The 72,089-nt window shown below is 41.0% G+C and overlaps 2 non-coding genes across 2 annotated transcripts; both read right to left on the bottom strand.

Moving 5' to 3' along the window:
• Positions 1-39,299: 39,299 nt before the first annotated feature.
• Positions 39,300-39,381, bottom strand: trnal-aag (transfer RNA leucine (anticodon AAG)). The gene has a single exon. It is a non-coding gene; the product is annotated as a tRNA-Leu (tRNA).
• Positions 39,382-41,041: 1,660 nt separating this feature from the next.
• Positions 41,042-41,114, bottom strand: trnal-cag (transfer RNA leucine (anticodon CAG)). The gene has a single exon. It is a non-coding gene; the product is annotated as a tRNA-Leu (tRNA).
• Between the last annotated feature and the right edge of the window lie 30,975 nt (positions 41,115-72,089).

Raw genomic sequence — 72,089 nt, 5'->3', positions numbered from 1 at the left:
GTCCTACAACAGGAAGTGCTCTGACACTCAATGCCTGTAAGCCCAAGGTCATATTCCTAAAACCACTCACGTCTGGTAATACCATTGAAGATATTTTATACAGTAACCTTTCAGTCTCAATTGCCAGTTCCAGTCCATGAAGCAGCCAGTAACATGCACCAGTGATTGAATTCTAACAGCAGCATTGCCCTGGCGGAGAGATTGAGGAGCTTGAAACTGTCTTCTCTTTAGTATCAAACATGAAACACTTCAAATGAACAAAAATCTTCAAGAGCTCGATAGGATAGATACAGGAAGGCTGTGCTCCCTGGCTGGTGTGCCTGGAATAAAATAAGCACTAACTACGGTATTTTTACCCAGCATCCCCTTTTGCTGCATAAATGAACAAGATTTATTTGCTGCTCTAATTACACTCCCAGTTTTAACTGCTGTAAAGTTGATGACTATGCAAATGTTTAAAATATAATTTAATCCATCCCAAAGCCTCTCTGTACCTGTGTCTCCCTTGTGTTCTCCAAGACACCCATTCAATCTGACCTCTTTACAAACCCTGCTCTGATATTTCCTTAGAGGGCTCAGAATGAAATATTCACAGAATTGTTACTGCGCAAAAGGAGGCTTCTTGGTTCATCAGCTCTCCAAAGGATCACCTCACTGAATGCCATTCTTCTCCCTTTACCCCATAAACCTTCCCATTCGTCCTCTTCCAATAACACCGGCGAGTTCACAAGTAACCACAGTGATCAGATTTGTTTTGTTTGTTCATGGGATCACGGCATCACTTGCTGGGGCACCATTTGTGATCCATTCTAACGGCCCAAGAGATGGTTCAGAGTCAACCACGTTATTCAGTGTCGAGATTCACATGTCGGCTGGACCAGGTCAGAATTAACAGTTTCTCAGACCCAATGACATGAAGAGATGATTTCTGGCCTATTATCTTATTTCTGAAATGATAATGAATAATTTTTGCAGTTGAATTAAAAGTGAAAGACCAAAATGTGTTTTATTCTGATTGAGCACGTCCTCCTATTTTCTCAGTTGTTATTGACAGTCTCATTCCCCTCGCACCAGAACCTGTTCCAGAGAGTGTTACAGAAATGGCAGAATGGTCAGCTGCAGGTTGTCACCTGACCGGTCATTGGAACTAAAGTTTCACTTTCCACAGATGCTGCCAGATCTGCTGACTTTATCCAGCAATTTCTGTTTTTGTTCCTGATTTCCCAGCATTTGCAGATGTTTCGTGTTTGAATATTGATCTTGTCTGTTGCAGAGGAGTTAATTGATGAGTTTGGTGAGTTTTGAACATTGCAACTTAGGCCACAAATCAGCCATGATCTATTGAATGGCAGAGTAGGGTTGAAGGGCTGAATGGCCTCCTCCTGTTCCAATGAAAGTCATCCATCTGCAGCTTGTGGTAACATTTCCCCTCAATGCTCACTTCACCTCCATGTCTAACACACTGTTACTGACTGAACAAACCTCCTGTGTTTGAACTAAACCTGCTCATGTTCAGTAGTTCCCTCTCCTGCCACCCGGATTTAACTCTCATCATGGAATGCTGTCTCGTGTTACTGCGGGAATGCCCACAAGGACTAATCCTGGAGTCTGTATCCCGTGGGATCCAAAATTCCCGTTTATTTCCTTCTTCCTATTTCATTCTGGCATTGAACTCTCGGTTTCAATCCATTCTCCTGTCATGCTCTTCAACATGCCCATGTGGGTGGACTAGAGGCAGCTGGCACCTGAGATTGAAGCTGCCTCCTCCCACAATCAGGGATTCGGGAAAACACTCAGGCAATGACCTATCCATCTGATTGTTGACTCAGACAGATAGGCAGAAAGAAAGATGCATATTTAGATAGCACCTTTGATGACCCGGGGCAATGAAACATGCTTCCAACCCAATGATTTCAACCTCAAATCTCTGAAATCACAAACACAAAGCTTCCTACTTGTACCAGGTTGTCTCTCAGCCTCCTCTTTTCTTAAGAGTTTTAAGTTGTTAAGCCTTTCCTGGTGATTATAACCACTGTGCTTCTGTCAGATTTGTGACTGAACCTTTATTTTCCTGTTGTGAGTGATGCTAGTAACAGAAACAGTTCCTGACTTGTGAGGGGTTTCGGTTGGAGTATTTATATTTACACATTCATTCCCACCCTCACATACACGGTGAAATTGATGTAAAACAGAAGGAAAGGATTGAGTGATCACCCACAGAAACACATAAGGCAGCATGTGTACCTGAGTTGAATGAACCTGGACTTAGGAAAATGTGACAACAATCACAACTAGTTAGAATTACAGAATCCCTTAGGCGCACAAAGAGACTATTTGGTCCATCGAGTCTGCAATGGCATGCTGTCCTACCCTACCTCCATAACCCCACATTTAGCATGGCTAACCCAACCCACCTAAACTACACACTACAGGCCATGTTAGAACGGCCAATCCATCAACCCTGCACATCTGTGGGATGGTCACATATTATGTGTAAGTGCTCAGGATTGTGGATGAAGGCTCAGAAATACTTGGCTCTGACGCAAATCCTCTTTTTTTTTTCAAAATAAAATCTGGGGGAAACTGCAGCCAGAAAGATTTCCGATTATCTCATGAGGAAGAGAATTCAAACCTTGTGCCACTGACCCAGGGGGCGCAGTGAAGTCACAGAGGTCTGGGAACCATCAGAACTGTAACACGTTGTGAGCAATGTGGGAGGGAGACAAGGACAAAAAGACAGTCTGTCACACGGGGGAAGGCAGGAGAGACTAAATTACAGAAATGGTAGTCCCTCAAGGCCATGGGGAATGGAGTTAGGGCTGGGAAAGAAACAAGGAAATAAGGTGAGCAGCTGTCAAAGAAATACATTGAAAAAGCAGATTATACCAACATAGAGGGCAGAGTACACAGTCTGAAATTGTTGATGTCATTGGTGAGTACAGAACGCTGTAAAGCCTGGGTCATTCTATTTCAGCCAACATATGCAGGATAGGTCAAGTGGCCTCGATCTGTGCTGTAACTTTCTGATAAATTTATTCTGACATTTGGAATTCAGGTCGGATGATGTTCATAAATTCACAAATTGGACTTGAGTTTAATATTCTGGAGAAATGTTAAATAAATCACAATGATCCCATTCTGCAGACTTTAATCCACGGCCCTGCATGTTCCAGCATCTCAGTTACATCCATGTCGTTTTATTCTAATGTGATGCTGGTTACTGCCTCTGCCACCCCATCAATGAGTTCCTGCTCCCCACCATCTCCGAGTGAAATGAATTCTTCCCTCCCCTTCTTTCTGAAACAAATTCCCAATCTAAATCGTCCAGTTTCTGACCTCTCAGTTAATGAATAGCTCCTTCCTAGACACTCGATCTGGATTCCTCAGCATTTTATCACTTCAATTAAATCTCAGGTCATCCTCCTCGGAAATCATCCCCAGCCTATCCAACCTTTCCTCAGAGCAGAAATTCTCCAATTGTAGAAACATTCCGATCAATCTCCTCTGTATCCTCTCTGGTGTCATCACAGTAACCCTGGAATAAGGTGATCAGAAGTGTGTGCAGTACATTAACTGCAGTCAAATGAGTGTTGCTGATATTTCCCATGTCACCTCCGTGTTCTTGTGGTTGTCGCTCACACAAGACGTGTCCTGGTTTTCCCACTTGGAACTGGATGTGCACTCCATGGGGCTGGGATTGCCGACCATGTGTTTATTTGTTAACACATCCTAAATTAACTTCAGATTAAAACAACATTATCAGCTACCTACCAATCAACTTCTTCCATTATACTCAAGTCACCTTACTTTTTAAAATCTCTTTAAAAATATTACTTTCTAAACACAACAGGCTTTATGTTGCTGACCAAGTATTCAGATGTCTCCACTGTGACAATTACTTGAAGATTATCTTTACCTTCAGCTACATTTGGTGAATTGAACACTGATTGTAAATATATGAATATCAAACGGACTTGAGTTTTACGATAATTAATCCAGTCTGACATTCTTGTTGGTTAATATCTTGAAGAGAACTGTCCTCAGAACTCCAGCTGTGCTCTGACTTCATTCACAACTGAATTTGGTTGGACTGCAAATCTTAGATCTGTTCTGTTGTTTCCCGGATTGCTTCACTCTGTCTATCATTTGCTGCTTATGCTGTTAGGCACACAGGTAGCCCTCTTTGGGAACTTCATCAGGTTAACACCTCATTTTGAGGTATTCATGCTGCTTTTACCGACATGCCTTCCTGAATTCTCTCAGTTGAATGAGGACTGATACTCTGGTTTGATGGTAAGAGACAAGTTGGGGAATATGCGGGGCCCTGATTGTATAAGATTTGTTGGAGTACAATTCTACTGCAGTTCTTGGAAGGAATGAGCTAAACTCTTACACTGTTGGCCCCATATAATACATGCAGTATCATGAACACTGATAGGCCAAGACATGAAATACAAGAAACACTGTACAATGATGCAGGACCACAACTGCAGCAAGGGGAGTTTAAGATCCAACTTGATATAGGAGTTGGGGAAGAAGCAGCTGATCAGATTGTCTCATTCATAGTAACAAAGAGACTGTGAGATTATTGTATTGTTGGAGGTGAGGATGAAGGAGGTTGGGGAGATGGAGAGCCCTTCAAAAGAAACTAATCTGCCTGAGAGTTGTGAGATAGAATTGATTGCCATGCATTTAGCAGAAAGCTAATTGAAACTGTTTTTATCCCCAAAAGATAACAAGACTGATGATGCTTCTAATCATCATCAGAAACAAACCCCAGAATACATGGTTCGGAGATGGATGTCAAAAGCCAATCAACATCCAACTCCTGCAATCATTGAGCAAACATATGCGTGATTACACAGTTCTGATGAACCAGAAAATCACTGTTCACTCTGTGCAGATGGACAGCGATGTGGGGAAGTATTGTTCTCGTGGTATTGTCGCGAGACAGTTAATCTAAAACCCCAGATAGTGTTCTGGAGACCTGGTTTCAAAGCCTATTGCAGCAGATGGGGGAATTTGAATTCAATAAAAAAAACTGGTGAAATTAGAGTCTAATGATGACCATTAATCGATTGTCAGAAAAACCCATCTGGTTCACTAATGCCCTTTCAGGAATGAAGCTGCCATCCTTACCTGGTCTGGCATACATTTTGACCTCAGACCTACAGCAATGTGGTCGACTCTTACCTGCCCTCTGGGCAATTAGGGATGTGCAGTAAATGCTGCCGGGCCAGCGACACCCTCATCCTGTGAATGAATAAAGGAAAATAAAAGTCTGTACCCAGTCTGACTCTGTGCATGTTCAACAATGTTGTGAACATTTCCAAAGCTAATTTCTATGTGCACAACTTTATGAGCTGTCAAAACCATTGTTCATTATTTGGTGTGAAAAAGAGGAAAAAATCCTTCAACTGTGGCTATCAGTAAATTGACTGGTGTCTCAGAAGGATGGATGCCTGAGTGAATCCCTTCCCCCTCACACACACACACACACACAGAGCAGGTGAACAGCTCCCCAGTCTGACTAGTTTGGCCACTTTCCAGGTGGGATGGGTAAAGAATTCCCTTCTGGCATTCCCCATATTTCCAGAGTCAATCCCTAGTGTGGCTGCACTGGTGTTGTGCCATTTCAGATAAATGCAAGCAGATTGTTACACACACTGATAGCCCATCCCCACCACCCTCTCCCCCCGCCCCCCCAAGAACCCAGTATAAAGCAGTAAATATTATCTCCTGTTGTGGAGGGACAGCCTGTATTGGTCTGAGTAGGAACACTGAGCAGATTTACCTCAATGACAACTTAATCGGTGACCAGAGCAAGTTAAGCAAGTACAAATAAAATGCATTATAGCATAGAAAGAGGCCCATCAAATCCAAGCTGGCTCTCTGTAGCAGAATCCCATATTCTCATTCCCCATACGTACCCCAAACTCTGCAAGTTTATTTCCCTCAGAACTGATCTAATTGTTTTTATCAATCATTGATCTTCTCTACTTGCACCACCATAATAGGCAGCATGTTCTGCATATTTCCAGCCAATACAGTCAGCAGAAACACTTGCTCATCTCCCACTGTCTCAAAACCTTACATCTGACCTTAACTCTTGTGTCATCACCTATCGAATGCAGATATTTTTGTCTGTTGTATCTAGGTCTGTTATAATCTTATACAGCTTTATCAAAAATATATCCAACTTTTTCACTTCAAAGAAAATCGCAATTTTTTCAAATCAATCCAGTGACTGCATTTTCTTCATCAGTAAGCCACTCCAGTAAGCCTGTACGCCACAGTCTGAAGATCACTCATATCCTTCATTGTTGATGGCTATTTTGTTCCACAAATCCAAACGATGCAAGTTTTCTGCACAACAGCAGTAACTTTATTATTGGACAGCCGGCGAGAGTTTCAAAATGTCTCGAAAGTAGCTGAGTGTCTACTTGTAGACACTCTTCTTCACAAATCTCTGCCTTACCCACAGAGACAGTATATTTAATAGGAATTAGACAAAGGCATATCAGTCACATGGACGATCGTCATTACATAGTTTAAAGTAGGTAATTATGACCTTACAAAGCTTGATGAATGGCGATGTCCTGTGATAACGTGTGATGGATTACAGAAACTGATGATTGTATTGTTCATGATTATGTGTTGATGGGAGGAGATTAAGGCAGAATGGTTCTTCCTTCAGTAAATAAGGGATTCACTTACCTATGCTAATATGGAGGGGAGGTAAGACAATGGGAGTGGGAGGCAGTTTAACAGAGTTGTGCCCAGAGCTACCAGTCTCGTCTGGAAAGGGCAAATTCCTCTGTCTGAGATTACGGGGCAATCCACATGTCTGGCTGCAAGAGGTTCTATTTTGAGATACTGTCAGCCTCCACCATTCTGTGGTGTTCTGTCTGTATTCTAAGAGTACAGGCCTTCAGTTGATCAAATAAGGCCTTTTGCAAGGTAATGTTTAACCCTTGAGACCCCACGGTGTCCTGAAAGAGAAGCAAAAGGTATGGCACTGGTCCCTCTATGGTATTTTAACTTCCTCGTTCTGACCAGGAATCTGTTGACCAGAATTGAATGCAATGATTGACTGTGACCTAACTCAAGCTTTGTCAAGGGTCAGAATCTTTTCCGTGAGTTTGTTATCATTCCTCCATTAATGAAGCCCAGCATCCCATTTGTTTTACCCAAAATACATGTTTTCTCTCTTTTAAGGATTGGTACACATTGTCCCCCATTCCTGCTGTCCTGCTCTCTGTGTCTGTGCCATTCAAATATATATTCCCTTTCTACATTGCTTCTCTCAAAATGTATCAACTTACTGTGTGTTCTAAAGAAGAGACATATTCCACTGAAAATATTATCTCTCGCTCCACACATTCTACCCGCTAGAAAACAGAACAGGACAGCACCGGAATAATTGGCCCACCGTGTCTGTGCGGTCCGTGATGCCATTCCAAACTAATTCCATCTGCCTGTCCATATCCCTGCCAATCCATGCCTGCTTATCTGTCTGTCCAAATGCCTCTTAAACATTCTGATTGTTTCTGCTTTTCCCATCTCTCAGGAAAGTACATTCTTGTCACTTACCAGCTTCTGCATAAGAAACTTGTCTGACACAACTCCCTTTAAGCTTGCTCAGGTGTTGTTGGAAATGCTCAGCAGATCATGCAGCATCTGTGAAGAAAAATCAGTTAATATTTCGGGTCTGGTCACCCCTCCTCAGAAACGTTGACTTTAATTTATCTTCATAGAAGCTGCTAGACCTGCTGAACTTTTCCAGAAAATGTTTTTGTTTCTGGTTTACAGCATCTGCAGTTGGTTCAGTTTTCATTTCCTTTAAACTTGCCCCCACTCCCCTTAAAACTCTGGCCTGTAGAGTTTGCCGTTTTCACCTTGGGAAAAGATTCAGATTATTCACTCTGTCTGAGCCTTTCGGATCACCCACAGCCACTGACTTTCCCAACGCAAAAATCCAAGTCTTTCCAACCTCTCCCAATCCAAGCAACATCCTGGTAAACCTGTTTTCACGCTGTCCAAAGCCTCCTTCACCACTTTCAGGGAGCTGTGAACTTGCCCCTGGAGATCCCTGTGTACATCAATGCTGCTGAGACCCCTTCAGTTTAGTGAATACATTCTTCTTGCAATGAGCCTCACAAAATACATCACCTCACACTTGTCTGGATTAAAATCTATCTCCGTACAGGTTTTCCAACTGATCTCTTTCTTGCTGTATCCTTTGACAACATTCTTCACGATTCACAACTTTATCAATTTCTTCCATCTATAAACCTGCTAATCAAATCGTTTACATTTCCATGCTAATCATTGATATATGTTACAGACAATAGATGTTCCCATTCTGATCCTTGTGGAACAACACTGACCACAGAACTCCAGCCACCAACATGGTGTGGAAGGAACATATTTCATTTAGTCAGTCAGTCGGAAAGTATTTCAGGTATTGGTGTGGCACTAGATGTTCCAAGATCTTCACAATCCTGGTTAAAACACCCTGGAGCAGATTTTCAGTTCTGGGTACCTTACCTGGGGACTCCCCGAGAACCAAGTGTAAAGCAGTAAACATTATCTCCTGCTGTGGAAGGACAACCTGTGTTGGTCTGAGCATGAACACAGAGCAGATTTACCTTAATGATAATTTAACCCTGAAGACAAATAACCAGAACAATTTGAGCAAGTACAAAAAAAAATGTTATGGCACAGAAAGGGGCCCATCAAATTCAAGCTGGCTCTCTGCAGCAGAATCCCTTATTCTCATTCTCCAACTGTCCTCAAAACCCTGAAAGTTTATTTCCCTCATATCTGATATAATCGTATTTGTTAATCTTTGATCATCTCTACTTGCAACACTATAATAGGCAGCACGTTCTGCATATTTCCAGCCAATACAGTCAGCGGAACATTGCAATCTTCCACTTTCTCAAAACGTTATATTTGATCTTAAATTTTGAGCCATCACCTATTGAGTGCAATTTATTTTATTGTCTGCTCTATCTAGGTGTGTTATAATCTTATCCATTTTAATCTGTCAAGATATATTCAACTTGATTTCTTCAAAGAAAATAACAATCTTTTTTCCAAATCAATCCAGTGACTGCATTTTCTTCATCAGTGCACCACACCAGTAAGTCTGTACTGCACACTCTGAAGATCACTCAGATCCTTCCTGAGCAGGAATTTGTTGACCTAAATTGGATACAATGATTGATTGTGACCTAATCAGTCAATGAAATTGTTTCCATGAATTTGTTCTCATTCCCTTTATTAATGAAACCCAGGTTCCCATATATTTTGGTCAAAACACTCTGATTATGTTTTCTCTCCTTTAAAGAATTGTACACATTCCTCCCCACCCCCCACCCCCTTCCCTCAGTCTCTACTCTTCGTGTCTGTGCTATCCAAATATATATTTCCTTTCTACATTGCTTCTCTCAAAATGTATCAACTCACTGTGTGTTAGAAAAAAATATTACCTCTCGCTCCATGCACAGTACCCCCTGGAAAACAGAAAAGTACAGCATCTTAATATTTGGCTCATTATGTCTGTGCAGACCATGATGCCATTCCAAACTAATTCCACCGGCCTGGACATGATCCATATCCCTGCCAACCCCTGTCCGCTTATGTGCCTGCCCAAATGCCTCTTAAGCATTGTGATTGTTTCTGCATTTACCACCTCCCAGGAAAGTACATTTCCAGTCATCTATCACCTTTTGCATACGAGACTTGCCTGATATAACTCCCTTTAAACTTTCACATGTTGTTGCAAATGCTCAGCAGGTCTTGCAGCATCTGTGAAAATAAAAATCCGTTAATGTTTCGGGTCCTTCTTCTGAAATGTGACCTCTGATTTCTCTTTACAGATGCTTCCAGACTTGTTGAGCATTTCCAGACACTTCTGTTTTTGTTTCTGATTTACAGCATCTGCTGTTCTCCCGGTTTTTATTTTCTTTAACTTTCCCCCTGTCCCCTGAAATCTATGGCCTCTAGAATTTGTCATTTCTACCTTGGAAAAAGATTCAGATTATAGAACATAGAGCATAGAACAATACAGTGCAGAACAGTCCCTTCGGCCCTCAATGTTGCGCCGACCTGTGGAATTTTCTCAACTCGTCCCCCTACACTATCCTAACATCATCCATGAGCTTATTTGAGGATTGTTTAAAGCTCCCTAATGTGGTTGAGTTGATTACCTTAGCAGGTATGGCATTCCACACACTTACCATTCTCTTTGTGTGAAGAATTTGTCTCTGACTTAAATCTATCACCCCTCAATTTGTAGTTATGACCTCTCATACAAGCTGTCGTCATCATCCTAAGAAAAAGACTTTCACTGTCTACCATATCTAATCCTCTGATCATCTTGTATGTCTCTACCAAATCCCCCATTAGCCGCCTTCTTTCCAATGAGAACAGATCCATGTCTCTCAGCCTTTCCTCTTAAGACATTCCCTCCACACCAGGCACCATCCTGATAAATCTCCTCAGCACCTTTTCCAATGCTTCCACATCCTTTTTGTAATGGGGCGACCAGAACTGTACACAATATTAAAACTGTGGCCGCACCTGCATTTTGTGTAGTTGCAGCATGATATTGTGGTTCCAGAACTCAATCCCTCTCCCCATGAAACCTAACACGCCATATGCCGCCTTAACAGTACTATCAATCTAGGTGGCAACTTTCAGGGATCTATGTACATGGACACCAAGATCCCTCTGCACACCCACACTACCAAGAATTTTTCCAATGACCCAGTACTCTGCCTTCCTTTTATTCCTGCCAAAGTGCATCACCTCACATTTAGCTGAATTGAACTCCACTTGCACCTCTCAGCCCAATTCTGCAGTTTATCTAAATCCCCCTGCAACCTGTTACATTCTTCCAAACTGTCTACTACTTCACAGACTTTAGTGTCGTCTGCAAATTTACTAATCCATCCACCTATGCCTGCGTCTAAGTCATTTATAAAAATGACAAACAGCAGTGGTCCCAAAACAGATCCTTGTGGAACACCACAAGTAACTGGGCTCCAGACTGAATATTTTCCATCAACCACCACTCGCTGCCTTCTTTCAGAAAGCCAGTTTCTAATCCAAACTGCTAAATCACCCTCAACTCCATACCTCTGCATTTTCTCTAACAACCTACCATGTGGAACCTTATCAAAGGCTTTACTGAAGTCCATGTATACCACGTCAACTGTCCTAGTCTCATCTAAATGCTTGGTCACCGTCTCAAAAAACTCAACGAGGTTTGTGAGACACGACCTGCCCTTAACAAAACTATGTTGACTATCTGAAATCAAATTTTTGCTTGTTAGATGATTATAACTGTTATCTCTTATAATCCTTTCCAAAACATTTCCTACAATGGAAGTAAGGCTCACTGGTCTATAATTACCTGGGTCATCTCTGCAGCCCTTCTTGAACAAGGACACAACACTTGCAATCCTCCTGTCCTCGGGTACTAAACCCATTGACAATGATGACTCAAATACCAAAGCCAAAGGCTCTGCTATCTCTTCCCTAGCTTTGCAGAGAATCCACGGATAAACCCCATCCGGTCTGGGGACTTGTCTACTTTCACTCCTTCTAGAATTGATAGCACCTGTGCATAACTAACCTCAATCCTTTCTAGTCTAGTATCGCGTACCTCATTTTTGTCCTCTAAAATATTCTTCTTTTCCTGTGTAAGCACCAATGAGAAATGTTCATTTCGCACTTTTCTGATCTCTGCAGGGTCCACACTCAACTTTGAGATTAGATTGCTTACAGTGTGGAAACAGGCCCTTCGTCCCAACAAGCCCACACCGACCCCGCTGAAGTGCAACTCACCCAGACTCATTCCCCTACATTTCACCCCTTCACCGACCGCTACGGGCAATTTAGCAGAGCCAATTCACCTAACCTGCATATTTTTGGACTGTGGGAGGAAACCGGAGCACCTGGAGGAAACTCACGCAGACACGGGGAGAATGTGTAAACTCCACACAGTCAGTCGCCTGAGGCGGGAATTGAACCCGGGTCTCTGGTGCTGTGAGGCAACAGTGCGAACCACTGTGCCACCGTGCCGCCCATAAAAATAACAATACATAAAAAACATAAAAACTTCTCACTTCTGTCTTTGATTAGCTCTATTCCTACCCTAAACATCCTTTTATTCTTCACATACCTATTGAAAATTTCAGGGTTATCCTTTGTTCTATTTGCTGAAGACTGCTTGTGTCCTCCCTTTGCTTACCTTAACTCTCTCCTTAAATGTTTCCTAGCTGATCTGTAATCTCTATTGCTTCATCTGTACCATTTTGCCTCGTCAACACATAAGCCTCTTTCTTCTTCTTAACAAGGGATGCAATTTCTGTAGTAAACCATGGTTTACAAACTCTGTCTGTGCCAGTTGTGTCACCCCACAGCCATTGACTTTCCAAAGACAACAATCCAAGATTTTCCAACCTCTCCCAATCCAGGAAACCTCCTGGAAAACTTGCTTCCACCTTCCCAAACGCCTTCACATTTTACCTATAATGTGGTGATCAAAACGGCACACAATACCCCAAAGGTGGCCTGATTATAGTTTTATATTCACTCCCCTGACAGAAGAAAGCAAACCTGCCATTCACCTCCTTCACCACTTTCAGGGATCTTTCAGCTTGCAACTGAAGATCCCTCTGTATATCAGAGCTGCTCAGGACCCTTCTGTTTATTGTATACATTCCTCTTGCTATGTGTCTTCCAAAACACATCACCTCATGCTTGTCTGAATTAAAATATATCTGCAATTTCTCCACAAAACTTTCCGACTCACCTTTTTCTTGCTGTATCCTTTGACATCATTCTTCACAATTCACAACTTCAACAGTTTGCGCCATCTACAAACTTGCTAATTAAACCCCAGTCCAACACCGGCATCTCCGAATCATGCTAATTAAATCATTTACGTTTTCAAACTTTTCATTTATATACATTATAAACAACAGATGTCCCAGTTCTGATCCTTGTGGAACAGCACTAGCCATAGACCTCCAGCCAGCAACATACCCCTGCACAACTGTTGCTGAGAGAAATATCAAAGAGGAGCCTTGAGTTCTGTGTTGAGCAGCACGACCAATGTTTATTCAGAGCTCCTTACTAATATATGGTGGGAGAGGTCCCTCTCCGGCTCCCCCAGATATGTCCAGCATTTTGATGTGTTTACTTCATACGTTCCAGTAATATTTGCCCTCTGACCTGAACTCCAGGGTTTGGAATGTCAGCTCCGATATTTCCGCGTTCCCTTTCACAGTCTGATTCTCTCAGCTCATGCAGCTGCTTTGTTAGCTCTTTCACAAATGGTTTAACCCTAACCTTATCATTGAACATCTCCAGCCCTCCCACTACCACACATTTCCGGTTCTCCCACTACGATACTCTGTGCCATCTGCATCATCCATCCAGTTATTAAGTCAAAGGGGGACAGCCCCGTCCCCTTTTCTGGGCTTGTCCTCAGTTTCGTTAGGCTGGTGGGGAGTACTCTAACCCATCGCTGCACTGTCTCTGAGAAAGCCTTAGTCAGACGAGCTTTAAGTGTCTGCGTCATTCCTTCTACTGTCCCAGAGCTCTGGGGTTGGTATGGTGATGGGATTTCTGTTCAGTATCAAACAGGGCACATAGCTCTTTAGCTATGTTCCCTGTAACATGTGTCCCTTGGTCAGAATCTGCAGGGGAATGCTTCCACCCACTGAGTAAACCTATTTATTAAAACCCAGCAGGACTTCCTTCCCTGGGATTGGGATGGGTGTGGGCGTGTAAAACCCATCTGTACTTGTTCCCATGGGCCCCTGGGTCCTTGCTGCTGCCTCCATTTTATCCTGATTGCTTTCCCTGGCTCACACTGTGAACAGACTACACACCTTCGACAAAACCTTGCTGTATTTCTCCCTGTTCCAGGCAAGGATTGGAGTGGATCATCTGATATTGCATTTTATCCTCCTCAATATGGGCCAGCCCATGATATGTTTTTAATAATGTTTGTCTTATACAGTGTAGTGGCACTGCTGGATCATCCAGACACTGACGTGTCCTATTACTGCCCCACCCTTTTCCCATTCCTCATTCTCCTGTTGTGGGGCTGTATCTGCAAAGGTCTTTAAACTTTCCTTACTAACTTCTGCAGTTACTGCCACTGCCACTTCCCCAAATGTCTGCCCTGTTTCAGTCAGTATTTCACTCGCGTTCCCCACATACTTACTGCCCCGTTGGTGTGGGGTTTCTACTTCCCTGTGAGCTCTAATCTTCATTATTGCTGCTTCAATGGGATAGTTAACTGCTCCCACTAACTATCTGACCTGTGCTTCGTGCTCTATGTGGCCCCCAGACAGGGTGATATACCCTCACCGCGCACAGGCCAACACATGGTCATGAACAATACCAAAGGCATGCTGACTGTGTGTGTAGATGTTGACTCCCTGACCCCTGGCTAATGTCCGTGCTTCTGTCAGGGTTTGTGATGATTCTGCCAATTCTGGAGAATTCTCCACAAAATTCCCACAGTAATTAAACAATCCTAATGTTTGCCTTACCTCCTTCACGCTGTGCGGGTGGATAGTTTTAAAATCATGGTCTGTCGTTCCGCTGGGATTGTCCCCTCTCCCTTCCTGATTTGATCTCCCTGATGTGATGTCCCAGGTCCCCTACCTTCCCACTCTCTGTGGGTTAATTTTAAGCCCGGCCTGCCTGACCTGGCACTATATTCTGTTTAATATCTGGATATGTTCTTTCTCACCAACTGAGGTAATGACGTGTTGGTAAGATCAATGTGACTAACTCCATCAACCATAGGATATAGTGGAATATTATGGGATCCCTGAGGTAACTGGATCCAGGTGTACTGTTTTCCTCAGCCAGTAAACGCCAGCTTATTCTGGAATTCCATGTCCACAGGTATGAACCAGAACCCATTCACAATATCAAGGGCTGAGACTATATACTGTTGCGATTTCAGTCCATTAAATACAGTGGTGTGGTTCGCTCATGTAGGATCCTCTTTCGTGGCGGATTTACTGAGTGAGGTATACTAAATAGTGAGGTGGGATGAGCTGTCCGGCTTCTGTGAGTTAGTCTGGGATACTGTCCGTCTGACTATTCCCTGCTTCTGTCAATCTGTTACTGTCACAATTACTGCCTCCTCAGCTTTAATGAGATCCTGTTTGTGTGGGGAGTGAGAGGGCCCTCGATCTTTACAGTATCTACAGGTAATAACCCACATTCCTGTTTAAGTTATCCACACTGCTGTTTGGGTCCTAGCTATAACTCCCCAGATTCCCTGACTGTTCCAGTCTCCCTGCAAGGTAACTACTCTGCAGATGTCGCCTTTCCTTTGCTTCCTGTCCCAGGCCTGTTCAGGTTGTTCCCATATTACAGTTTGTGTCTCTACATCAATAGTTGTGCCGAACTGTTCTAAACTGGCAACTCCCAGAATGGTCCCTTCCTCAGTTTCCCACTCCCATATCTGAATATATTTTGCCATATGCATGATCTGCGTCGGGAGAGGTTTATTTCATCCAGCTTCTTCGATTCCCTCTCTGACTGCTCTCATTTTAGCAATTGAGGTGATATGGGGCAAATCCATATTGGAAATTGATATAGATGCTCCTGTATTAATATTATGCTCTGCTGGTTCCCAAACACAGCATCAAAGAATATTCATGTGCCTCGGTGAACATATACACACACAATGGGAATATCTATCTCCCTCTCTCTGCCTACGTTCCTTGGCAATATGTCCTTTACTGCTTCACTTGTAAAATTGCCAGTCTGGTTACCCTCCCTGTACTGCAGCTATTCCACTGTGTTTCTGAGCTTGTCTCAGCACTCATTGTCCAATTCAGAAGGTGGTTAGAATGATCTCCCACTGGGGGTCACATGTTTATCATTATAGTTAAATGGGGTCCCAGTTAAAAACAACAAACTGATATCATCATCACAGATTGGGATTTGGTAATCCCCCGTGGCCCTTACACACCTCAGGCTTCCTCTCTGTATGATCCTCGATATTACCCTTGGTTCCCTGAGTCACCAAGGTTATTTTAGCCCATTCAGCCTGTCCCCTCCCCAGTGTGTCCCTGTCATATCTGTAAATGCCTGAAGCCACTGATCAGCTGTGCACTGGGGGGAATCGGCTCGCACCTGCACCCTCTCATTGCAGAGACAGGTTCTGATGTACATGTCGGGGCATCTTGGCCTGAGAGCTTTTGGCCTGACACCATCATCGGTGAGACTGTACCTCAATTAATTCATCTATATTTTCCCAATAAGGCCCATTATTACTATTTCTCTATCAGGCCGGATGTTAACTCACCAACTTCTGTCATTCAGCAGGTGAACGGTTCATGTTTGGTTTCTGTCAGTTCCATTTGTTGCTCCCTACTGTCTGTCCAAGTTGAGCTTAGATGCCCAGTGGTGCCATAGAGAGGGCCTTTTGGACCTTATAGGGCAATGGGTGATCCCACTCATTGCCGTCTCTCTGTCCATACGTGTGCGCTTTGTCATCTAACCCGTTCCAGTCAGTGTCACCATCCTCACTGCCTTCTGAGGAGAGCGGGGCACTAGGTACCTCCCCCACTGTAACTACCACCTGGTTCTTTGGCTTTAAGGCCTCACGTCTGAGAGCCATCACCTTCACCTGTTCCTGTTTATCATAATAATGCAACATATTCCGTCATTCCTGGAATAAAACAGAGCAAAATGTAATTTGGTTTTACTTGAAATAAGAATAATTTGACATTCACTCGACATATCTATCGAGGTGAGAATTGTACTGTGATTATTTAAGTGAATTTAATGTGATCATACAATGAAAATAAATGATAATTAACGACAACATGTGATTATTTGTACCAGTTCTTGCAATGAAAATTCAATTTTATTCAATGCTTGTAACCCATTACACCATGGGCATTGTTATTAGGGAATAAAGTAATGGAAGGATATCAGAGAAAATAAAAAGACTTTAATTTTAGCTTCACTGCAATAATGAACCAAAATAATATTTGGAAATATGGGTAAACTACATAACAAAGTTTCCAGTGTCATTTTTGACATGAAAACGATTTTAGTTTGCAAGTTGTTTTGCTCTAAGAATAATTGGAAATGAATTGTGATTATGAATTAACCATTTAAAATATACTTTGAAGAGAATAATCAGATATATTTTTTGGAGGAAATTAGGAAAGGAAATAAATATGTATACATTGGTATTAATAGTTTTAAAATGTTTGGAAGTTGACGAGGATTATTTGATTGAGAGAGGCTGCATGATTATAAAGCCTAATAAACCTTTTTCATTGCATTGTTGGTTTCACTAGGATCTGTTGTGGTCTAAGCTCTTGTTGTGTGCAATGGACTGTCACTAACAGCTTAATTAACCTGCGAGTCCCTGATCAGGTTTCCTTTGTCTGTAAGTCAGTCTGTAAGTGAGCAACACACCTGCTTTTCTGAGGGGAACATGAGACTCTTTTCAAAGGAAATAAATGGCAGTTCTCACTGAGAATGGTTTCTCCCACACACCATAAGCAGGGAAGTGATTTTCTGAAGAATTTCATTGTCTATCTGTAAATCTGATGGTAACTGTGTTTGTCAGTTTGTGGAGGATTCAGCCCTTTTTGCTGAGCTGTTTTTATATAAGCAGTTGGTTCATTATGTCTTTGCCAAGAATGTTGTTTACTTTCCCCTTTTACTGTGATTCTGCAGGTTAGAATATTCTGAGAGTCAATAATGTTCAATAACTGAACATTGAATGATTTTGACTCTAACAGAGCAGTGGCTTTTTTTTCAGCTAATTAATCACTTTCCATTTCCTGGTTGTGTTGAATGTTCCAGAAACAGGCTCTGAGCAATGTTTCCATTCACTTGTGTTGGAGTCACTGACAGCCACGTGGTCAGTCAGTTTCAGGCTGATGGATCAGTTTCTCTGTCCTATTGGATGGTGGTCTCCTGCTCAGTTTCCGATGGTTCACCTCAGTGTCAGTCCATCAGCTGCTTAAACCCTGCATCCAGCATTTGTTCCCTCTCACCGTGACTACTCCAATACAGTCTCAGCTTGTCTCCCACATTCACCTCCACATCCTCATGATCACCTCAGATTCTACTGTCTGTGTCCTTGCAGCAAGTTGTGTAAGACACCTACTTCAGTTTTAACCTAATATATATTATGTTCAGAAAGATCATTTCAAAATTTGGTTCACTGCTTCTTCAGTACCTTTCTGAAGAAGGGCTCATGCCCGAAACGTCGATTCTCCTCCTCCTTAGATACCGCCTGACCTGCTGCGCTTTTCCAGCAACACGCTTTCAGTTGTAATTGTAGCAATCAGTTAATTGCAAGTTACTGACAAAATATTTTAAGAGGAGCTGCTATTGGTGATGGAAATACTGCTGGTTAGTATAAAAGAGGGCTGCGGTGAATACTGCACTCGGTTTTGATGAGAAAGTTGAACAATGTAAAATTCTTTTATTATTGATAATAAGAAGAGGTAGAGATTGCACCACTGATGCTCAGTAGCCGCAGTGCCAATCAAGTGGGCTGCTTTATTCCGGGTGGTATCAAGTTTCTTGAGTGTTGTAAGGGCTGCACTCAACCAGGCAAGTGAGGAGTATTCCAACATACTCCTGACTTGTGCCTGGTAGCGTTTGGACAGGATTTCAGGAGCCAGGATTTGAATTACTCTTGTAGCCACTGTGTTTATGTGGTGAGACCAATTCAGTTCCTGATCAACGATTATCCTCAGGATAGTGTTGATAGTGGGTGTTCAGTGATGGTAACACCATCGAATGTCAAGGGATGGTGGTTAGGTTATTTCTTATACGTGATGGTCATAGCCTGCATTTGTGTGGCATGTATGTTACTTACCCCTTGTCAGCCCAAGCCTGGATATTGTCCAGATCTTGTTGTAGTTGGACTTGGACTGCTTCAGTACCTGAGGAGTTAATTATTTATGAACATTAAAATGTCATGAGATTATGCAAATTCCTTTTTCTATCAAATATCATGGGCTGTATCTTGTGGCCACCATCATATTCACTTTCATTATCTTTTTATTTGCTTCCTAATTCAGACACAAATGTTTGAACATCGATCAGAATAAAATTACATAAATTAAAAACACATGTTTCTACAAGTAAACTAATTGAATGAAATACATTACGTCTGTATTGTCTGCATTTTGACAAAAAAATAAATTCTTTTCAAAAACTAATGAATGGCTGATTTATTGTCCTCAATCCATCAATCTAGATTTTATATTTCAGTCTTCAGTTTACCGATCTTAATGTGCGTCTAATCACCACTAGAGCAAAGTGTTTTTAAAATATTGAGTCAATTTATTTGTTCAGAATACAACATTTATTAGGAATTCATTACCCTTATAATAATTGCTGAACAAGTTATTTGGCTTTCTAACGTGTATCATCAGATCCATATATTATTTTATTTCATATTTTAATTTAATCCATTGCAACAATGTTATTGTTTTCAGGTCAACTATCCCACAATGGAATCAATCATTTTGCATCCAACACGCTTCGAAAACTGACTTTTGCTCATTTGAATAATCACAGTAATCTCAGCCTTATGAGTTCAGAGAACTGTAACTACTTTTCTCTGCAATACTTCCTGTTCATGTCTGCGCATTGCACAGTCATGCAGCAAAATTAGATTTCTCCTTCTAAGTGTACTGATAGATTTTAGAAAATCTAAGTGTTGCTAATATCGAAGTATTGTGCAATTCAGTAGGGGGTATAAATGTGTAATAATGGCTCAGTACATGAAGTAATGTGAAGATATTGCAATGTACAAACTCACAATGATTGTGAATATCAATTTTTATCTTAACCATGGAACCAGTTGAATTGATTTAATTATATTTCACTTCGATGCTCACGTTCATTGTACTTCTAATCACAATAAGAGCGAAATATTTTATGTGACAAAATTATTTAAAATTCATGTCACTTTTTTATGGACACAAAATACAATTAACACCCGTTTGTTTTTTCCTCTACCAATCACAGTGAAGTTTGAATTGTAGAATGCTAGACTGACACAGCACAGAAACAGACCATTCAGCCCAACTTAGCATTCCGGCCAGTTTTCCTAAACTAAACTAGTCCCATTTCCCTGTGTTTGCCCCATACCCGTTTCGAAGTTTTCGATCCAATAAACTGTCCAAAAGTCTTTTAGATGTTGTAATTGTACCAGCCACTGCCCTTCCTCTCACAACTCATCCCAATAAGTGAAACACACTGTGTGGAAAAGTTTCCCCTCAGACCCCTTTTAAATCTTTCCCCCTCACCTTAAATATTATTTACACCGCAGAATCTTTAGAACTGCAAATTTATTAAAAGTTGAGAGGTATTTAGAAGCAGCGTAATAACATTCATACTTCAATCAGTGATGTGAAGCAAAGAAATTCAAGATGTTGTGATCATTATAATGAACAACAGTTACAAGTTGAGACAATGTTGGCTGAAAAGCAATTCAATTGACACTTAGATATTTTTCAATCAACTCTGAGGTGTTTTTACACATCGCTGTTGAAGGTGGGAATTGAATCCATGCCCCCTGGTCTACTAGTACAGATATTACCGGAGTCCTCCATAATATTCCCCTGCAGGAAAGGGCAGGAGTATAATCACATACTTACTGTGTTTATTCACAGGGAAAACTACTCAGATATTTATTGTTCGAATTGGACAAGGATTGCATTCGACAGTTCCATAGTGTAGTGTACCGATATAAAAAATTAGTCATTTCTAATAATGAAGGAACGAAGTAACAATGATCTTAAATAAGCATAGATCTCATGATAATCAAGTAAGTCAATATGTTTGAAGCAGTTATTCATCTGCATAAATAAAACTTATCTTGCTTTGTAATGCACATGAATTGGAAATAAAGCATAAGTCATTCAATATGACTACTCAGCGAAAGACAACTTCCCTCATTTTCAAAACATTGTGATTTCTAAGAATTCAAGATCTATTGTAAAAGCATAGAACAAACACTTGTCAATTCTGGTTTATTTACACAAGAATCTCGTAAAATTTAAATAATGTTTAACATGAAAAATACTGAGTTCTTATTGTAATAATCAGAAATAAAGAAATGTTAGAATTGAAGTAAAATACAATCGATATAAGAATGTAAACAAAACTGTGGATGGTGAAAATCACAAACAAAATCAATAATTGCTGGAAAATAACTCAGCAGGTCTGGCAGCATCTTTGGAAAGAAGTAAGTGTTAATACTTTTGGGCCAGTTACCTTTCCTCAGACTGCATTTTTGCTCACAACCAATTCAATCCAGCTAAGCTTCCACACTTAAAATTATTTTTGCTAAGCTTAAGAGATTGTAGAGTGCAATATTGTTTGTACCAGTTGATGTACTGAGACATAGTTCCTCATCTACAGCTGGAGATATTGGATTTCAACAATGATTACCGATTAGATATTGTCAATAATTAGTTTTAAAATGGCTGATAACAAATTTATGAATGATGAGAAAACCCTTATTGCAATGTAATTCTGCAATATGTTGAGGAAAAAAAAGAAGTATTTATGTGAAAAATAATTCACCATCTCTTAATTGATAAGACTGATTAATGATCCTTCCATTAATATGAGAATTCAAATGAAAGAGAATGAGATAATTAGAATAATTGTTGGATGAGAAAACTTTGGTTGATTGCAGGTGTGTTGACCTGAAAAGAATGTTAATATTTCATTATGATACTGGCACTAAGAAATAATGGATTCAACAAAAGTGTTAATCTCATGATGGTGTGTGAATTGAAATAACAATTAAATAATAATTAATGTTAGAACTCAACACTTAAAATCATTAAATGTATTCAAAGCAGTTTGTCCTTGATATCCATAAAGATCAGAAGACTGAGAATTAAAACATCGGGTTAATTTAAAACCAAAAATCACACCTTTGAATATTATTCATCAGAATTGTTCTGTCATTCAAATAACCTCACTTCTTCAAGAATTCTGCATTTCCCTCATTTTATGCCTTTTTTCCACAGGTATCAGTACTGGAACCCTTCTGTTTGCGATACAAATATATAGAAGTGAAATGGATTAAAATCTAATTGGGGAAGTTAATAAGTTTGAAGATGATAGAGCGTTCAGTGTAGTTGAGGACAATGTTGAGCAGGAAAAAGATAAATTGCAGATATGGGCAGATAAATTAAAGGTGAAATTTAATCCATACAAGTGTGAAGTGTTTCACTTTGGAAGCTCAAATGTTAAGGAAAAGCAGATAGTTAATGGCAGGACCCTAATAGCTTTATTATTCAAAGGGATCTTTGCGTTCAAGACCATGGTTCCCTGAAAGTGACCATGCAAGTAATTAGGTGGTTAGGAAGCCAAATGGCATGCTTGCCTTTATTGGTCAGGGAACTGGTTCCAAGAGTCAGGAAGACATATTGTAACTTTATCAGACTTTGGTTAAGGCATACTTGACGTATTGTATTCACTTCTGTTCGCCACATTACAGGAAGGGTATGGAGGCTTTGGAGAGGGTACAGAGGACGTTTACCAGGATGCTGCCTGGATTCGGAGAGGCGAGAAAAACTCAGATTCCTTTTTGTGGAATGGCGGAAACTGAGGGAATACTTGATGGATAGCTGTACAATCATGAGATACATAGATAGGGTTGACGGTCAGAGAGTTTTTCCCAGAGTTGAAACATCAAAAACTATGTGACATGCGTTTAAGGTTAGGGGGAATGTTCAAGGGGCATGTAAGGGGCAATTTGTTTTTACACAGGTAGTGGTAGCTGTCTGGAATGAACTTCCAGGGTTGGTGCTGAAAGCGGATACATTAAGGCTCTTTAATGTTCATTTCGATAATTTGGAAGGATATGGACCAAGAGTAGGCAGAAGGGATGAGTTTCTTTTGCATTATGTTCAACACAACGTTATGGGCCAAATGACCAATTCCCATGCTGCACAGATCTTTGAGAGAAAACTAACGTCGAACTCATACGACATTTAATCTAATTAATATTGAGGCACTGGTGTCAGAAATAGGACGGAAATAAGTAGAGAACGAACTTGACTACAATCTAAAAATATAGTCAGTTAAATTTACAGAGTTTTTATGATATTCGTTCTGAATTATCAGATTAATAACTTTGATGGAGATGTTTCGAAAATGTTTGCAGTTACTGATGTGCTGACCCAAAATTACCCTTGTTAAATTGAAGAATGGACCAGAAACCTTTTAGAAAAATTGAAAATATTCAGTAAGGTGAGATGCACATCATAATTTAATCAATCATTTCTTACTGCCAATACTATAATAACAAAATCTTTCAGGTCTACATCAAAAAGCATTGATTTCCAGCCAATGCTCATTATAAATATCTGAATGCTTCTCGTTTCAACAATCAAAGTAATAACAGCCTCATTGATTAAGAGATATCTAAGACATTTCAGTAATAATTACTGTTTAGTTCGACAAATTGCTCGTTGAAACAGCAATGTGAGATTTCTCATTAATATTCAGTTCACTGACAGTATATTAATAATTTAGTTATTTATAATATCTAATAATTGATCCAGTAATTAATTCCAGTCAGGGGTATAACAGTGGAATTATGGCTCCGTACATTAACTGATGAAAAGATATTGTTGTGTTCACTCTCCCAATTATTGTGAATATCGATGTGTATTTTGATTTGATTTGGTTTGATTATATTTTTCGTCAACGTGAAGACTTATTGTATTTCTGATCACAGTAATAGTTAAAAATTTTAAAACTAAAAAATCAAATTTGTGACTTTTTTGTCAACAAGAAAGAAGAATTTACATACGTATGTTCTTTTCAGAGTAAATTTTGAATTGTTGGAAGTTATGCATGTGTGTAAGGAAGGGGAGCTGCCTGCTGCAGAATAGTCACATTGAATGTTTTTTTTCGCAATTACATCCTGCTGCTAAGCATTCTCGCTATCTTTTCATTACAAGAAAAACTACTTTAAACACATTCCACAGTCATATTTTTCATGAATTAGCAATATGTGTATTTATCATTCTTTCAATTGCCATGATTTTAATTTCTAAGTAAGAGCATATGTGCTTAGTACCATCATTATTGGGAATTACTATTTCATTCTCAGTCCATTACACACAGAAACAGTCCAATTAATTCCCAGCCAAATTATCGGAATGAATATTGATTAGTTTTCATATGAGTAATCACAATTGATTAAAATCCCACCCTTCCTTGTTAGGAACATAACGAAAGACACTTGTGCAGCTCTAGTAGTGTCTCTCCTATGAGACTAGGACGTGTGGCTTCAGTTCCCTTCTCCAACAGAGATACGCCAGAGTAGTTTAGAATGGTGATTAGAAAATATCTAAGCAGAGTTTGAATTGATTTTCAATCCAGTTTTAGATCTGCTTCTGTCTGTTGTTCATTCCAATAATCTCTCAATCTGCAATTTATTATCTTCAGATCATTAATAACATTATGCATTATATTATATTATATCTAAATTTTAGATTTGAGGACACTGCAGTTTTTAAATTTTTAAAGGATGTAAGTAATGAAATTCATTTTATTTAATCAAAATACATTCGGGTATTATTCATATGGTGGGCAACAGGATTTTACTTCCAGTCAGCTCATGAATGCTCACATTTTGTTTATTCTGTGAACTTAATGCTGCAGAAGAGATTCAATAAACACTTAACACAACATTATTGTGCATTCCAACTCCTCACGTACACCAATCCTTATTCTCTAGTCCGAGCAGATGAAGAGATGAAGATCGCCTGATGAAGAGGCAGTACCTTGAAAGTTAGGGCTTCCCAATAAACCTGTTGGACTGTAACATAGTGTCATGTGATTCTTAACTTTGCTCACCCCAGTCCAACTCCGGCATCTCTAAATCATTGTTTCACAAAGGAATTCTCATAATTTTAAAAAAGAAAATATGACTTTAATTAAGAACTTTAAAACGCGATTGTTAAACCCTTCCGATATTAGTAAAATATCTCAATGTAAGTGAAATCAATGCTCACACGATAGGGCACATACAGCCACACAAATGTCTTCCTGGTCATCTAATTACTGCTCAGGAGAAAAACCGGAGTAAGTATCTTATCGTTCCTGAGAACAAGAGTCACAATAAACATTTGTTGACCAGTTCCATCCAATAAATGCATTTGATTTCTTACATTTTGGTTCAGTAATTGCACACAAATTATTTAGCTAAAACCAATAACCATGCTTTATTGCAAATGACTGAGGATGGTAACATCAACATCCGTAGCAGCTGGTCAATCAGGGTTCCAGTTAAAGTATCGCAAAATAAAATAATTTTATTTTGGCTTAGTACAACTGTAGGTGAAAACCTGTTGATTTTGCGCATTAAAAACCTTTATCTGCTTATGCAGAGAAAATACTGAAAGGTGGCACTGTAAATTTAATTTATTTTGAGTTTCTTTCACGAAAATAATCATGTGAATTGCTTCTCAATTTCTTCCTAGTTCTGATACAAATGTCAAAATATTTACAATATTAACTCTTTATGAATAATGAAAGAGTTTTCTCTGCAAGAAGACATGAAGATGTTCAAGGTCCTCGAATTACTGTAGAGCAGAATACTCTTCATAAGGGTCTTATTATCTTAAACAGATGCTTATTATGACCTTGATTTTATTTCTGACTGGGGTTTTGGTGACTGATGTGTTTTCAAACGATGTGCAATGCATAAGGATTTCTTTCAATTTGTTACAAGAAAAAAATGCTTTGAACATGTTGATTTCTAATTATTTTTAACTCCCGAGTTATTTATCGATGTACAATAATCACAGAATTATGGAAGCTCCCTGTATCTTATGTTCACTGCAATATGCACTTTCCCGATTTACTTATTTACTTCCTACGTCTGACATGAATGTCTAAACATTGATCATGAACAAAAAGTTGTAAATTAAAGCTACATCTCAATAAGCAAACCAATGGATGGAAACATGTAATTCTTGTAATCCTGCATTTTTGAACCAAAAGCAATTCTGCTGAATAATCACTGAATGGCTCATTTTTGTGAATCCATAAAGCTCGCTACCATATTAAATTTCTCAGTTTACCAATCTTAATGAATATCCAATCATCATCACAACAAAGTGCTTTTAAAATATTGAATCTTTTTTTTAGACTATAACGTAATTTTCCAGTCGCTGCCATGACAATAATTGCACAATTATTGGAGTTCTTCTTTCTAACACATATAGTGCGATTCGCATTTTAATTGCATCAATTGTTTCTTAGTACGAACACTACAATGCATAAATCAATTTATTTTTCAGGTGAACGATCCCATAATGGAACCAATGACTTCCCATTCGATGTCTCATTGTAAATATCTGATACTTGCTCATTTGAATGTTCACGGTAATCTCAGCTGAAGCGTTCAGAGAAACGCAATGATTTTCATCAGAATAATTCCTGGTTGTTTCTCCACATTGCTCAGTGAAATAATTAACTGAGATTTCTCAGTATTCTTAAATGAAATGATATAATTTTGACAATTCAATTGCTGCTATTATCTAATCGTTGCTCAATATAGTTCACAGTATGACTACGAAATTATGGCTCATAAATTAAATAATGTAAAGATTTTGCAGTGGGCATTGTGGATACCAATTTTTATTTTAACCGTGGAAACAGTTGAATTGATTTAATTATGTTTAACTTCAATGTTAACATTTACTGTATTTATAAACACAATACAAGTTAATCACTTTTCATGGAACAAAATCATTTAAAATTTTTGTAACTGTTTGAAGTACAACAGAAGGAACTAACATCTCTTTATTGTTTCATGAAATAGTCACAGGACATTTTGAACTTTGGGAAGTTGAACATTTCTGGAAAGAAGGGAAGTTGTCTTCAGATGAGCAACCGCATTGAGTGACCAATTAATTTATTTTCCGAATCATTTATGTTGCAATTGCATATTAATTTTCTTTTCTTTCTGTGACAAACTGCATTGAACATATGGAACTTTTGGATTGATTGAGTTTCGTTCATCAGTGTACACTGATCAAATGATTAGTTTTGTCTTATAATGAATAATCACGAGATTCATATTTAATTAAAGTCTTTATTGGTTTGTTTCATCATTACTGTAAATTACTAATTCGCTTTGTCAGTTCATTACACACAGGAAATACGCAATTAATTCCCATTCAAATAATTACAAGAAACATCTGATTAATTTTCATTTGAGTTGCCGCCGTAAGCATGTGACTATACATCTCCCCTTCCGGGATGGTAACATTATGACGGGTCCTTGTGGAGCTCTGACAGTGTCTCTACGTCAAGATCAGGAGGAATGATTTCAATTTCCACATTCAGCGGAGATGTGTCAGCGCAGCTCGGAAATTTCATTAGAACATATCTGACTATAGATTGAACTGCTTTTCAAAACAACATTAGATATTCTTCAATCTGTTCTTCATTTCAATCATCACCATATTTCCTATTTATTTTCTTCAGTTCACTAATAAAATGATGCATCTAATTCTGCTGGTTCTACATTCCTTGGAAAAATAGTTGACGATGTTGCAACCTTAAAGATGGAAGAGTAAAAGACATGGTAATCATGATTTGTTTTACTGTTTAAAGGAACCTAGTTCAAACATTTCAAGCACATAAATCTTTATTCTCCGGTAGTATAAAGAGGAAAATATTAACAGTCGAAATTCCTCTTCAGAAAAATACCAAATGCAACTTCATGTTATTCATTGGACAGCTGATCACCTACATTTGTAACTAAACATTGCAATTCATCTAAATATCGGTATGTGCTTTGATCAAATTTATTTTCTAATTATTACTTATTCATGAATTGTCAGAAATGTATTTTTATTTTCCATTCACCTATTCATATTGAATGTAAGATTGATATGCTGTGAAACTATTGGCGTGTTTTCATTTGAACATTTAATTTCTCTCTCTCTCTCTCTCTCACACACACACACACTTATCTCACTTCATGCATGATGGCTTCAATGTACCTTGCTAAACTTAAAAGATTTTGTTGACTTTAAGTAGTATCTTTAGCACTCATATCAATTTAATCCAAAATCATGATTAAAGACTCTATGATTCTATGACAGTGTTGAAACAGGCCATTTGGCCCAACAGTCCACACTGACCATCCAAAGAGTAACCCACCCAGACACCCCTTACTCTATTACTCGACATTTCCCCTGACTAATGCACCTAACCTCGGTAAAAACAATGACTGCAGATACTGGAAATCAGAGTTTAGATTAGAGCGGTGCTGGAAAAGCCCAGCAGTTCGGGCAGCATCTGAGGAGCAGGAAAATAAATGTTTCGGGCAAAAAGCCCTTCATCAGGGATACAGGCTGTATTCCTAATGAAGGGCTTTTGCCCGAAATGTCGATTTCACTGCTCCTTGGATGCTGCTTGAACTGCTGTGCTTTTCCAGCACCACTCTAACAAGATCTAATGCACCTAACCTGAAACATCCATGAACGTTATTGGCAATTTAGCATGACCAACTCACCTTAGCTGCACACTGTATAATATCACAATGTTATTGAAAGCAATGCTCACACAAAGCACGACACATGAAGCCACACAATGGTCTTCATTACCATCTAATTACTGTTCAGGAAATAGTCTGAGTAATTGTCTTATTGTTCCTGAGATTAATCACCACAGTAAGCATTTGTCATTATTCCAGCCAATAAATACAATGGGTGTCCTTTGAAATTTCTGTTCAGTAATTATCCATGATACTTGTTGCTCAAAGCAGTGTTTATTCTTCATTACGAGTGGCCAATGATTCTAACAGCAATTGGTCTTGATCTTATTTTTACTGAGTGCAATAACCACAGTAAACATTCTTGCCAATAAATACAAGAGCTATCACCTTACTTTTCAATTCAGTAATTACGCATGATACTTGTTGCTGAAAGTGGTGTTTATTCTTTATGAAAATTGGCCGAGGACACTGACAGCAAGACATGTTGATAGTCTTGAGTTGTTCATGTTTTCAAACAGGTTTTCAGGCCATGTATTTCAAAAAGAAGTAATTTGACTTCATTCAAATTTGAATGTAAATATTTTCAGATATTTTCCATTCAAAATGTTTATTTGCTTATTCAGATAACATTTGAATCTTGCCTCTGCAAATTGTGCTTTCCATTCATGGAAGTACTCATTAATTGGTCCTCGTTTCATCTTAGATCTGATGGAAATTTGAAATACTGATTACAGTGAAAATTGTGTGAATTATACATGAGAAAATCTAAAAGAAAATCACGAAAGGCGCGATAGAGTTCTTGAACAGCCTGTATATTTGAATAAAGAAAATATTCCTTCCAAAAAACAAAGTTAAAAATCGCACAACACCAGGCTATAGTCCAACATGTTTATTTGGAAGCACTGGCTTTCGAAGCGCTGCTCCTTCAAACAGCTGATGAATGCTGGTTCTTCTGAAAGCTAGTTCTTCAAAATAAACATATTGGTTAATAAACTGCTGGTGTTTGATTTTTAACTTTGTACAGCCCAGTCCAACACTGGCGACTCCAAATCATTCCAAAAATAAAACCCTTAAGTCTGTGGTTGAACAATTCAACAATCCTGCAACTAGATGATAATTCTCAGTTTATCTATCTTAATAAATATCTAATCAATGTCAGTGTAAATTCCCGGAAAACAACAAATTGTTTTGTTTGTTAAAACACAAACTTTAATTGAAAATTCATTGTTATCACAATATGTGAATTATATTTTAACTCCCCAGTGATGTGAAGTGACCCTTGGACAGAAATTGGACGTTGTAAATTCACCTACAGGCAGAGAAATCGGGACAAATACAAAATCAATCAACCTCAATCAAAAAGCAGTTAGAATCAATCAGCTCCAGAGTGAATCAGATTTTCTTACACCTTGGCTTCCAGCCAGTGCCTGAGCATTATACACCTCGCTTGGAAATGTCAATAATGAAGGGTTTTCACACCAACACATTGGATTCTTTGAATCCAGCTCATGACCACATGTGGATGTTTGTCACAAAATTATTAATCATTTTACAAATCATGGAAAATATCTCAAAGCTCTTGAAATAAATTAATCACTGCACATAAAGCCACACGATGGGATTCAAGGCCACCTAATTACTATTCAGTGCAAAATCTTTTGTCAGTATTGTATTGTTCTCAAGATGAATAACCACAACAAACATCACGCTTTCACACCATCCCAAATATATGCAAGAGATTCCTTCTTATCATATACACACATCATTCCCACACCATTAAATAGACTTCACTTACGACTAAGGATGCTGATAGTAACATGTTTTGAGAGAAAGGAATTCCTAAATATAGGCGAGTTTTCTGATAGGTTCCCCCAATCATCGTGCGAAAAATGTAAATGCGGCTCAATACATTGCAACAGATCCCCATTAAACCTTTTTATGTATTCACTCAGAGACAATGTTTAAAAATTTCCTCTATAAATGCTGTTGACTGTTTTTTGCTATGATACCCATGTTCCTTGTCGATTTATTTTCTTTGTAATGTCGACACAAATGTCTGAATATTGATGACATGAAAAGTTGCATGGATTATATATTGTATTTCTACAGAAGAAAAGCTGAGACAGCAATTACAGATTGCAGTTTTATCTGAGAATATTGAATGATCAATAATCAATGCATATCGAAAATATTTTCCAAAACATCATGCCAGCATTCTAACTCTCAGTTCACTGATACTAATTATTATGTAATCGATATCACAGCAAACCCGTTTGGGAATATTGAATCACTTAATGTGTCAGTGTTCTAAAATAGATTACCAATTCATTGTTAGTCCAACAATCACACAGTAATTCAAGTTAGGTTTTGTAACAAATATCGTGAGATTCACATTTCACTTTAATCATTATTTTGTAGTGCCAATTTTACAAAGAAAAAATTATCTTTTATTCCAGGTCAACACAACCAAAAACCAAGCAATGATTCCTCATCCAACACTGACAGGAAATATCTGATACCTTCTCATTTGAATGTTCACAGAAATCATTGGATTCATATTCACCTTACAAATGAAGATACGTCTGATTGCTTTAGACTCCAATAATTAATGTTCAATTCTACATGTGACGGATTGTAATATGACGTTTATAGTCATTTTAAATTTACCGTGACTAGTTTTAACACTAAATGTTACTTATATCTAATATGTAATCATTGATCAAATCCAGTATAGTCGGCTTTAAGTGTGGAATTAAGTCTTAGTGACGTAAACATATTGCATGGTACTGTTTCCTAATGGTAGCGAATGCTAATTTTTATTTTAGTGCTGAAATCCTTGTAGATTTGCTGCTGTAGGGAAGCCCCGAGCAGCCTGCCTTGGAATTAAAACACAAAATGGTGGAGGGTAGATAAATGAGACGAACAATCTGTTTCAGTCTTAAGTTAAAAAAGAACATTTTGTACAATCCTACACCAAGTCCATAAGTATGCCATTCCAGACAGTGATATACCAGATAGTGATAAGAGAATGCAGGCATATAGAAAAATGACTAACCCTGACTTTCATTAATGAAAGAATAATTTTCCCAGTGAATGAATAAACACCAGCTGCAGGATAGAGCCCAGCTAACTTCCACAGCGGCTATCAGGGAAACAGACAGGGTTTGATTGCCAGAAATAGTTACTTTTTTTGGAGAATAGATAGATAACTTTCAGTGTGGAAACAGGCCCTTCGGCCCAACAAGCCCACACCGCCCCGCTGAAGCACAACCCACCCATACCCCTGCATCTACCCCTTAGGTAACACTATGGGCAATTTAGTATGGCCAATTCACCTGGCCTTCACATCTTTGGAATGTGGGAGGAAACCAGAGCACCCGGAGGAGACCCACACAGACACGGGGAGAATGTGCAAACTCCACACAGTCAGTCGCCTGAGGCGGGATATTGAACCCGGGTCTCTGGCGTTGTGATGCAGCAGTGCTAAATACTGTGCCACCATGCCGCCCACTAACATTGCTCAGAACATTTAAAAAGTTTCTAATTACATATTCTGGAGAATCGCAAATAAGGCAGAGTGAGAGGCCCAAAGGACTGCAACAATTAATTTTGTAATCTGAGGAAATAAAATGCACAGAGAGATCCCAAGGCCTGGAGATTATACCACCTGTAAAACACCATGAAGCAATAGGAAGCTCGGGCTATCCATAGCGATGTTCATCCAAGATTAGTTGTTCTACAGGATCGGGTGTCTGTATAATGAGGGAAGGACTGTAACTACATTGCATGTGGACATTGTAATACAGAAGGTGTGTAAAAATATTTTTTTTTACTGTACACGTTACAGTGTGTCATGGATCTCCCTTCCTAGATTTGCCTCGGGGGATGATCCCTGCATTAACTGATTGCAGCATGAGTAAACATCTTCCACTTGCCTGAGTTCGGCCTATCTCCTCAGTCTTCATTCCTTGTCAGGGGAAATCACTCCTACAGCTATGGTGACATTTTAATTCAATATGAACACTTATTATCTGTGAAACTATTCCTTGCAGAGCGATATCATTTTCATGTTATTTATTTTTTATTTTTTGTGTGCAAGAAAATAATGGAGGAATATCCATTTGTTATTTAGTTCAACTTAAGCTAAATTTTAAATTATTGAAAGGACTACACATGGGGGTGGCGGGGGGAGGGGGGAAGAACGATTCTTCAGCTAAAATGTCACATTAAGTGACAATGTCCGTTTTTCAAATCATGTGACCTCCAAAATGATATTTATTTTAGTTTCATTTTGAGATAGTTTTATTTTCTTCCAACAGTAGTTGGCAATGATCAATAATCACAGAATTATTAGTTTTTTGCGACAAAATGACTTCCTGTACCAAATGTCATTAACTCGATGTTTAGTTCATAATAATACTCACTTTCCTATCCTCATTATTTTTTTCCTAGTTCTGACATTTATCTAAACATTTATCATGATAAACGTTACATTAATAAAATAGACATGAACCGACCAAAAAAAAGTTGTACGATGTTCAATTGTTGCTGAGATTTTTTAATTATTAAAGCCAAGCTTTATATCTTAATTTTCAGTTTATTAATCTTAATGAATATACAATCGACATCAGAGCAAAGTGCATTCAAAATATTAAGTCAATTTATTTATCAGGATTTTAGAAACAATGATCAATTACAATAATTACGCAATACTTTAACTTCGGCTTTATAACAAGAACAATGTGCTTTTAATACCTTCCATATTTCTTAGTGTGAGTGCGACAATAGTAAAACTGTTTGATCAGGCCAATATACCCACAAAAGACCAATAATTGCCATTGCAACATCATTTGTAAATATCTGACTTTTGCTCAGTTGAAAGATCACAGTCTTCTCAGCCATTGGAATTCAGAGAACACCAGTTATTCTACACTGCAATATTTCTCTTCGTTTCTTAACATTACTCAGTGGAATAGTAAGACGAGATACCTCATTATTCTTAAATTCATTAATAAAATATTTCAAATCGATTTGTTGCCAAAACCTAATAATTGTTCAATTCGGTAAGGGGTGGACATGTGGAACTATATTTCCATACAATAACTAATGCAAGGACATTGCAACGTACAATCACTCAATCATTCTGAATATTGCTTTTCAGTTTAAACTTGGAAACACTTTTGAATTGATTTGATTGGAAATCACTTTAATGTTAACATTTATTGTGTTTTTAATCACAATAAAAATTGAATATTTTTCATGTGCAAAATAATTCAAATCCCCATGAATTTTTTGAAGCATACAAAAAAGGGTTGGCATCTATCTTATTTCATTAAACAATCACAGGAAATAGTGACTTCTTAGAAATCGTACATTTTCAGTAAGAATGAAAGTTGTCTTCAGCTGAATAGGTACATTGACTGACCAATTCATCATTTTGTTCCAATTTACGTGTCGAACAAAAACATTTTAATCTGCATGTCAGAAAATGAGAAACTTCTGACCATATAGAATAATTAAATTCATTTTTTATATATAATGCACACTAATCACACCATCCTGTCAAGCTGTCGTTCCCCAAGTGATCATAAAAATCATGTTTAATTAAGACATTTGTTAACTCCCATCATTATTGCAAATTGCTGCTGAATTTTAAGTAGATTACACACAGTATCCAACCATTTAATTCCAATCCAATTATCACAATAAACATCTGATTAGTTTTCAGCCCTGCCCAGCCTGGTTGGGAATGTTATGAAGGAATCTTGTGCCACTCTGGTCGTGTCTCTGTTACCAGACCAGAGGGTACAATTTCAATTCCCACCTTGCACAGAACTGTGCCAGAGCAGCTCTGAATGTTGATAAGAAAATATCTAAGAATCGAATGAATTGCCTTTCAATTCAACATTAGATATGTTTTCATTTGTTGTTCATTCCAATAATCACAATATCTGCTATATATTTTCTTCAGTCCACGAATAACAGAATGTATCTAATTCCACTCAATCAATATTCTTTGCAAAACATTTGATAATGTTGCACTCACAAAGATGAAATATGCAAAGTACAGATATTCCTTGATTTTCTTTTGTTCTGAAGAGCTGAGTTCAGACTGCATATAGAACTTGATGCTTCAAAGGTGTAAATACGAGAAAAAAATCAAGTTCTTCTTCAGTTAAATAAACAAATGCCACTTCCTACTATATATCAATTTTTAGTTATTGATCTGTTTGAGTTGTCTTAAATTTGTTTTTAGTTTTCCACTCATCTATTTATATTGAATGTAAGATTGAAATGTTGTGAAAATATCCGAGTGCATTCATTTGAAATTGAATTTTGCATATTTCTCTCTAATCCAGTTTATTGCATGATGACTTAACTGTGTTTTGTTCAGCAAACCTAGTGAATACTAAAAATTGTCTAATCTTAAATAAGATCTTTCACACCCAGTTATCAGCCTGTTCCTAATTCATGTAAATATCGAAATTTATTGAAATCAATGTTCACACAAAACAGTGCACATAAAGCGACACAAAGATATTCATCATCAGCTGATTACTATTCAGTGGAATAACCTGAGTAAGTGTCTTATTGTTCCTGGGACAAATGACAACAGTAAGCATTTATTTACTATTCTATGCAGTTAATGCAATTGATGTGTTATATTTCAGTTCAGTCGTTAATGTTGATTTATATTGTTTAAACCAATAATTCTACTTTATCACAGATATTGAGGATACTACAATAACGTTGGGAAGCAAATTTTTGTCAATCTAACAATCTTTAATCTCCTTTTTTGTTGTGTGTTTACAAGAGACAATTCAAATTATAGCCATTTTATTACAAATTGAACAAATACTGCATTTTAAATTCGTGAAGTTCCTACATTTTTGAAAAAGGGTTAGTCTTCACTGTATATGTCATATTAAAAAAACTGCTATTTCAAATCATGCGTGCTACAAAATAATTATTGTTTTCATTTCATTGTAAGAAAAGAACTGCTTTGACCATGTTGATTTTTTTGGCATTTCTATTCCAACATTATTCATCATTGTCCAAAAATGACAATATTATTAAAATCGCATATACGCCACATGTCATTGACTACATTGTTCAGTTTCAAGCTCACTTTCATGATTTACGAATTCTCTTCCAAATTCTGACACAAATCTTTCAACATTGATCATAATATTGATCATATAAATTGATGTATCATATCTCTACAAGGAATCCGGTGTATGGAAATTCACAATTCTTGTATTACGTACATTTTTTACTTAAAAAAAGAAGAATTTTACTCAATAATCACTGAATGGCTCATTTTTCTTCAATCCATAAAGCTCGGTACAATGTTTTATGCCTCGGTTTACTGATCTTAATAAATATCCAATCAACATCACAGCAAAGTGCTTTTGAAATATTGTATCATTTTAATTCTTCAAAATACAGCATTCATTATCAAGTCATTGCCATTACAGTAATGGCACAATTATTTATAAATAAGTCTTTTGAACAAGTATAATGAGATTCTCATTTAGGTTTAATCCATTATTTCTGAGTACTAATACTACAGTATGAAAATGCCTTTATTTCTCAGGTCACTTACCCCACAAAGAAACCAATGACTTCCCATCCAACGTCATTGCAAATATCTGATGTTTGCTCATTTGAATGATCACGGTAATCTCACTCTTAAAATTCAGGGAAATGTAATTACTTTTAACTGAATTAATTCCAGTTCATTTCCAGACATTGCTCAATCACTTGCAAAAAGAGATTATTCATTATTCTTTAATGCATTGACAGACTTTGATAATTAAATTGTTGCTGATTTAGAATAAAAATAATTATTATTCAATCTAGTAGGTTGCGCAAATGTGGATTTACGGCACAGTACATGAACCACTGCAAAGATATTTCAGTGCACAATCTCTCAATCATTGTAAATATCAGTTTTTATTTTGCCTGTTGAAATATCGTTGAATTCAATTAATTATATTTGACTTCAATGCTCACCTTTATTATGCTTGTAATCATAATACGGCTTACGGATGTTTCATGCAACAAAATCAAATGAAAAAGAATTAGCATCTCTATTCTTTCATTCAACAATGGCAATAAATTTTGATTTTTTAAAATTTTGAACATTTTGGAAAGAAGGGATGTTGTCTTCAGTTTAATTCTTGCATTGACTCAACTAATTCACAGTGTCCGCTACTTATTCTGTTTGGGTTCCTATGAAATGAAGTTAACTAGTTCTTCTGGTTGTAAATTCCTGGAAAATATTTGACAATGTTGTGGTTTTAAAGGTGACAAGGCTTAGTGATCGTAAGTCATCAGTTATTTTGTGAGAAAGAGCTTGATTCAAACATTTCGAACACACACACACACACACACACACATTGTTATGCTGCTGTGTAACAAGGGGCAAACAAGTCGCTTTCTTCGGCATTAAGTAAATATATGCCACTTCCAATTATACATTAGTCAGCTAATTACCTACATTTGTCATTAAAAATTGCAATTCATCGAAACATTGTTATGACCTTTGATCAAATTAAACTTTTAATTATTGTTTATTCGTGAATTGCCGGGATTTTGTTTTTTTATTGATTTCCATACACCTATTCGTATTGAATGCAAGATTGACATGCTTTGACAATGCCGGAGAGTGTTCATTTGAAACTTGTTTTTTCCTTATCTTTCACTGATTTTACTTATTGCATAAGATTACATGGTACCTCAGTGGTTAGCAATGCTGCCTCACAGTGCAAGGAACATTGGTTTGATTCTCTCCTCGGGTGACTGTGGGGACTTTGCACGTTCTCCCCAAATCGATGTGACTTTGCTGTCGTGTCCTCCCACAATCCAAACATGTACAGGTTAGGTGAGCTGGCCATGCTAAATCGCACAATGTGTTCAGGGATATGTGTATTAGTCAGCAGTAAATGTGAAGAAATATGATCAGAAAAAGTGTTTGGGTGGGTTACTCTTTGGAGTATCATTTTATTCAAACAAATGGCCTGTTATAGAATTGAGGTAGCAGGGGTGCTTTCGTGGCGTCGCGAGTATTACGGTGCAGGCCGAGATATAAGACATGTTGGAACGGAAACGGAGGAATCTACAAACAGGCTAGAATGACATCGCATCCATTTGGATTTCTTTAAATCACTGACGAGCAGGAAAATGTAAACGGCGAGGGCGAGTGGGGAGGTGAGGAAGTTGCAGCTCTGGTGAAAGTCCAAAGGTCCCTCTGAGAGTGTAATTTCGTTCAATGCTTTTCGTGGAAGGATCAGAAGGGGGTAACTACACTCTCAAACAGAATGGCATATGATCAGAACCAGGTAGGAGAAAAACTTTACAATGCTTTGCACTGTTAGTAAATGGAACTGCATTGCATTTCACGACGAGAGCAGATTTGTTTAAGCAAACTCGAAGGCAGGTTTGCAGATGGAAAAGCATGCAAGTCAGCTCCGTTCTTGTCCATGTAAAAGACTGCAGTTGAAGAACAAAGCTGTTTCTGCCCACTTTCGAACTGGGGACCTTTCACGCGTGAGGCAAACGTGATGACCACAACACTACAGACACAGGCCTCTGCCGTCCCTGCTGGGGCTCAGTGGCATCCAGCACTGAAACCTGAAGCCATTCTACCTTTCACCTTTCTGTTTCCATGAGCTCGTTGTTGAATGGGGACTTGTTTAAATTTGGCTATGTGCTGAGCATGGACGTGATACACCGAAGTATCTGTTTCTACGTGGTGTACCCCAATAACGTTGTGTTGCTCACACCTGCTTTAAAGAATTACGTTTTTGCGGAGCTTACCGTCGCAGTCTGTGGCAAAATCATTTCGTCTGTTCGACTGCTCACGGGAAAGGTAGTGTTGTGAAACACTGCAGAAACGAACGACATCCTTACTTTTGCTCCGACTGACCATACTCCGTGAAAGTTTCCCAGATTCTCAGTTGAGGATTTTTGCAGCTGGAAGTTACCTCAGAAACCCTGTTAATTCGTAATGTATTGAGCGAATCGCAAAACAGAAAGCATTTAACACGGAACACAAACAAAACTGGAAAACCAAATGCATTTTCAGACACAGCGAGCACGAATGCTAAATGTGAGACAGTCCGGGGGCATGAGCTATAAAGTAATCACACAACTAACAACGGGGCAATTCCAAACTAATCTTTCAAACATACTGGAGCCTGAGTGCACCACCACTTCCCAGACAATGCTGCAAAGCGACAAAGAAAGAACATGACAAGAACGGGCCATAAAAAGTGAATTTCACCAATCGCAGTCTCGATTAGATTACCTTTCCCTTCCGATGTCTCCAGGACGGAAATGAAGAAAGTGGGAGAAATTCAATAACATGTGACATCGAAATAGATTGGAACGATTTTCTCATTGGCCAGAAAACCGAATGACGGCGAGTCGAGTCACCGTAGGACTCTGTTTCGCAACAGCGATGAAATAACAGTCTCCATTCGGTTCCAGTAAAAGCTCAACTTGCCTGGAACTGAAAGCAACAGTAGAGCTGCTGGCGATTTTCCCCGCGGGAGGCGAACACGATCACGACAGAACAGGCACTTTCCCACACCGCAGTCAATCCCCCGCGAAGCAAACCCATTTTTCTTCTGTTTTAAACAGAAATGCAGCAGGTATCGAAACAGCATTTTAACAAGCTGTTGCCGAAGGAGCTGTTCAGAAGTAATGGCAGCGGTGGGATTCGAACCCACGCCTCGGTCGAGACTGGAGCCTTAATTCAGCGCCTTAGACCGCTCGGCCACACTACCACCAGGCCCATCGTGCCATTTTCTTGCACTTCCAATTGTGCTCCTGCATAACAACAGATGCAAACTCACGTGAAAAAGGTTCGATGATCCCTCACCGACTCGCACAGCAGCTCGGATGTGCCCGTCTACAATATCAATTTCTCAGCAGATAATGACAACCCATCAATACAGACAAAAATCACTGGTAAGCTGAGTCTATCGTCTCAGACTGGATTCAGCTACAAATGTATCTGTGAGTGCTTGAGAATATATGATCGGTTATGATTGGGTCAAATTACCATCAGCTGCTGGACATTACTGCAATTCGGATTCTTGCTTTGCTAAATGATTTCACCCATTGCTCGAAACAGGACAACTTTCACGTTTACACGGAACATGAAACACACCGGACTACAGGGAAAATGCATAAAGCTGAGCAGGCCGTGTCCCAAATCATACCGTGCAGCATAGTTTCAGTCACTGTGTCTGTCTTGCAGAATAAGGTTCCCACAGAAAGTTCCACCCTAAAACCGGAGGTCGCATTCCAATCCGAGAACGACAGATTGCATCGTGAGGAAGGTCTGACCTCGGGGCCGGTTCGAGATGCCACTTTCCTTGCCTTTTACCTTCACCGTGAAATTTGCTGCAGAGATGTTCACACCTGGACATGAGCCTCATGGATACCAACTGAGTCGGAAACCTGTGTGGGAATCGATTAGAAGCGTCTCAATAGAGTTTAACAAATTCCATGGTGCTTTTTAGAAATGCAGTTTCTTTTCACCTCAATCTAAAAGGCAGTTTCTCAACATAGTAACAGAAGTCAAAAGGTAATTACCTCACCCCACCCCCACTCCGGAAGAGGTGCTAACTGCCCTTGATTGCTTTTTGTTCACGATGTGAAGTGCTCTCACGCCTGATTCACCTTCACGTGTCTGGTTGCTGAGTGAATCACAAAGAAGGAGTTTCACCAGAGCTGCAACTGCCACACTTCCCCAGTCGCCCTCCCGTTTACATTTTCCTGCTCGTCAGTGATTTCAAGAAAACCAAATGGATGCGATGTCATTCTGTAGTCTCTCTGTCGATTCCTCCGTTTCAGTTCCAACGTGGCTTAGATCTCGGGGCGCACCTTAATACGAGCGACGCTATGAAAGCACAGGTCCAGAGGTTCCTCTGAGAGTGTAATTTCTTTCATTGCTGTTGCTGATTGAATGAGCCACCAACCTGCGAACTGCTCCAAAACATGATTCAGGACCTCTGGTGCCAATTCTGGCACGTTGAATAACGACAGACACCTTCCAAATGAGGTCTTTCAGAGACGACTTTGGGATACATTTGACAGACAGACTAGTTGAGGAATCCGTGGTGCGCTGTGACACCAGCGCATCGGCTTCTTCCCTGTCTTTGAACCGGGCCGCCTGCGCAAGGAATGCGAATGCGGTAATGCTTTTCGTGGAAGGATCAGAAGGGGGTAACTACACTCTCAAACAGAATGGCATATGATCAGAACCAGGTAGGAGAAAAACTTTACAATGCTTTGCACTGTTAGCAAATGGAACTGCATTGCATTTCACGACGAGAGCAGATTTGTTTAAGCAAACTCGAAGGCAGGTTTCCAGATGGGAAAGCAAGCAAGTCCGCTCCGTTCTTGTCCATGTAAAAGACTGCAGTTGAAGAACAAAGCTGTTTCTGCCCAGTTTCGAACTGGGGGCTTTTCGCGCCTGAGGCGAACGTGATGACCACTACACTACAGAAACTGGCCTCTGACGGGCCTGCTGGGGCTTAGTGGCATTCAGCACTGAAACCTGAAGCCATTCTACCTTTCACCTTTCTGTTTCCATGAGCTCGTTGTTGACTGGGGACTTGTTTAAATTTGGCTATGTGCTGAGCATGGACGTGATACACCAAAGTATCTGTTTCCACGTGGTGTACCCCAATAACGTTGTGTTGCTCACACCTGCTTTAAAGAATTACGTTTTTGCGGAGCTTACCGTCGCAGTCTGTGGCAAAATCATTTCGTCTGTTCGACTGCTCGCGGGAAAGGTAGTATTGTGAAACACTGCAGAAACGAACGACATCCTTACTACTGCTCCGACTGACCATACTCCGTGAAAGTTTCCCAGATTCTCAGTTGAGGATTTTTGCAGCTGGAAGTTACCTCAGAAACCCTGTTAATTCGTAATGTATTGAGCGAATCGCAAAACAGAAAGCATTTAACACGGAACACAAACAAAACTGGAAAACCAAATGCATTTTCAGACACAGCGAGCACGAATGCTAAATGTGAGACAGTCCGGGGGCATGAGCCATAAAGTAATCACACAACCAACAACGGGGCAATTCCAAACTAATCTTTCAAACATACTGGAGCCTGAGTGCACCACCACTTCCCAGACAATGCTGCAAAGCGACAAAGAAAGAACATGACAAGAATGGGCCATAAAAAGTGAATTTCACCAATCGCAGTCTCGATTAGATTACCTTTCCCTTCCGATGTCTCCAGGACGGAAATGAAGAAAGTGGGAGAAATTCAATATCATATGACATCGAAATAGATTGGAACGATTTTCTCATTGGCCAGAAAACCGAATGACGGCGAGTCGAGTCACCGTAGGACTCTGTTTCGCAACAGCGATGAAATAACAGTCTCCATTCGGTTCCAGTAAAAGCTCAACTTGCCTGGAACTGAAAGCAACAGTAGAGCTGCTTGCGATGTTCCCCGCGGGAGGCGAACACGATCACGACAGAACAGGCACTTTGGAAAATTCGGCACTTTCCCACAGCGCAGTCAATCCCCCGGGAAGCAAACCCATTTTGCTTCTGTTTTAAACAGAAATGCAGCAGGGATCGAAACAGCATTTTAACAAGCTGTTGTCGATGGAGCTGTTCAGAAGAAACAGCAGTTGCGGGATTCATAACCCACGTCTCTGCCGAGACTGAAGCTTTAGACTAGCGCCTTAGACCGCTCGGCCACACTACCAACACCGCCACCTCGCCATTTTCTTGCACTTCCAATTGTGCTTCTGCATAACAACAGATGCAAACTCACGTGAAAAGGGTTATATGATCCCTCACCGACTCGCACAGCAGCTCGGATGTGCCCGTCTACAATATCTATTTCTCAGCAGATAATGACAGCCCATCAATCCAGACTAAATTCACTGGTAAACTGAGTCTATCTTCTCAGACTGGATTCAGCTACAAATGTATCTGTGAGTGCGTGAGAATATATGATCGGTTATGATTCGGTCAAATTACCATCAGCTGCTTGACATTACTGCAATTCGGATTCTTGCTTTGCTAAATGATTTCACCCATTGCTCGAAACAGGACAACTTTCACGTTTACACGGAACATGAAACACACCGGACTACAGGGAAAATGCATAAAGCTGAGCAGGCCGTGTCCCAAATCATACCGTGCAGCATAGTTTCAGTCACTGTGTCTGTTTTGCAGAATAAGGTTACCAAAGAAAGTTCCACCCTAAAACCGGATGTCGCATTCCAATCCGATATCGACAGATTGCATCGTGAGGAAGGTCTGACCTCGGGGCCGGTTCGAGATGCCACTTTCCTTGCCTTTTACCTTCACCGTGCAATTTGCTGCAGAGATGTTCACACCTGGACATGAGCCTCATGGATACCAACTGAGTCGGAAACCTGTGTGGGAATCGATGAGAAGCGTCTCAATAGAGTTTAACAAATTCCATGGTGCTTTTTAGAAATGCAGTTTCTTTTCACCTCAATCTAAAAGGCAGTTTCTCAACATAGTAACAGAAGTCAAAAGGTAATTACCTCACCCCACCCCCAATCCGGAAGAGGTGCTAACTGCCCTTGATTGCTTTTTGTTCACGATGTGAAGAGCTCTCACGCCTGATTCACCTTCACGTGTCTGGTTGCTGAGTGAATCACAAAGAAGGAGTTTCACCAGAGCTGCAACTGCCACACTTCCCCAGTCGCCCTCCCGTTTACATTTTCCTGCTCGTCAGTGATTTCAAGAAAACCAAATGGATGCGATGTCATTCTGTAGTCTCTCTTTCGATTCCTCCGTTTCAGTTCCAACGTGGCTTAGATCTCGGGGCGCACCTTAATACGAGCGACGCTATGAAAGCACAGGTCCAGAGGTTCCTCTGAGAGTGTAATTTCTTTCATTGCTGTTGCTGATTGAATGAGCCACCAACCTGCGATCTGCTCCAAAACATGATTCAGGACCTCTGGTGCCAATTCTGGCACGTTGAATAACGACAGACACCTTCCAAATGAGGTCTTTCAGAGATGACTTTGGGACACATTTGACAGACAGATTAGTTCAGGAATCCGTGGTGCGCTGTGACACCAGCGCATCAGCTTCTTCCCTGTCTTTGAACCGGGCCGCCTGCGCAAGGAATGCAAACGGATGCATCAGACGGGAGTAAACTCCACTCTCAAACAGAAGGCTTATGATCATTTACAATTCTTTGCACTGTATTTAAATGGAATTGTATTGCAGTTCACTTCGAGAGCAGATTTCTTCAAGCAAATTCGAAGGCAGGTTTGCAAATGGGAAAACAAGCAAGGAAGGTCGGCTCTTGTCTATGTCAAAGGCTGCAGTTGTCGAACAAAGCAAGTTTTTGCCCACTTTCGAACTGGGGACGTTTCTCGCTTAAGGCGAACGTAATGACCGCTACACTACAGAAACAAGCCGCAGTCGCCCCTCCTGCGGCTCAGTGGCATTCAGCACTGAAAGTTGAAGCCATTGTACCGTTCACCTTTCTGTTTCCAATAGCGCGTTGCTGTTCAGCGTATTTGACATCTTGAAAACGTTAAAAAAAAAGACACTCTTCCAACTCAGTTCCAAAACGTTTCCAACTCAGTTATTATCAATGTGGCTCGTGTCCATGTGTGAATGTCTCTGCAGCAAATTGTTCGGTTCACGTAAAATGCAGAAAAACATGCACACCAACCTGCACCAATACCTGTCTCCTGTTATTAAACTGTTATTGACAGAAACACCAGCACACAACCTTCCACCACTACCCTGTCTTCTTGCCAATAAGCAGATATATGCAGAAACACACACAACTCTCCACCAAAACCCTGTTTCTTGCCACTAATCAGATATACACTAAAACACAAAACACAAGCCTCCACCGCCACGTTGTCTCACGCTATCAAGCAGATATACACAGAAGCACATACACACACTACCCTGCACCAACACTTTGCCTCCGAACAATAAGCAGATATACACAGAAACACACACAAATCTCTAAAACACCTTCCTGTCTCCTGCCATTAAACAAATATAACAGAAACACACACACACAATCATTCACGACCACACTGTCTCCTGCCATTACACAGATCTACACAGAAACACACGCACACACACTCACACACACAATGGTCTACCATCACACACTCACCGGCAATTAAACAGGTCTAAAAAGAAACACACACATCTCGACACCATCCCCCTGTCTCTTGCCATTAAATAGACATACACAGAAACACACACACAATCCTTCACCACCACGCTGTCTCCTGCAATTAAACAGACATGCACAGGAACACACACACACACGCACACACAATCCTTGACACCCAATTTGTCTCCTGTCAATGAGCAGGTATACACAGAAACACACGCGTAACCCTCCACCTGTCTCCTGTAATTAAACAGATATGTACAGAAATACACACACAAAACTCCAGCACCACCCTGTCTCCGGCTATTAAACAGTTATACACAGAAACACACACTCACCTTCCTCCACCACCACGCTGTCTGCTGCTATTAAACAGAAATTTACAGAAACATACAGCAACCCTCCACCACCACCCTGTCTCCTTTCATTAAACAGATATACACAGGAACACAAACACACACAAACTTCCATCACCACCCTGTCTCCGACGATTTTTCAGATATACAGAGAAACACGCATACACCACCTTCTACCACCACCCTGTCTCCTGCAATTAAACAGACATACACAGAAACACACACATACTCCATCCACCACCACCCTGTCTCTTGCCAATAAACAGATATACACAGAATCACACACATGCACAACCCTCCACGACCACCCTGTCTCCTGCCATTAAACAGATAAAGACAGAAACACACACACATCCCTCCATCACCACCCTGTCTCCTGCCATTGAGTGGATATTCACAGAAATGCACACACACAACCCTCCACCAACTCCCTGTCTCCTGCCATTAAACAGATATACACAGAAACAAACACACGCAACTCTTGGCCACCACCCTGTCTCCTGCCATTAAAAAGATATACACAGAAACAAACACTCACAACTCTCGGTCACCACCCTGTCTCCTGCCATGAAACAGATATACACAGAAACAAACACACCCAACTCTTGGCCACCACCCTGTCTCCTGCCATTAAACAGATATACAAAGAAACACTCATACATACACAACCCTCCACCGCCATCCTGTCTCCTGCAAGTAAGCACATAGACACAGGACAACAGACATTCTACCCTCCACTACCACACTGTGTCTTGCCTATAAATAGATTTACGCAGAAACACACACACACCAGCCTCCTCCACCACCATGTCCTGCAATTAAACCGATACATACAGAAACAGACACACATATTTCCAGCACCACCCTGTCTCCTGTCATTAAGCAGTTAAACACAGAAACACACACACGTTTCTCCTCCACCACTGTCTCCTGTCATTAAACACACACGCACACTACCCTCCACCACCACCCTGTCTGCAGCCCTTAAATAGATGTATACAGAAACACACGCACACAACACTCAACGAACACCCAGTCTCCTGCTATTAAACAGGTGCACACAGAAATACACACACAATCCTCCATCACCACCCTGTTTCCTGCCATTAATCAGATATGCACAGAAACACACAGACAATCCTCCATCACCACCCTGTCACCAGTCCTTAAACAGATATACACAGAAACACACAGACAATCCTCCATCACCACCCTGTCTCCTGCCCTTAAACAGATATACACAGAAACACACACACACAATCCTCCAACACCAACTTGTTCTCCTATTATTAAGCAGAGATATACAGAAATACACACACAACCCTCCACCACCACACTGTCACCAGTCCTTAAACAGACATACACAGAAACACACACACATACACAAACCTCCATGACACCCCATCTCCTACCCATAAACAGATATATACAGTTACACATATACAAATCCCTCCACCACCACCCTGTCTCCTGAAATTAAACATATGTACACAGATACACACACACACAATCCTCCTCCAACACCCTGTCTCCTGCAAATAAACAGATGTACACAGAAACATACATGCATATCTTCAGCACCACCCTGTCTCCTGGCATTAAACAGATATACACCGAAAAACACATGCACACAACCCTCCACGAACACCAGTCTGTCTCCTGTCATTAAGCAGATATATACAGAAAAACGCACACAACCCTGCACCACTACCTTTTCAACTACCATTAAAGAGACTGGCACAAAAAAACGCACAGACAACCCTACACCAACACTCTGTCTCCTGGCATTAAACTGATATACACAGAAACACGCACACACGCACACACACAACCCTCCACCACCACACTGTTCTCGTGCCATTGAGCAGATATACACAGAAATACACACACACAAACCTCAACCATCACCCTGTCTCCTGCCCTAAATCAGATATACACAGAAGCACACACACAACCCTCATTGCCAGCCTGTCTCCTGCAATTTAATATATATATATAGAAACACACAAACCCCCCACTACCTCCCTGTCAGCAGCCATTAAATAGATACATGCAGAAACACACACACAGTCCTCCACCACAACCTTATTTCCTGCCACTAAGTGGATATACATTCAAACACGCACTCTACAATTGAAGCACAACCATTTCTCCTGACACTAAACAGATATACATAGAAACGCACACACACAATCCTCGACCGCCACCCTGCCTGCTGACATTAAAAAGATATACACACAAACACACACACGTCCGTCCACCACCACCCTGTTCTGCTGCCATTGAGCAGATATATACAAAAGTACACACACACAACCCTTGACCACCATCATGTGTCCTGCCCTGAAACAGATATCCACAGAAACACACACATATACAGAACCCTCCACCACCACCCCGTTTGCTGCCGTTAATCAGATATACACATAAACACACACAGACACAACCCTCCACCATCACACTCTCTCTGGCGATTAAACTGATACAAACAGAAACACAAACTAATCTCGACACCATCACCCTGTCTCTTGCCATTAAACAGACATGCACAGAAACACACACACACAACCCTCCATCACAACCCTGTCCCCTGCGATTCAACAGATATACGTATAAATGCACAAACACACAACTGTTAACCACCACATTGTTTTATGCCATTAAACAGATACACACAGAAACACCCACACACAAACACACACAAAACCCCCGACCAACATCTTGTTGCCTGCCATTAAGCAGATATACACAGAAACGCACGCACAACCCTCAAGCACCACCACGTCTCCTGCAATTAAACATATATACACAGAAACACACACACACCAAACTCGACCACCACCCTGTCACCTGCCATTAAACAGATATACACAGAAACACACATACAACCTTCTACGAATACCCTGTCTACTGACTTTAAACAGGTATACACAGAAACATACACAATCCTCCACCACCCTGTCACCTGACACTAAGCACACAGACACAGAAACACAGACACTCTACCCTTCAACACCACTGTCTCCTGACATTGAATAGAGATACGCAGAAACACACACAACCCTCCATGACAATCCTGTCTCCTGCCATTGAGCACTTATACAGAGAAACACTCACACACAATCATGTCACCTTCCATTTAGCATTTTTACGCAGAAGCACACACACAACCCTCCACACCAACATGCCACCTGCCATTAAACAGTTATACACAGAAACACACACACAGCACACTCCACTCCCACCCTGTCTCTAGCCCTTAAATATATATACACATTGACACACATGCACTCAACCCAATATGACCATCCTGCCTCCTAACATTAAACAGGTAGACACTGAACCCAATGCACAACCCTCCACCACCACCCTCTCTCCTGTCTTTAAGCAGATATACACACAAACACACACACATCCCTCAACCACCACCCTGTTTCCTGCCATGAAAAAGATGTATGCAGAAACTCACAAACATACACACACACACACACACACACAAGCACACACAAAACTCCATGAACACCCTGCCTCCTGCCACTGGACAGATATACACAAAAAACACACACATCAAACTGTCTCGTGCCAGTAAGCACATATACATGGAAACACACACTCACTCACTCAAATCTCCTCGACCACCCTGTCTCCTGTCATCAAACAGTTATACATGGAAATGCACAAACACGCAACTTCCACGAAATTTACAGCTGAGGGAACGGCAGTTACGATGCGATTAGGCAAGATTTCGGAAGTATACGATGGGGAAGGAACCTGCAGGGAATGGGCACATTAGAAATGTGGAGCTTATTCAAGGAAACGCTCCTGAGAGTCCTAGATAAATATGTTCCTGTCAGGCAGGGAAGAAGCTGTAGAGCGCAAGGAGCCGTGGTTTACGAAGGAAGTAGAATCTCTGCTCAAGAGGAAGAGGGAGGCTGACGGTCGGATGAGATGTGAATGTTCAGTTAGGGCACTTGAGGGTTACAAGGTAGCCAGGAAAGACCTAAGAGAGAGCTCAGAAGAGTCAGGAGGAGACATGAGAAGTTGTTGGACGATAGGATCAGGGTAAACCATAAAGCTTTCTATAGGTATTTAAGGAATAAAAGAATGACAAGAGTAAAATTAGGGGCAATCAAGGATATTAATGGGAAGTTGTGTGAAGAGTCGGAGGAGATAGAGAAAGCACTAAATGAATATTTTTCGACAGTATTCACTCGAGAAATCGACAATGTTGTCGAGGAGAATACTGAGATACAGGCTACGAGACTGGGTGGGATTGAGGTTCACAATGAAGAGGTATTAGAAATCCTGCAGAGTGTGAAAATAGATAAGTCCACTGGGCTGGATGGGATTTAGCCTGGGATCCTCTGGGAAGCAAGGGAGGAGGTTGCCGAGCCTTTGGCATTGATATTTAAATCGTCATTGTCTAAAGGAATAGTGCTAGAAGACTGGAGGATTGCAAATGTGGTTCCCCTGTTCAAGCAGGGGAGTAGAGACAACCCTGATAATTATACACCAGTGAGCCTTACTTCAGTTATTGGTAAAGTGTTGGAAAAGGTTATAACAGATAGGATTTACAATCATCTGGAAAATAATAACTTGATAATGGAGAGTCAGCACGGTTTTGTGAAGGTTACGTCGTGCCTCACAAACCGTATTGTGTTCTTTGAGAAAGTGACCAAACAGGTAGATGAGAGTAAACTGGATGATGTGGTGTATATGGATATCAGCAACGCATTTGATAAGGTTCTCCACAGTAGGCTATCGTTCAAAATGCGGAGGAATGGGATTGTGGGAGATATAGCAGGTTGGATCAGTAATTGACTTGCTGAAAGAAGACAGAGGGTGGTGGTTGATGGGAAATGTTCATCTGGAGTTCGGTTACTAGTGGTGTGCCGCAAGGGTTGGTGTTGGGTCCACTGCTGTTCATCATTTTTATAAACGACCTGGATGAGGGAGTAGAAGGGTGGGTTAGTAAATTTGCAGACAACACTCAAGTCGGTGGAGTTGTGGATAGTGACGAAAGATGTTGTAGGTTACAGAGAGACATAGATAAGTTGCAGAGCTGGGCTGAGAGGTGGTAAATGGAGTTTAATGTGGACAAGTGAGAGGTGATGCACTTCGGTCGGAGGAACAGCAATTCAAAGTACTGGGCTTATGATAAGATTCTTGGTAGTGTAGATGAGCAGAGAGATCTCGGTGTCCAGGTACACAGATCCTTGAAAGTTGCCACCCAGGTTGACTGAGCTGTTAGGAAGGCATTAATATAGGGATCGAGTTCTGAAACCATGAGGTTATGCTACATCTGTACTAAACTCTGGTGCGGCCGCACTTGGAGTACTGTGTACAGTTCTGGTCACCGCAATATCAGAAGTATACGAAGTATGCTTTGGAAAGAGTGCAGAAGAGATTTACTAGGATCTTGCCTGGTATGGAGAGAAGGTCGTCTGAGGAAAGTCTGAGGGACTTGAGGCTGTTTTCGTTGGAGAGAAGTTTGAGACGTGACTCAATAGAGACATATAAGATAATCAGAGAATTAGATAGGGTGGACAGGGAGAGGTTTTTCCAAGTATGTTGACGGCGAGAACGAGGGGCATCGCTTTAAATTGAGAGGTGACAGATATAGGACAGATGTCAGAGGTAGTTTCTTTACTCAGAGAGTAGTAAGGGTATGGAATGCTTTGCCTGCAATGGTAGTAGATTCGCCAACTTTAAGTAAATTTAAGTCGTCATTGGACAAGCATATGGACGTACATGGAATAGTGTCGGTTAGATAGGCTTCAGATTGGAATGACAGGTCGGCGCAACATTGAGGGCCGAAGGGCCTGTACTGCACCATAATGATCTATATTCTATGTTCTATGAACACCCTGCTTACTGACCTTAAACGGATATACGCAAAAACGCACATGCATATACAACCGTCCACCACCACCCTGTCTCCTGCCAGTAAGCACATAGATACAGGAATACAGACACGAAACTCTCCACTACCACCTGTCTCCTGCCTTTAAGCAGGTATATACACAAACACACAAACACACACACATACACATCTCTTGACCACCACCCCGTTTCCTGCCGTTCATCAGATATACACAGAAACACACACGCACACCCCTCCACTACCACACTCTCTCCAGCCCATAAAACAGATATACACAGAAACACGCACACATCCCTCTAACCATCACCCTGTCTCCTGCCCTTAAACAGATATACACAGAAACACACATACATACAGAGGGCTCCACCGCCACACTGTTTCCTGCAATTAATCAGATATACAGAGAAACAGACACACACAACCCTCCACCACCACCAGTCTGTCTCCCGACATTAAGCAGATACTTACAGAAAAACATACACATCCCTGCACCACCACCCTAACACCAGCATTAAACAGACAGACACAGAAAAAAAACAAACAAACAGACAACCCTCCAACAACCCTCTGTCTCCTGGTATTAAACAGATATACACAGAAACACACACACACCCCTCCACCACCACCACCCTGTCTCCTGCTATTTTACAGATATGCACAGAAACACACACACACAAAAAACTCCACCACCAACGTGTCTCCGACCAATAAGGACTTCGACATGGAAACACAGACACATATCTTCCACCACCACCCTGTCTCCTGCCATTATAAAGGATATACGCAGAAACACCCACATGCACAAAACACCATGAACACCCCATCTCCTGCCATTGGACAGATATACACGATAACATACACAAACCAAATTGTCTCGTGCCATTAAGCACATATGCACAGAAACACACACGCACACTCATTCAAACCTCCTTGATCACCATGTCTCCTCTCATCAAACAGTTATACACGGAAATATACACACACAAACTTCTACGAACACCCTGCCTACTGCCCTTAAACAGATATACACAAAAACGCACATGCAAACACAATCCTCCACCACCACCCTATCTCCTGCAATTAAATAGATAAACGCAGAAACACACATGCAAGCACAACATTCCATGAACAACGTGCCTCCTGCCATTGAGCAGATATATGCAGGATCACACACACAACCCTTCATGACCACCTTGTCTCCTGCACCTGAACAGATATACACAGAAACACACACACCACCACCCTGTCTCCAACCCTTAAACAGACATACACAGAATCACAGGCACACCCCTCCGGGACAACCCTATCTCGTGCCATTAAACAGATATACACAGAAACTCACACACACAACCCTCCACCACTGCCCTGTTATCCTTCCATTGAGCAGATATGCACATAAGTACACACACACAGCATTCGACCACCACCAGTCTGTCTCCTGTCATTAAGCAGATATATACAGAAAAACACACACAACCCTACACCACCCCCTATCACTGACCATTAATCAGACATAAACAGACAACCCTCCATCAACACTCTGTTTCCAGGCATTAAACAGATATACACAGAATTGGCTGGCTGATAGAAGGCAGAGACTGGCTGTAGATAGAAAGTATTTTGCCTAGACGACAGTGTTGAGTGGGGTCTCCCAGGGTTCTGTACTTGGGCCTCTGCATTTCGTAGTTTTTTTAAATGACTTGGATGAGTAGGTTGAGGGGAGGGTTAGTAAATTTGCAGATGACATAAAGTTTGGAGGTGTCAGCGATAGTATAAATGGCTACTGTAGGCTGCAGCGCGACATAGACAGAATGCAGAGCTGGGCTGAGAAATGGCAGATTGTGTTCAACCTGGATAAATGTGAAATGATGCATGTTGGAAGGTGGAGCTCGAATGCTGAATATAGGATTAAAGACAGGATTTAAGGCAGTGTGGAGGAACAGAGGGATTTGGATGTGCAAGTACATAGATCCCTCAAAGTTGCAATACAAGTGGATAAGGTTGTTAAGAAAGCATATGGAGTTTTGGCTTTCATCAATCGGGGGATAGAGTTTAAGAGCCGTGAGGTTTTGCTGCAGCTCTACAAGTCCCTGGTGAAGCAATACTTGAAATATTGTGCCCAGTTGTGGTGGCCCTACTGTAGGAAAGATACAGAGGCTTGGGAGAGGCTGCAAAGAAGGTTTACCAGGATTCTGCTTGAACTGGGGGGCTTGGCTTATGAAAAAAATGTTGAATAGGCTCGGATATCTCTCTGGAGAGAAGGAGGAAGAGAGGAGACCTGATAGAGGTGTACAAAATAATTAGAGGAATAGATAGAGTCAATAGCGAGAGTATTTTCTGCAGGACAAGATTGACTGGTATGAAAACTCATAGTTTGAAGATATTAGGAGGAAGGTATAAAGGAGATGTCAGAAGTAGTTTTTTTGTTTTAACACAGAGAGCTGTGAATGCATGGAATACGTTACCAGTGGTAGTGGTGGAAGCAGAGTTATTGGGGACATTTAAGCAACTTCTAGACTTGCACATGGATAGCAGTGAATTGAGGGGTGTGTAGGTTGTTATTATATTTTACATTAGGATTAAATCTCAGCAGAACATCGTGGATGAAAGGGCCTGTTTTGTGCTGTACATTTTATGTTCTATGTTCTCTGAAAAGTGTGAGTCGACCTCTGACCACCTAATGCCAACTGCAAAAGATGTTTAAAGACTTCATTTAGTTGCAAAGGTGTCAGCATTATAATTATGTTTTGGTCATTGTTGATTTACTTTTCCTTGATGGGTTGAAGCTTACCCCACTTCCAACACTACTGCTAAAACTGTTGTAAATATTTTACTCAAGGAGATTATAACCTGCTCTGGTATTTGATATTGTCTACCTTCTGACAATGCCCAGCCCCCCACCCCCATTTTATTGGACATATTAATGAAGAATTATACTTTCATTTTGGGATCCACCACCAACTTCATTGTGCTTATTGCCCACAGGCTGCAGGGCTCGTGGAGCATGGTGACCAGAGTCTGAAAAGTAAACTTGCCAAATGGACTTCTGAGACTGTTCTTTACTGGGTTAGGGTAGTGCCACTGGTATTGTTCCACCTACAATAAACTCCTGCGGGGAAATCTCGCTTTGCCTTTTCGAGCACTCTCAGTCTGTATGATCTAAATGATAAAGTGCATTGTATCTGATCCGCAGGACACACTGCAGAAATTATCCCATCCCAGCAGACTGAGCTGCCTCCATTGATAGAGCTGTCTCTATTGGTAGAGTATCATACAGTAACAGCAAATATCTTTTGATGTCATCCTCGAAGGTACTTGCTACAAAAACGCTGAAGACTGCGGGAAACTGCTGTGATCAGCGCTAGCATAGAGGCCCAGCGGAAGCCTGGTCGGCCCTTAACCAGAAATCAATCGATAAAAATATTCTTCTTTTTTGAAGAATCCCATTCAGACCAACATCTTAACACTTCCTGGGGAGAAAATTGATATGGAAGAGCGGACAGTCTCAACTGGTTCCAGCAATTACAACCTTGTCGGTGTGACAACAAAAGCAGAAACCTGGAATTGTTTATCTTGCTTCTGAAAAACAGGTGAGTAAATGTTGAAGATCACAGATATTTCTTCCTGGTGTTCATGAAATGATCTAGAGCAGAGTACAGTTCCCTGAGTATGGTCTGACTTCTGGGTTATGGACTGTGATATTCCGCTCACATGATCTGAACACATACAAAGTAATGACTCAGTGACAAGATCTGCTGAATCGGGTTCTGTGAAGAACAGAAGCCGATGGAATGAAAAGAGCCACAAGAATGGGAATGTAACAAATTATTTTCCAGACTCGAGGCGAGTGCATAGTGCTGTTTTCAGGGGTCAATATCTGTACAAGTAGACTGAAACAGCGTTGGGTGTTATTTTACTGCATCTTTTGTATAATGGTGCAAAAGCACGAAACTTTTGTACAGAGAGGATAACTTCAAAATCCTCAATGAGGCAAAACACACAAATGAGGTAAACAACAAAGTAACCACATAATTTGGTATTACGTTATGGAGTAAATGTCCCCGCTCAAATTTTGCTCAAAATCGCTCTCTGTCTAATTCCTAAGACTGATGTTCGAACAGTGAATGGTCTATGTCAATAAAAACCTGCTCTGGTCTCACAACTTCAGCATTTCATACGCCCCCTTATGAATGTTTGGCAATAGCAATTGATCCCTCACTGTGTAACTTCAGCACACGTAGAGAAGAAATAACTATAAGAACGACAGTCAAGTAGGTGACTAGGATTTGACCCGATTCTGTTGCAGCTGTAATTGAAATTGCTTCCACCTTTCCTGATTCGGTAATAAGATTGCACAGCTTAGTGGTGAGTTTTCATGCATTGAATTCGACCCAGCATCCTTTCTCAGGTTGAAATTTGCAGGGATATAAGGACATGAATAATGACACGGGCACCGTTTACTGAAATACAAAGACGTTAGGAATGACACGCCCATGATACCATGTTGTTCGAAATGAAGGAAATGAGGTTTACTGGGAGATAAAGCCACCAGAAAAGAAAAGAGGTGGTTTAATGAGATGATGGCATAGATAAAGAATAATGCAGGAGAAATCAGGAGAGACTTAGTTGTGTTCGAATAGAGGTTATCCAGCTGATGTGAAGATCTTAAGAGTAAATATGAGGGAAGTTTCCTCGTTTCAGTGAGTGGAATCTAGACGTTAGAACTTCAAACCCAGCAGGGCACGGGAAATAATTTTGGTCAGGCATTTTATATTCTGAGAGTTATTGCATTCAGAGATGAATTTTCAGAAATAAAAACATTTTAGGAGCTGATTCCAGAATATTCGAAAAGCGCGTGCAGGCACACAAGGAGTGAATTAAACAGCGACAGTGATTCTGGGCTGCCTGGATGGGGGTGCAAAAGGAAAACACTCTGGAAGTGGTTAACATTCATAGGAAAGAAATTGCATAACACCTGCAATTGAAAATGTTGGAAGGTGCAGCAGCTCATTCTACATGAAATATTATATAATTCAAATGCACTGATCTGTTTGGTTTAGCTCTGCATTGAATGGAAGTCGGTTAGCTCAGTTCGTTGACTAACTGGTTTGTGAGAAAAATGAGACCAACAGGTGGGATTAATTCTCTCACTGTCTATCCGCCGTTTGATATGATCATGGCTGACCAAACATGTCAATGTCTTTGCCCAGCTCATCCACAACAACCTGTCATACAATGCGATAAAGACATTTAAGCAATCGAAAATTTCTGTTCATACAGGTAACATGATACATATTGCATCCGTCAATAATCTTCACCATTCGGACATCCAAGAACACGTTGCACAGTGGGTTTCTGCACGAAATTTGCAGGTTTTGCCGATGAGCATCTGATTCTGATCTGATCATTATTCAAACGATATGATTCTGTAAAAACTCACAACCAAGAAGGTAATGAATTTCCTCTGGTCAGTAGCAGGGATGAGAACTCCAGACGATAGGAATTGGCGATGAATCAGCACAACACTCAACGGTTCAGCTGAAAACTGAATTTAACTCCAATGCAAGTGCAGTTCAAACCCACAAACATTGAATTGCAAAGTTCCCAAATTTGTAGAAATCTAACACGGTTTCCATTGCACCACAGAGCTGCACTCGCCACAATTTTACTGCACCCAAAGTTGCGGTTGTCATCGAGATCTCGACAATCACCAGGAGATGGGGAGTTTTTCAAGGAGATCTTTTATTGGCAAACAAAAACAGTGACATTCAGAAAACAGAATTTTGACTTGCACGAACCTCAGGGTCCATGGCATAGAGTCATAGAGTCATTGAGATATGCAGCTGTAAAACACCACATCCTCTGGCAGCTCATTCCATTCACGTACCACCCTCTGTGTGAAAAGTTTACCCCTTAGGTCTCTTTCATATCTTAACCCTCTCACACTAAACCTATGCCCTCTAGTTCTGGTCTGCCCGAACTTCAGGGAAAATATTTTGTCTATTTATCCTTTCCATGCACCTCATAATTTTGTAAATCTCTATGATGTCACCCCTCAGCTTCCGAAGCTCCAGGGAAAACAGCCCCAGCCTGTTCAGCCTCTCCCTATAGCTCAAATCCTCCAACCCTGACAACATCCTTGTGAATCTTTTCTGAACCCTTACAAGTTTCACAGCATCTTTCCGATCGGAAGGACACCAGAATTGCACGCAATATTGCAACAGTGGCCTAAGCAATGTCCTGTACAGCCGCAACATGCCCTCCCAACACCTGTACTCAACACTCTGACCTAAAAAGGAAAGCATACCAAATGCCTTCTTCACTATCTTATCTACCTCCGACTCCACTTTCAAGGAGCTATGAACCTCCACTCCAAGGTCTCTTTGTTCAGCAACACTCCCTAGGGACTTTCCAATAAGTGTATAAGTCCTGCTGAGATTTGCTTTCCCAAAATTCAGCACCTCACATGCATCTGAATTAAACACCATTACTTTATACCTTTTTCTTTAATCATGTCTTGTTAGCTTATCAGAATGCCAACTGTGTTAGTCAGAATTACCTCACTCCAGCTATACAATAAACCAATGGTGCTAATTCCCATTATCGTTCTACTTCTGCCACTATTGTTTTTCCTAATTTATTCTACTGTAACTAGTAAGTATTCTACTGCCACCTGTGCTACAATGAACCTCCATCCCAGACTAACCTGTCATGATTAGATATTTAGCTACCCCATCTATCACAATGTTTTCCTGTCCCAAGCTGACTCTACTAACTACTGATTAGATATTTAATGCCATATCCTGCTACAAGTGTCTCAAGCAGGCTGACTCTATTATCAATTCATTATTTAAATTCATGTCCTAAGTATGTACTGTCACGACGTTTCCCAAACTGCCATGATAATATTTAGTAGGCAAGGCTGACTTTATTAATTGTTATTATCTCAGCCTGCCATAGTAACCGTTCAGCCTCAGTCTGACTCTGCTAATTGGTGTAGGAGCATTCCACTGTTCTTATCCCATCCTGCCACAGTGACCTTTTGACGAATGTAGCATTCCGGAGACCCCTTGTAACAGATTGCCAGTCGTTACCATGCCTTTATCCTTCCCATGCTTTCATGCTCTGTATTTTCTGTGCAGTGTTGCGATCTTTCATCAGACATCTTCACCCCACTTTCCCTAACTGGTCCTTATCCAAGAGTGCTCTCGCTTCTCAAGTATTCGGCTAAATACTCCTGAAATGTTTTGATGACTCATAGCTTTACCACACGTTCAAACAGTGATTTCCAATTATACAATACTCTCAGAGTGAAAACTTTCTTCCTATATCTCATCTGAACATCCTGTCTCCCTTGCGTTTAACAGAAAACCCTGGATGTTAACTCTTCCCATAAGAAGTTCATTCCTATCACACGTACCGATCCCCTTAATGTGCACCTTAATCACTTCCTCACTTAGCTTTCTCCGCTCCCAGATAAAGAGCCTGAACTGAGCTTGTCTATCTTCGCCATAGCAATAGTGTCGTGCTGGAAAAGTACAGCAGGTCAGGCAGCATCCATGGAGCGGGAGAATCGACGTTTAAATCTTTCATCAGGAATGAGGCTTGAGGGTGGGGACTGAGAGATAATTGGGAGGGAGTTGGGGTTGGGTGCAAGGTAGCTTGGAAAGCAAATGGTGGATGGAGGAGGGGAGAAGGTGATAAGTCAGAGGGGTAGAGATGAATAGGTCCGAAGGGTGGTGCTGAGTTGGATGTTTCAGACTGTGATAATGTGGGGGAGGGGAAATGACGAAGCCGCTGAAATCCACATTTATCCCGTGTGGTTGCAGGCTACCAAGGTAGAAAATGAGGCATTCATCTTCCAGGCGTCAGGTGGTAAAGTTTTATTGGTGGCTTATGTCCGAACCGTCGATTGTCCTGCTCTGCAATTCACATGACAGGAGAGATGTGAAAACCAAAGACTAAAAAAAGGACAAAAACTTATAGATTCAGAGTAAGTGGAATTAGACACAGTGCATAAAGAAACCATTTGGCCAGTTGAGTCTGCACTGTGCCATGGAAGAGATTCACACTCTCCACTCTATCTTTCTAAACCAGCATTTATGGGGCACCTACAAAAATAGAAATTACTCCAAAAGCTCAGCGAGTCAGGCAGCATCAGTGGAGAGAAATCATAATTAACATTGAGAATTAAAATCAGGTCCTTTGAAGGGTCTGTTGACCCGAAATGGTCATTCTGTTTTCCCCGACCTGCAATTCTGAATTTTGTCTCTTATTTACAGCACTTACAGTGCATTCAGATTTTGTTTGCCATTTACCTGAATTGCACACATTTGCATTGTGGGAAGGAATCGGAGCAGCCAGAGAAAACTCACACGGGAGAGAGAGAGAGAGAGCAGGAGTGTGCAAATTCCACACAGTCAGTCACACAAGACTTGAATCAAAGGCGGATTTCTGACGCTGAATGGTGCAGTTCTACCCACTGAGTCCTCCCAATATGCAAGCGCCTGTCCTGGAAGCAAATTGAACCCGACCTCACGCAGTGACAGGCGGTGGTACTACCCAGGAATTCTACGCAAAAATAAGCCTATGTGTTAATACTGGAAATTAACATTCGCTTAACTATCGGAACACTTTTTAAAATTACTTGGCCTATAGCCTTGTATGTCTTGGCATCACAAATTGACATCGGAAAACATCTGAAAGTTTTGAGGATTTCTGCCTCTGCAACCTTTGCATGCAATGAGTTCCAGATTTCAACCCACGGCTGTTTCAAGACATTTGTCTGAACATTCACTCAAACCTTTCCTCCTCTATACTTAAATCTATGCCACCCTGCCCCTCCCCCCGTGATCGATCTCACCATCAAAGAAAAACATTGATTTCAGTCTATGCCATCCATATTCCTGATTATTTTTTGCATTTCAATCATGTTTTCTCTCAATCTCTTCGACTCTAAGAAAAACGCCTCCAGTCTGTCCAATTTCTCTTCACAACTGAAACTCTTCTACCCAGACAGTATCCTGTTAAATCTCTACTGCATCATTTCCAGTGCTATCATATCCGTTCTATAATGCGAATTGCATAACTGCACACAATAGACAAGACAGAGATAAATGAGCAAGTGGAATAAATGATGTAGAAGTCCACAGACAGAAATATTTTCGAATAAATTTTCTTTTCCTCAGTGCTGCATTGTGTCCTTTTCCATAGCCTGATGTTCGAATAATCTCTGGTCCATGTGGTAAAAGCTGTTACATGAGAATTGATCTCACAACCATAGTATCGAAATGGATTGATTGGCTTGAAGATGAGCACCTGGTTCTTCTATGACGGCACCGAGGCGAAAGAAATGCCAAAGCTGGGAGTGCTCCTGGTCAAAGGCGGGAACGAAGAACATAATTGTTGTATTAGGATACAACACCAGCATTAACCCGCAATACAGATTGGATCAGCTGAAGCGTGTTGGAGCCTTCAGCGAGAGATCGATTAATTGAAAGCATTCTCTGAAATTTTCCTTTAACAATGCGCTGTTTTGTTACTTCGACATTAAGAGCTGTTTTTGATCACATCATCTCCACATCAGCCGCTTGCTCCCAATAAACACTCCAGACCAGCGTACATCACTTTAATTCCGACACAGCCACATGTCATATTCTCATTCCCTCTGTGAAAATTAGAATTGACAATATCATTCTCTGAGATGCAGCAATGTAGCATGAAGTTGACAGAGTAGTGAACAAAGAAGAACAAAGAACAGAGAAAATTTACAGCCCAGGAACACGCCCTTTGGATGTCGAAGCCTGAGCTGATCCAAATCCATTGTCTAAACCTATCACCCAATTCCAAAGCATCCCTCCGCACTCTTCCTACACATGCATCTGTCCAGGAATTAGACTTCCCAAAATGCATCAACTCACATTTGCCTGGATTCAACTCCATCTGCCTCTTCTCCGCTCAACTGCCCTATCTATATTCTCCTTCATTCTTTGACAGTCCACTACGCTTTCTGCTACTCCACCAATCTTCGTGTCATCTGTAAATATAATGGCGATATTTGGGCGAGCAACCCTTGGAGACTGGAGCATTGCAGCTGCTGGTAATTAGATTCGATGAATAAAATCTGGAATATAAACCCGCTGAGAGGAAGAGTGACAAAAAGTTTTAATTTGCTGAAAACCCATTCATTCATGTCCCTTCAAAAGGGAATTCTGCCGTCCATAAAGAGACCTGCCAACATATAACTCCAGACCCACAATAGTACGGTTCACCCATACATTCCCTCTGACTCAGTTCAAGGAGAGTTAAGGTTGAACAACAAATGCTGTTCAGACTATGATGGTCACACTCCCGGGGAGAATAAGGAAGGATAAAAAAAGATACATGGATGACCGGGAAAATTGGGAATCGTCTCAGCGTGGTCTCAAATTCAGCTGATTATCCAAACTAAGTAGACACAAGAATACCCACGCCTCCATGAAGTCAGATCCATGGGGACGGGGTCTGTAGGAAGGGATTTAATTGCCCGCTGAAATGTAAACTCACCTCCTCAGTCACAATGTGGGCAGGTCATTCACCACTCCCCTATGTGAGAAGGAATCAGTCAGGAGACCAACCTGCAGAGTTGCAATCAGGTTTACAAATGATAGCAAGGGTCCGATTCTGCTGTTATTGCAGGTGTTCATCCCATCCAGCAATCAACAATGCTTGGATGCCTGTTTCCAGTGGAGTACCACTGTTTCCTGATGTAGATCAATAATTCAAACATAGTTGTAGGAGTCACGTTTAGATGTTGACAGACGATGCAACAATTGGTCGTCTTGGCGACTGTGATGAATAATATCAGGGATCGCAGGGATGTATCAATCAGGTGGAAAGGAAAAACAGCGAATGGAATTGAATCCAAACCAGTAAGTGGTAATGAATTTGGAGAGTTGAAACAATAGCAGTGAGGATTCTGAGTGGTGTACAGGACCAAAGAGATTTTGTAGTAGATATTCACAGATCTCTGAAGATTGTTGGGCAGGGAGATCAGTTGTACGAGAGGCTCTTTGTTGACCACAGTCTGAGAATGATATTCGATCTTTAGCAAACGCCAATTTTGGAAACAACTGATGGAATGAGCACAAGTCTGGTCAATGCGATAATCAACATTTTTCAAAATTGTAAAATAAAATGTGGAGGGCTCGAGTATAACTCTTTGCCCATCAAGACCGCTTCACCACTCAATGAATTTACCACTGCTTCCTCTCCAAGTCATGCTAGTATGTGCCTTGGAGGGTAATTCATAAATGGTAACGTTTCAGTGCATCTTCAACCTTGTCATTATAGTCGGTACAGTCTTTGAGCTTTGAAGATTCTGTCAACAAAGCCTGGATGACTTACTTCAGTGAATAATCTAGGTGGTGCACTCTGCTGCAATTGTGCCTCAGCAGTGAAGTGAATAAATATTCAGGCATTGAACAATGTACAGTAAGTGACTGTATTGTCGTGGAGGGTTTCCAGTTCCTTCAGTGGTATTTCAGCGGCACCCACCTAGGCAAACGGAGAGAGTTCTGTTCAACATCTAATTTGTGCGTTGTGGACGATGCAGGCTTCACGGAGACAAGGGTTGAGTTAATAATCAAACAAAGTCGACCGACGGACATATTTTTGTCGTCAACTTCTTTTATGTGCGATCAGGTTCCATTTCTCCTAAACACTAGCTGTCAGGACGATTACACGGAGGAATTCAGCTACAATGAAGCCATCAAATGACAATCGAATATGATTAGATTCTGATTTGTCAGAGTTATCATTGCTGTATTTGGTCTGCGGCCGAAATTCCAACCCATTTCATCACCGAAATTTCTCCACCTGTCTTTAGAATATGTAAGGACGCTGCAGGGGACAGCAGAGATTTACGAGGATGTTGCCAACTCTGTATAAAATAGACCTTCGTGGAATGATTGGTTAGGCTGGGATTATTCTCCTCGAAACAAAGGAGGTGGAGGGGTGCTCTACAATCATATAACACGAATCATAAACGTTCAATATTCGTGGAATCTTGACAGGGTAGATACGGGCAGATGGTTTGCCCCATGCTGTGAGGAGAGCACCAGAGGACATAATCTCAGAATTAGATATTGCCCATTTAATTCAGAAATGTGGAGTCATCTCTTTGCTCAGCGGCCAAACAATCTGTGCCATCAGTGTTGTTGGGTGTTTTCAAACTGTGCCAGATAGTTAAACAGAAAGATGTTGAAAATTTGACGAGGTAAGTGGGCAGAAAGGAGTTAAAGATTATCAGATCAAACATAAGTTCGTTGAATGGTGGGGCAGACTCCATGGGCTGAATGGCAAACTTCCATTTGTTTAACATTTTGTCAAACGCCATATTTTATTAGTAAGTTCAGAATTGTGGGGGGATGGGATGAAGTGATAGAAAAGGATTATTAAACAGATCAGACAGATCAGGAACAAGGTTCATAATCTCAGGAAGATGAAATGTACTGTGACCTGGGGATAACAAATGACACTGGGCACAGCACAGGTGGTTGCATACATAAGTTGAGAAAGCTGAAGAAAATTGGTAGACCTTATACAATTGGCAAGTCAGTGATCACGCTGGATGATGGATCGCTGTATGATTCACACACAGCAGAAATTTGTGAAAGAATGAAAAGTTCGTTTCATTGCAGAAGTTTTCTGTGGTTCCAATTCCGAGTCACTGTTTGAATTACTGATCAGATCATTGTGTGAAGTGTTAGGTTAAGATACTCATGCGCCGCCCCCCCCCCCACTCCCCCCACCCCCCCACTGGATAAACTTGTGCTCCCGATCTATTGTTATTTGTTTCTCATTCTTTCGATACAAATTCATAGAAAGACTAGATGGAATGTGGGGCGGAAAGAAAAATGTGTTCTTTCTCATTACACTAAATTAATCTGCAATTGAATAGAATGACTGCTCTCACTCTTCATTTCGATTTTAACGTGGTGCCGATTATTCGTGAATCTCCCGTGCAGTGAAGGGCAAGAACCAGATTCTCTATCCATTCCATACCAGACGTGTGAGGTGCCAATAAAAACTGCTGGAGCGGTTTGTGAAGTTAGCAACCAGAGTGTGACTCGAACTCGTGAATGCAGAGCACAGTGGTGTAATAACCCACCACCACAATCATTCAGTCTTCTCAGCACATTTTGTAGATTGGTGACATGTCACCTCATCAGGTTATATGTGGTGAAAGCGAAGGATGAGAAATTTGCAGAGCGGAATCAAATCCACACCATTGTGATTCTGCTTGCACCAGAATTATAATAACAGCAAATGCCAACAAATCGCCATGCTCGTCAGAATGAATAGCTGTCAGTGATACAGTCTGAGTCAGAACTGTGTCGGAATGAAACAGAGAACAAGAATTTTCCCTCATAATCACATCTACATTTGACTCATAATTTCTTCAGTCACATTCTCTTTCACGTGAAGAAGCAGCCATGGAGAGGGAAATAAAGGCGATGTTGTGGCTCAATGGCCTTTCTCATATGGCTGAACCTGAATTGGATTAAATCGCAAGAAACACTGTTTTGTTCGTTTCATTTTAATTTTGCTGCAACCTCACAATGTTCATTGTAATAATCACAAGTGAATTAGATTTATCTCATTGGAACGATTAATGTTGTATTCAAATTTGCTCAGACTTTATTTCAGCTTTAGGAAAATACTGCTTAGAAAATCAGAGGGTTAAAGTGCAAAAGAAAATCCACCAGTTTTGTTGCTCGTTGCTTTGGCAGATTTCACCGAGTATTAAATGGACCAAACATCATGGTATTTGTCCTCACGTCCTTAACGCATGTGATTAAAGGAGGAAGTCGCTCTCCAAGCAACTGGTCACTTCCTATTCATATCTTCCCTTCACAATAAGAAAAATCCACTCAGTTCCATTCACAATGCTTCAGGTAGAATATTATGCCAAATCTTTCGAAATCCAGTGGTTTTGGAATCGATTCATATTCAGCTGCACACGTTCACGATATTCTTTACATTTAAAGTCAACCCACTTAGACATTGTTTCCCCGCAACTTCCGACCGACTACACCACACCCCTACACCTTTACCTAGCCACACGCTGTCTCCCTCCTTGTGAATTTTTTTCCTTGTATGTCACCAAAAGTGCCTTTCCAAATATTTTGAAAAACAGATTCTCGGAGTAACAGCGATTCTGCTCTCATCATTTCTTTGTCCTTCAAAGGTTTTATCAAAGGGTTTGAATGTCTGACGTCTAGACGTTTACTCAATTGAAATATGGAATTTTCCTCCTATTTACTCTGTCCAAACATCTCATAACATGAACCCCCCCCCACCCCCCCCCCCCCAATTAAGTCTTTCTTGGTTCAGGGATAACTGTTCTAAATTTTCGAAGACAACAAGTGAATAAAATCTCATCCTCAGTACACCCCGTCTCAGCATCGTCTCTAATGGCTTTACACCCCAGTAAACACCTTCATAACCCTCTCCGAGAGAATCACAGATTCCGACAGTGCAGAGAGAGCATTTCAGTCAATCAAGCCGGTGTCGACACACTGAAGAGCATCTCACCCAGACCTAGCTCCCCTCCCCATTTCTTTATATTTCACCAGAAGAAGGGGCAACCCTCCCCATTATGATATAAAAAAAGCTGTTGGGCTATAACCTGGCGTCCTGTGACTTCTGGCATTGTCCCCGCGTTATCCATGGCTAATTCAGTTAATTTACTTAATTCAATCCCTGGTCACGAGAGGGCAATTTAACTTGGCCAATCAATATAACCCTCAGACCGAACAGCAATGCGAATTACTGAGCCAATGTTCCATCATCGTGAGCAAAACCTGTATCATTTTTAATGGCTTTATATCCTGGTAACTCAGCCTCATCAAAGCAAATCAACCCAAATTCAATGTATCGAAACACTACTCTGTGCTTTACAATCTGATTCGTGCTGCGGGAAATGTTTCTGCACTCATATTTGAACGCTTTTACGCTGTTCCTTCCTCACCTTCCTGCTGCCAATAAACACTTCAATCCGGAACAAGTCTGTCAAATGCTTTTCATTCCAACACAGTAAAAAGGAGCAGTTTGCAGAGATTACGTGTTTGCACTTTCACTGACACTCTGCCTCCCTGAGAGCTGCAGCCCTTTGCCCCACTGATTCAGGCAGCACTGTCCTTCCTGTGACATGCCCCATCGAGAATGGAAGGACAGATATCAATACCCGCACTTGGAAATGGAGCGACAATTTTAAAATAGTTACATCATGCCCAGTGGAGAATTGAGCCCTGTGACAACCAGGGATATTAACCATTATACTACCGAGGACAAGAGTGTCAAAGGAGGCCCTTCCACCAATTGTGGCCACACTTGTCAAAAACAATGCCTAATGAACTGAATCCTATTTCAGAATGCTTACCCCACAGCCTTATTTGTCTTGGCATCAAAAGTTCACATCTGAATATTTGTTCAGGCTATAAGGGTTTCTGCCGCTCTGAACAATGCAGACAGTGTATTCCAAATTCCAACCCCCCGCTGGCTGATAAAGATTTTTCGCACATCTTCTCAAACCTTTCTGTCTTTCTCCTTAAATCTCTGGCCCCTGCTGATCGATCCCTGCATCAATGGCAAACTCGTTCACTCAATCTTGTCCGTACCCTAACTCAATCATGTCTTGTCTACATTTCCTTTACACTGCGACAAACACTCCACTCTGTCCTGTCTTTCTTCACAACTGAAACTCTTCGGCCCAAACAATATCCCGGTAAATATCTCCTGTAATGTTCTCAGTGTGATCACATCCCTGCTATAATGTGACTTGCAAGACTGCACACAACGCTCTTGCTTGAGGCTAATGAGCATTTGTTTTTTTAAAATTTCTGGATTAGTATGAGGGCGATTCTGGCTGGGCAGAGTTTATTACCCATTCCAAATTGCCCAAAGGGCATTTGGGATTCAACCATATTGCTATGAGTCTGAAGTCACATGCAGCCCAGACCAAGTAAGGATAGCAAATTCCATCCCGAAATAACATCAATGAAACAGATTTTTTTTATCAACCATTGTAATTGGATATATAGTAGTCATTAGATTCTTCAATGCAGATATTTATTGAATCCAAATTTGACGATCATGGCATTGTGGGATTCAAGCCCGAGTACCCAGACTATTACCTCGGTCTCTGGATTATCAGTCCTATGAAATTACCACAAGACCAACACAGAAAGCCACAAAGCTGATCTTGAACAATAAAATGTCTTTTCACCAAAACTGCCTTGGGTATTTTCCATGAGCCTGACGCTACAATTGTCTCTGGCCATTGTCAGTACAAGCTGCTACGTGGGGATTAATTTCACAACCGTGGATCCAAATGGATCGACTTGTTTGAAGGTCACGATGGTGGGATTGGGGCACGTTCACCCAACAACAGTGACCGCAGCAGCAGCACAGACAGAACAGTATGAATGTGAAAGAGAGTGATAGATTGTGCATTGCCTCAGAGAAATGGGAGAAGGGACGGAAAGGAGGTTTAATGATCGTGGGAAGGAGAGGAATCTCTGACAACGGGCGTGTTTGAACCCTGATATATGAAACGCAGAGATGTAAGAGAGCGGAATTTGAAGGTAAAACAATTAATTTCTTGGCATGTGTCACAAAAAGGACAACGGAGAGAACAATTAGTGCCGTGATTTGGTTTCAAATCGAGGTTGCTGTGGTCACAATGCAAAATACCGACAACCACGATCACAGCAACCATTGAACGGGATGCTTGCAAGCAGCAATAAGTATACTAGCAGAGGAAATGTTCGGAAGAACAGCAAATGTACAATATCAGTACTCAGCGAACAGGGACAGATATGTGGGAACTGACAATGAGCTGAATCTTTCAGTTCGATGTCCTCAGAGACTGTGGAGATCCCTTGAATGACAATGAGATCGATCGATTTCGACAAAACATCAAAGACTCGGGGGACAGGACTGGATATTGTTGAAATGTATGCTTCAATAGCATTTTAGCTTAACATCAGCACAGCCGCCCAGATCCAACCGGAAATGTGGATGGGAATGTGCGCGTGGAGTTACTCTCTGGTTCCAGTGATGCAATAGGTGAGCGTCCTGTCCTTCTGTGATGGTATAGGGGCGCAAGAAATTCCTCGGTTGAGTGTGTTCCTGCTCAAGGGAATGGTTGTCCCCGTTTATACTATCACAGCGATTTCCGGTGCATCTTCCTTAAACAGCTGAGTGGCACAAGTGGAGCGTGTTGAACCCTTAACTTTGCAATGGTTTTGCTGCAAAGATGATTTTGCTGTTTGGATCTGTGTTTCCGACACTGGCGGTGGCAGCTACATCTCCTCGCATCAGCTCAGTTTCTTCCACACAGTCAAGGCCTCAACATGGAGAAGGTGCTGCTGGCGGTGATATTTTATACTAGTCATCCTTGGGGGTTGGGACACCGGAAATTTTGATGTTTACGTTCGACAAATAAAACATGAAATACAAGCCTGACCTCAGGAACAGAGATCATGACCTTAATTTCCTGCAATCCCATTCATTCATGTCCCGGATGCAGGGGATTCAACCATCTTCACCCAGTCCTGCCTACGAGAGACTCCAGGACCAGAAAAACATGAGCTGACCCTTAATTCAAGAATCTCCACCGTGTGACGAAGCAGTCTAATCGGCCCTTCCAGTCCACACGGTACAGCCGAAGCGCATTCCACCAGACCCCACGGTATTCCCTTTCCCATAAGCCTGCATTTCCCATTGTTGATCCCTGTAACTGGCACATCTTTGGTCAGAGGGAGAAATAAAAACGCAAACACAAAGAGAATGTGAAGATTGCCCACAGACAGACACCCAAGGCTGGGATCACATCCGGGTTTGTGGTGTAGCCAGACAGCAACGAACGAGGGGCAAAGAATAAATGTTGTCATCACCAGTGATACTCACACCCCGTGGGTGAATGAGGAAGAATGAAAACACATTCACAACATGGAAAGCAGGATTTGTATCTGTGTGGACACAATTTAAAATGATCGTTCACCCTGTGTAGAAACAAGGCACACTGATACCACAGAGAAAGCAGGGCAATGTGGGAACTGCTGGAAGGGAGGTAATTAACCATAGAAATGGAATCTCATTTAATCAGTAACACTGGGGAGAGCCCCTTTAACAGTTCCGTGTGTGGGAAGGGATGACTGAGCAAACCAACCTCCGGAGACTCCAGCAGGATTACATATCCCATCAGGTGTTCGATTATGATGTCAATGCTGCTGTTAATCCCAACCAGCTGCCTGCTCCATAGCGTCAGTCAGAGTCATACAACATGAAAACAGGCCTGTCAGTGCAACCAATCCATGCTGAACATACTGCCAAACTAACCCATTCCCGTCTGCCTCCTCCTGTACCCGCTGAGTGGTGATAATGCCCTTGTAGTTTTATTACTGTGTTGTTTATCCAAAGCCCAGGTAATATTTTGGGGACAAAGTGTTCAGATCCTGGCATGGCAGATAGTGGAGTTTGAATTCAATAAGTACCTGGAATTGAAGAGTCTCGTGATGACCTGAAAAAGATGTGTGGAAAAACCCATCTTATTCACTCATGCCAGTTCGGGAAGCAACCTGCCGTATTCATCTGCTCTGTCCAACAGGAGACTCCAGATGGATAATACCGTGGTTGACTCTTAAATGCGCTCTGGGAAATAACTGACGTACTAGGCATGAATACATTTATTTTTAAAATCCCACTTTCCCATTCATGTTTGGAATCAATTGTTCATTAAATGCTGCAAACATTCCCTCATCAATCACTTCCTCAGCAAGTTAATTACACATGTAAAACACCGTCCCTCAAAAAATGCCGCACATGTCTTTTTAAAAAAAAAAATCTCTCTTTTCATCTTAAACATATGCCCTCTCGTCTTGACTTTCCCCTCCTGCGAAAAGGCCGCTATCGTTAACTCTAAACTTGTCTCTCAATAATTCATAAACTTCTGTCAGGTCGCCGTTCAAACCCCTAACCAAGAGTGAAAACACTCTCAACTAGGAGAAAGTGAGAACTGCAGATGAGAGATCAGAGTCGAGAATGTTGTGCTGGGAAAGCACAGCAGATCAGGCAGCATTTGAGGAGCAGGAGAATCGACGTTTCGGGGAAGAGCCTGGTGAAGGACAATTGCGCGAAAAACAAATATTTTCCTGCTTCTGGGATGCTGCCTTACCTGATGTGGTTTTCCAGCACCCCGATCTCGAATCTGAAAATAGTATCAGCCTATCCAGCCTTTCATTATTACTCAAACCTTCCACAGGCAACAAGCGTGTATACCTTTTGTGAACCTACACCAGCTGAATAATATCATTTCTACAAATGGGCGACCAGAACTCGACATAATATTTCAGAAGACGCCTCATCAATGTCCTGCAAAACTTCAACATAACGTCCCAACTACTATACACAAAGGTCTGAACAATGAACGGAAGTATGTTGAATGCCTTTGAACCATCTTGTCTGTTGGTAATGCAAATTACAAGGAATTATGTACCTGCACACCGAGCTTCCATGCTCTCCAACATACGCAAAGCCATATTCTTTTTGTTGTACCAAATGCAATATCTTCCATTTATCCAGATTGAACTCCATGTTACATTTTTCAGTACAACGACTCATTGGATTAAGATCCTTTTGAAACTTAGATAATCTTCCTCACTGTCTACAATTCTGGCGTCGCCTGCAAACCTGCGAAGCATGCCTGCTGTGTGTTCCACTGTTTTCTCATATAGATCAATGATTCCTATTTACTTGTAGTGGCTGTGATTTAGCAGTGTGCCGATCATACAACAGTTAGTCATGCAATTAACTATGAGGAAGAAAGCCGCAGACTACAGGGAGATATCAAACAATTGGAAATAGAACTGGTGAAAGCAATTCATTCCAGGGAACTGGGTGATAATGAAGCAAAATTAAACTTCAAACCAGCTGCCCACGCTCCAGTTATGTCACTCAGCTGTCTTAGCAAGATGCAATGTAGATTGCTGTTATTATAAACGGGAACAAATTTTCCATTCTGCCCCGCCTTTGACCAGAAGCACTCCCAACCTTGGAATTGCTTACGCCTCTAAACCGTCATAGAAACACCGTGCTTTCTCCGGTTGCGTCACTTGAGCCATCGAGTATCTCTGCAACCTCATTCCCATCTTGATATCAAGTTGGTTATTTGCGACTGCGCCACTCAGTTCCTCCGATTCTGGGGCTGGGAAATGGGACTATGTGGCAGCAGTGGTTACTGCCTTGTGTGGGGAAACTCGTGAAGTAACCGATGTTAAACTGCATTGCTATTGAAGTATACATTTCAACAAAAATTTGGTTAAAACAATGACTGCAGATGCTGGAAAACAGATTCTGGATTAGTGGTGCTGGAAGAGTACAGCAGTTCAGGCAGCATCCGAGGAGCAGTAAAATCGACGTTTCGGGCAAAAGCTTTTCATCAAAGAATTCAGGCAGAGAGCCTGAAGGGTGGAGAGATAAGTGAGAGGAGGGTAGGGGTGGGGAGAAAGTAGCATAGAGTACAATAGTTAAGTGGGGGAGGGGATGAAGGTGATTGGTCTGGGGGGAGGGTGGAATGGATAGGTGCAATAGAAGATAGGCAGGGAGGACAAGTCCGGACCAGTCATGGGGACAGTGCTGAGCAGGAAGTTTAGAACTAGGGTGAGGTGGGGGAAGGGGAAATGAGGAAAATGTTGAAGTCCACATTGATGCCCTGGGGTTGAAGTGTACCAAGGGGGAAGATGAGGCGTTCTTCCTCCAGGTGTCTGGTGGTGAGGGAGCGGCGGTGAAGGAGGCCCAGGACCTCCATGTCCTCGGCAGAGTGGGAGGGGGAGTTGAAATGTTGGGCCACGGGGCGGTGTGGTTGATTGGTGCGGGTGTCCCCGGAATCTTTGATGTTTTGTAGAAATCTATTGATCTCAGCCTTCAACACATGAATGATGAAATCACCACAGCCACTGGGGGAACCGATGTTAAACCGCCAGCCCATTCTGAGTTCCCACATATCTGCAACTGTTCGCTAAGCACTGATATTGTGCAT

Source organism: Chiloscyllium punctatum, chromosome 24 (genome assembly GCF_047496795.1).
Source record: "Chiloscyllium punctatum isolate Juve2018m chromosome 24, sChiPun1.3, whole genome shotgun sequence".
Lineage (NCBI taxonomy): Eukaryota > Metazoa > Chordata > Chondrichthyes > Orectolobiformes > Hemiscylliidae > Chiloscyllium > Chiloscyllium punctatum.
Note: the sequence above shows the minus strand (reverse complement) of the source record. Positions and strands in the feature narration are given on the sequence as shown.